At 52.5% G+C, this 67,733-nt stretch overlaps 1 protein-coding gene and 1 non-coding gene across 2 annotated transcripts; both read left to right on the plus strand.

The window, feature by feature from the left end:
- Nucleotides 1-385: 385 nt before the first annotated feature.
- On the plus strand, nucleotides 386-37,591 carry SMARCC1 (SWI/SNF related BAF chromatin remodeling complex subunit C1). The gene is made up of 28 exons (XM_069729158.1): nucleotides 386-845; nucleotides 14,641-14,760; nucleotides 15,783-15,868; nucleotides 16,416-16,497; nucleotides 18,403-18,495; nucleotides 18,575-18,644; nucleotides 19,317-19,386; nucleotides 19,910-19,985; nucleotides 20,067-20,192; nucleotides 20,310-20,425; nucleotides 24,951-25,075; nucleotides 26,013-26,072; nucleotides 26,467-26,504; nucleotides 26,648-26,766; nucleotides 26,846-26,917; nucleotides 27,022-27,135; nucleotides 27,233-27,386; nucleotides 27,468-27,581; nucleotides 27,661-27,720; nucleotides 27,850-28,108; nucleotides 28,337-28,498; nucleotides 30,816-30,877; nucleotides 31,308-31,428; nucleotides 31,669-31,814; nucleotides 33,304-33,438; nucleotides 33,977-34,232; nucleotides 36,870-37,037; nucleotides 37,166-37,591. Exons 1-28 carry the CDS (start codon nucleotides 429-431, stop codon nucleotides 37,258-37,260), a joined length of 3,516 nt encoding a protein of 1,171 aa, XP_069585259.1. The 5' UTR covers nucleotides 386-428; the 3' UTR covers nucleotides 37,261-37,591.
- On the plus strand, nucleotides 16,793-16,925 carry LOC138643768 (small nucleolar RNA SNORA5). The gene has a single exon (XR_011314283.1). It is a non-coding gene; the product is annotated as a small nucleolar RNA SNORA5 (small nucleolar RNA).
- Nucleotides 37,592-67,733: the final 30,142 nt, after the last annotated feature.

Consider the following 67,733-nt stretch of genomic DNA (forward strand, 5'->3'; position numbering starts at 1 on the left):
GGGTTCGGACTGTTTGGAATAAACAAGACTCATAATAAAGGCGTGGTCTACTCAGTTGGCGTGCATTAGAAGCGCTACAAACCAATCACAGACCTGCCTCGGCAATGATTGACACCTGATAGAAATAGATGAATGAATTAGGTGGGTGGAGCAAGATTTAATTATACAGGAGGAGGAGCTTAGAGTTTGATGGACACTTTGCGGGGTGTGGTCGTTGTGAATGGGGGTGTGTCCTAGTCGGAGTTTTCCAATGAGTGGGCGTGTGCATCAGTGAATGTGGGCGTGGTGTTTGTGTTTGGCAGTCCGTGGGGCCAGCTGCCTCGGTACAGTGGGCGTGTCCTCCGCGTGATTGGCAGTCGGAGGGGGAGGGTCTCCCGCTCTGCACAGGCCGCAGCAGCATTGCCCGGCAGGCAGCGAGTGTGGCGGCGATGAAACAAAGGCAGGTCGGGCTCGGCGTCCCCGGCGGCTGTAACGGCAGCAGCGGCGGAGGAGACGGCAGGCTGGCGGGGCCCAGGCAGAGGAGAAGGCGCCGCCGGGGAGGCGGAGCGGCCGCCGGGGAGGAAGGCAGCCCGGCCACACGCCAGTACCAGCAGGCCGGGCCTCGCCGGGAGGAGCCCCGGAGGGATCCCGAGGAGGAAGAGGACGGAGAAGAGGAGGACGAAGAAGAGGAGGAAGAGGAGGAGTGTGAGGGGGAGGAGGACGACGGCGACGGGGACTCCATGGCCGCCCCGCTGGTGCAGGCCCGGAGGAAGGACGGAGGCCCGGCCGCCAAGTTCTGGGAGAGTCCGGACACCGTGTCCCAGCTGGACGGCGTGCGGGTGTGGATCGGCAAGAACTACAAGAAGGTGAGAGGAGGTCTGTGGGAAGGGAGGCCCGGAGAGGAGGAGAGGTCTGTGGGAAGGGAGGCCCGAGGAGGAGAGGTCTGGGGGGAAAAGGAGGCCCGAGGAGGAGAGGTCTGTGGGAAGGGAGGCCCGGGGAGGAGGAGAGGCCTGGGGGAAGGGAGGCCCGAGGAGGAGAGGTCTGGGGGGAAAAGGAGGCCCGGAGAGGTCTGTGGGAAGGGAGGCCCGAGGAGGAGAGGTCTGGGGGGAAAAGGAGGCCCGGAGAGGAGGAGAGGTCTGTGGGAAGGGAGGCCCGGAGAGGAGGAGAGGTCTGTGGGAAGGGAGGCCCGGGGAGGAGGAGAGGCCTGGGGGAAGGGAGGCCCGAGGAGGAGAGGTCTGGGGGGAAAAGGAGGCCCGGAGAGGAGGAGAGGTCTGTGGGGATAAGGAGGCCCGGAGAGGAGGAGAGGTCTGTGGGGATAAGGAGGCCCTGAGAGGAGGAGAGGTCTGTGGGAAGGGAGGCCCGGAGAGGAGGAGAGGTCTGTGGGAAGGGAGGCCCGGAGAGGAGGAGAGGCCTGGGGGAAGGGAGGCCCGAGGAGGAGAGGTCTGTGGGAAGGGAGGCCCGAGGAGGAGAGGTCTGGGGGGAAAGGAGGCCCGAGGAGGAGAGGTCTGGGGGGAAAGGAGGCCCGAGGAGGAGGAGAGGTCTGGGGGGAAAAGGAGGCCCGGAGAGGAGGAGAGGTCTGGGGGGAAAAGGAGGCCCGGAGAGGTCTGTGGGAAGGGAGGCCCGGGGAGGAGGAGAGGCCTGGGGGAAGGGAGGCCCGAGGAGGAGAGGTCTGGGGGGAAAAGGAGGCCCGGAGAGGAGGAGAGGTCTGTGGGGATAAGGAGGCCCCGAGAGGAGGAGAGGTCTGGGGGAAGAGAGGCCCGGAGAGGAGGAGAGGTCTGGGGGAAGGGAGGCCCGGAGAGGAGGAGAGGTCTGTGGGGATAAGGAGGCCCGGAGAGGAGGAGAGGTCTGTGGGGATAAGGAGGCCCTGAGAGGAGGAGAGGTCTGTGGGAAGGGAGGCCCGGGGAGGAGGAGAGGCCTGGGGGAAGGGAGGCCCGAGGAGGAGAGGTCTGGGGGGAAAAGGAGGCCCGGAGAGGAGGAGAGGTCTGTGGGGATAAGGAGGCCCTGAGAGGAGGAGAGGTCTGGGGGAAGAGAGGCCCGGAGAGGAGGAGAGGTCTGGGGGGAAAAGGAGGCCCGGAGAGGAGGAGAGGTCTGGGGGGAAAAGGAGGCCCGGAGAGGAGGAGAGGTCTGGGGGGAAAAGGAGGCCCGGAGAGGAGGAGAGGTCTGGGGGGAAAAGGAGGCCCGGAGAGGAGGAGAGGTCTGGGGGGAAAAGGAGGCCCGGAGAGGAGGAGAGGTCTGGGGGGAAAAGGAGGCCCGGAGAGGAGGAGAGGTCTGGGGGGAAAAGGAGGCCCGGAGAGGAGGAGAGGTCTGGGGGGAAAAGGAGGCCCGGAGAGGAGGAGAGGTCTGGGGGGAAAAGGAGGCCCGGAGAGGAGGAGAGGTCTGGGGGGAAAAGGAGGCCCGGAGAGGAGGAGAGGTCTGGGGGGAAAAGGAGGCCCGGAGAGGTCTGGGGGGAAAAGGAGGCCCGGAGAGGAGGAGAGGTCTGGGGGGGAAAGGAGGCCCGGAGAGGTCTGGGGGGAAAAGGAGGCCCGGAGAGGTCTGGGGGGAAAAGGAGGCCCGGAGAGGAGGAGAGGTCTGGGGGGAAAAGGAGGCCCGGAGAGGAGGAGAGGTCTGGGGGAAGGGAGGCCCGGAGAGGAGGAGAGGTCTGGGGGAGAGGAGGAGAGGTCTGGGGGAAGGGAGGCCCGGAGAGGTCTGGGGGAAGGGAGGCCCGAGGAGGAGAGGTCTGGGGGATAAGGAGGCCCCGAGAGGAGGAGAGGTCTGTGGGGATAAGGAGGCCCTGAGAGGAGAGGTCTGGGGGATAAGGAGGCCCCGAGAGGAGGAGAGGTCTGTGGCGATAAGGAGGCCCTGAGAGGAGGAGAGGTCTGGGGGAAGAGAGGCCCGGAGAGGAGGAGAGGTCTGGGGGAAGGGAGGCCCGGAGAGGAGGAGAGGTCTGGGGGAAGAGAGGCCCTGAGAGGAGGAGAGGTCTGGGGGAAGAGAGGCCCGGAGAGGAGGAGAGGTCTGGGGGAAGGGAGGCCCGGAGAGGAGGAGAGGTCTGGGGGAAGGGAGGCCCGGAGAGGAGGAGAGGTCTGGGGGAAGGGAGTCCCGGAGAGGAGGAGAGGCCTGGGGGAAGGGAGGCCCGAGGAGGAGAGGTCTGGGGGATAAGGAGGCCCCGAGAGGAGGAGAGGTCTGTGGGGATAAGGAGGCCCCGAGAGGAGGAGAGGTCTGGGGGAAGGGACGCCCCGAGAGGAGGAGAGGTCTGGGGGAAGAGAGGCCCTGAGAGGAGGAGAGGTCTGGGGGAAGAGAGGCCCGGAGAGGAGGAGAGGTCTGGGGGAAGGGAGGCCCGGAGAGGAGGAGAGGTCTGGGGGAAGGGAGGCCCGGAGAGGAGGAGAGGTCTGGGGGAAGGGAGGCCCGGAGAGGAGGAGAGGTCTGGGGGAAGGGAGGCCCGGAGAGGTCTGGGGGAAGGGAGGCCCTGAGAGGAGGAGACGTCTGGGGGAAGAGAGGCCCGGAGAGGAGGAGAGGTCTGGGGGAAGGGAGGCCCGGAGAGGTCTGGGGGAAGGGAGGCCCGGAGAGGAGGAGATGTCTGGGGGGAAAGGAGGCCCGAGGAGGAGAGGTCTGGGGGGGAAGGAGGCCCGAGGAGGAGAGGTCTGGGGGGAAAGGAGGCCCGAGGAGGAGAGGTCTGGGGGGAAAAGGAGGCCCGAGGAGGAGAGGTCTGGGGGGAAAAGGAGGCCCGAGGAGGAGAGGTCTGGGGGGAAAAGGAGGCCCGAGGAGGAGAGGTCTGGGGGGAAAAGGAGGCCCGAGGAGGAGAGGTCTGGGGGGAAAAGGAGGCCCGAGGAGGAGAGGTCTGGGGGGAAAAGGAGGCCCGAGGAGGAGAGGTCTGGGGGGAAAAGGAGGCCCGAGGAGGAGAGGTCTGGGGGGAAAAGGAGGCCCGAGGAGGAGAGGTCTGGGGGGAAAAGGAGGCCCGAGGAGGAGAGGTCTGGGGGGAAAAGGAGGCCCGAGGAGGAGAGGTCTGGGGGGAAAAGGAGGCCCGAGGAGGAGAGGTCTGGGGGGAAAAGGAGGCCCGAGGAGGAGAGGTCTGGGGGGAAAAGGAGGCCCGAGGAGGAGAGGTCTGGGGGGAAAAGGAGGCCCGAGGAGGAGAGGTCTGGGGGGAAAAGGAGGCCCGAGGAGGAGAGGTCTGGGGGGAAAAGGAGGCCCGAGGAGGAGAGGTCTGGGGGGAAAAGGAGGCCCGAGGAGGAGAGGTCTGGGGGGAAAAGGAGGCCCGAGGAGGAGAGGTCTGGGGGGAAAAGGAGGCCCGAGGAGGAAGGAGAGGTCTGGGGGGAAAAGGAGGCCCGAGGAGGAGAGGTCTGGGGGGAAAAGGAGGCCCGAGGAGGAAGGAGAGGTCTGGGGGGAAAGGAGAGGAGGAGAGGTCTGGGGGGAAAAGGAGGCCTGGAGAGGAGGAGAGGTCTGGGGGGAAAAGGAGGCCCAAGGAGGAGAGGTCTGGGGGGAAAAGGAGGCCCAAGGAGGAGAGGTGAGGTCTGTGGGGATAAGGAGGCCCCGAGAGGAGGAGAGGTCTGGGGGATAAGGATGAGGAGAGGTATGGGGGGAGAGGTGAGGAGAGGTCTGTGGGGATAAGGAGGCCCCGAGAAGAGGACAGGTGTGTGGGGATAAGGAGGCCCTGAGAAGAGGACAGGTCTGTGGGGATAAGGAGGCCCCGAGAGGAGAGGAGGTCTGGGGGGAGAGGGAGGCCCCGAGAGGAGGAGAGGTCTGGGGGATAAGGAGGCCCTGAGAGGAGGAGAGGTCTTGGGGAGGGGGGGGGGGATAAGGAGGCCCCGAGAGGAGGAAAGGTCTGTGGGGATTAGGAGGCCCGGAGAGGAGAGGTCTGGGGGATAAGGAGGCCCCGAGAGGAGAGGTCTGGGGGATAAGGAGGCCCCGAGAGGAGGAGAGGTCTGTGCGGATAAGGAGGCCCCGAGAGGAGAGGTCTGGGGGATAAGGAGGTCCCGAGAGGAGAGGTCTGGGGGATAAGGAGGCCCCGAGAGGAGTTGAGGTCTGTGGGGATAAGGAGGCCCGAGGAGGAGAGGTCTGTGGAGATAAGGAGGCGCCGAGAGGAGGAGAGGTCTGGGGGATAAGGAGGCCCCGAGAGGAGGAGAGGACTGTGGGGATAAGGAGGCCCCGAGAGGAGGAGAGGTCTGTGGGGATAAGGAGGCCCCGAGAGGAGGAGAGGTCTGTGGGGATAAGGAGGCCCCGAGAGGAGGAGAGGTCTGTGGGGATAAGGAGGTCCCGAGAGGAGGAGAGGTCTGGGGGATAAGGAGGCCCTGAGAGGAGGAGAGGTCTGGGAGGAGAGGTTTGGGGAAAGGGAGGCACCGAGAAGAGGAAAGGTCTGCGGGGATAAGGAGGCCCCGACAGGAGGAGAGGTCGGGGGGGGGGAAGGGAGGCCCGAGGAGGAGAGGTCTGGAGGGAAAGGAGGCCCGAGGAGGAGAGGTCTGCGGGGAAGGGAGGCCCCGAGAGGAGAAGAGGTTTGGGGGAATAAAAAGGCATGAAGTTAGAGGCCTGAAGAGTGGAGTTCTGGGGGGATCGGGAGGTTCAGGGGAATAGAAAGGCCCGAAGAATAGAGGTCTGGTGGGATAGGGAGGCCCGGGGAGTAGAGGCCCTAGGAGAGGATTAGGCATCTGGGATAGGGAGGCACAGGGTGTAGAGGCGACGTCTGGGGGGGATAGAGAGGCCCCAAGAGGGGGAGAAGTCTGGAGTGAAAGGGAGGCCCCAAGAGGAGGAGAGGTCTGGGTGGGAAGGGAGACACCAAGAGGAGTTGAGGTCTGGGGGGAAACGGGAGGCCCCTGGAGGAGGAGGGAACGTCTGGGGGGGGGGGGGCTGGGGGGGGTAGGGAGGCCCCAAAAACAGGAGAAGGCCCAGGTAGAGGAGGAGAGGTCTGGGGGGGAAAGGGAGGAGAGGATGAGAGGTCTGTGGGGGGTAAGGGAGGAGAGGTGTGGGCTGGGAGAGGGATGCCCAGAGAGGAGGAGAGGCCGGCCAGGATAGATGTCTGGGGATAAGGAGGCCTGGCAGAGCAAGGGGTTCAGAGGGAATAGAGTAAGGGAGGCTCGGAAAATGAAGGAGAAATCGGAGGTCGGGGACAGAGCGAGAGAGAGGCTGGGTGGAGACGGGTGCGTGTAAAGGGGTAGAGGCTGGTGTTTGGGCGGAGCTGGGGGTGGGTGCTGTAGGTGCGCTCGTCTCTGCGCTCCCCGATGCCGCTCTGTAGCAGGTCGTCTGTCTCTTGAGCTCCAGCGACGCCCGTGGTGCTGACATTGGGGCGATCCTCATTACCTGCCGCTGATTACCGGCCCCTTGATCCTCTGACATTGTTACAATTCTTCACCATTTCCACCATTGCTGCTTGCTGTCAGTGAATATGAACTTTCTGTATACCTAGATGGAGGGCGGATGCTATCACATCAGGAGGGCGGTAGTGTCAGGATGGGGGCAGGCATGCGGCGCTGTTGTTGCCTAATGGCACCCTGTGATAATCTAATGACTTTTGCATCAGGGGACTCATGTGCTTGTCGCCTACACTTACATGCATTGTTCATGTCCCAGTGATGCTGTTACTCATCAAGAGTCTCATTTGCCCTTTGTTTTCTTTGACGTTGTGAAATATTTTACATCACAAAATGAATCCTCTGTGCCCCCTGCTGTAATGTCAGCATTGTCTTTTGCTTCCTTCCCTGCCCAGGAGATGTGCAATGCTCCGTACACGGTCAGACACAGACCATTTTTAAAATGAACTTTTGTTTGTGGGAAAACCCCTTTAATGTGACCGGCGTCCTCTGCCTGTAGACAGGTCGCACATCTGCCGCCGGGATCAGCCGCATGATTCACGGCGCCGGCTCAGAATTCGCGCAGTTGCAGTAAATCAGACCGCCGCCATCTTTGTGCAGACAGACAGCAGCAGTCACATTAAAACTGCGCATGCGCTCCTCCTGTACAAAGATGGCGGCAGTCAGTGAATCATTTGTCTGATGGCGGCGAGTTTGTGACGGTGTTCCGCTGGTGGTGCCGCGCAATAGGTTGGTACCAGCAGCACTTTCCATCACTTGGGTGTCCCAATATGGCGGTCGGTGAACTTCCTCTGCTTGGAATTCTGGGATATGGTGACATCTGGACAGGAAATGAAAACATTACAAGGCAATTATATAAATAGATAAAAACCAGCGCAGAACCCCCCCGAGACGCTGTGCACGCTCGCCTATCGGTGCAGACAATGCTCCTGTCCTGATGTCGGACCCCCTGTTACTATGTTCTCAGATCTGTTGTGTATCGCTGGAGCAACGCTGTCCCCCATTGTGAGCACCAGATAGGGGGTGCGGTGATGTAGAAATACTATTAGTCTTCCGGGTTTCTGAAGAACTTTCGGAGGGCGCAGACATCTCTGCACAGAAACAGCAGCGATTCTACAGCCCTGCCAGCTGCATGTGCGGCGCTGTGGGAATGAACAGGTTACACGGCAGCCCACTGAGCTGTGCTGGATGGATTGCTCATGCCTGTCTGTATTTGAGCAGACAGGAGCAATCACTGCTGGAGCAGAGCTGACATCGCCAAGGTGCAGAATCAGCCGAGACATCGCCAAGGTGCATCACCCTGACCGGTGCGTAGCGGGGACCGGCCCGTGCTTCTGGAGACACGCACCCATAAATTAGGCGGGCGCTATATGTGGTTTGGCACACTGGGATCACAGGTGATCTGGTGGCTTTATTCTTCGGGTCGGTGCGATACCAGATCTATAGCGGGTTTATGTTTGGCTGCTGTCACTCACTATAAGACGCTGTTTATTGCGAGCGCTGGTTTTGCTTCATCACCACATTCTGAGAGCTGTAATTTATCCATATTTCGGCCCGCAGTCGTGTGAGGTCTCGTTTTTTGCGGGACGAGCCGACATTTTTATCGGTACCGTTTTCAGATACATTACTGTTTTTTGATCGCTTTCTATTCTGATTTTTGGGAGACAGAATGAACAAAAAACAGCAATTCAGGATATTTTTTTATACCGTTCCGTGTGGTAAAATTGATAGGCAGCGTTCACACAATAAAAGCTGTTTTATAGAAAAAAAATAATTTTTGCATCGCTTTCTTCTGAGAGCTGTAACTTTTTTCTGTTTTGTGCTGATGGAGCTGCATGGTGGATTGTTTTTTTTGCAGCACAAGATAACGTTTTCGGCGGTACCATGTTTTTCTTCAGCGGTATGATGATAAAGCATTGGGGTTTTTTTGCCTAGTTTTTTACAGTGTTCATTGAAGGGGTTAACTACTGTAACAGTTTACAGAGCGGGTCGTACGACACAGTGATACCAAATGTGTACTTTTGTTTTTGTTTTTTTTTAATGTATATTGGAATAATATTTATTTATTTATTTTTTTTAATTCTTTATTTGAAGATTTTTCAACAATATTTTACATTTTTTTAATAACTTTTGTTTCCTTTTTTACTTTGTCCCAGGATAGGACATCACTGTCCGGTAACAGATTGATGATCTGATGCCCCTGCGCTGCCGGGTCTGACAAGCAGGGAGGAGGCGCTCACTAGCCACCTTCGCGGAAGGACCCTGTGGCCGTTTTGTGGCCGGGGGTCTCCATTGAGACCATCAGAACAATGTGGTCGCGTTGGTCTGAGGGGAGCACACGGGGGGCGCTCTCGCTGTGCGATGCTCCTTGATGTTGCTGTCACTCTTGACAGCGGCATCAGAGGGGTTAAACGCCTGCGGTCGGTGCATTGCTGCAGGTTGTCGGCTCTCGCACACCGTTCGATCAATGCCGTACATATACAGCTCTTTGCGGGAAGCAGCTCCTGCAGGGCAGTATATGTGGTGCATGTCGGGAAGGGGTTCAGCACCGAACCTCATCTATTGAGGGAGGGCTGTTGGGCAATAGTTTTCGAGGCGTGAAATAATAATGGTTTCCGCTCTTTACACTCTACTGAAACTGCCCTCACTAAAGTCTCTAATGACCTACTAACAGCTAAATCTAATGGTCACTACTCCATGCTAATTCTCTTGGATCTCTCTGCAGCATTTGATACTGTGGATCATCAGCTCCTCCTCACTATGCTCCGCTCCATCGGCCTCAAGGACACCGTTCTCTCCTGGTTCTCCTCCTATCTCTCTGACCGATCCTTCACTGTATGTTTCGCTGGTTCCTCCTCCTCTCACCTTCCCCTTACTGTTGGGGTTCCTCAAGGATCAGTCCTAGGCCCCCTCCTCTTCTCTTTGTATACTGCCCCTATTGGACAAACAATCAGTAGATTTGGCTTCCAGTACCATCTCTATGCTGACGACACCCAATTATACACTTCTTCTCCTGATCTCACGCCTGCCTTATTAGAAAACACCAGTGATTGTCTTACCGCTGTCTCTAGCATCATGTCCTCCCTCTATCTGAAACTAAACCTGTCAAAAACTGAACTCCTCGTGTTTTCTCCCTCTACTAACCTACCTTTGCCTGACATTGCCATCTCCGTTTGCGGTTCCACCATTACTCCAAAGCAACATGCCCGCTGCCTTGGGGTCATCCTTGATTCTGACCTTTCATTCACCCCCCACATCCGATCACTGGCTCGCTCTTCTTACCTGCATCTCAAAAACATTTCTAGAATTCGCCCTTTTCTTACTTTCGACTCTGCAAAATCTCTTACTGTTTCACTTATTCATTCTCGTCTGGACTATTGTAACTCTCTACTAATCGGTCTCCCTCTTACCAAACTCTCCCCGCTCCAATCTGTCCTGAATGCTGCTGCCAGGATCATATTCCTCACCAACCGTTACACCGATGCCTCTACCCTGTGCCAGTCATTACACTGGTTACCCATCCACTCAAGAATCCAGTACAAAACTACTACCCTCATCCACAAAGCACTCCATGGCTCAGCACCACCCTACATCTCCTCTCTGGTCTCAGTCTACCACCCTACCCGTGCCCTCCGCTCCGCTAATGACCTCAGGTTAGCATCCTCAATAATCAGAACCTCCCACTCCCGTCTCCAAGACTTTACACGTGCTGCGCCGATTCTTTGGAATGCACTACCTAGGATAATACGATTAATCCCCAATCCCCACAGTTTTAAGCGTGCCCTAAAAACTCATTTGTTCAGACTGGCCTACCGCCTCAATGCATTAACCTAACGATCCCTGTGTGGCCTATATTAAAAAAAAAAAAAAATTAATTAACTGGTTCATGCAGCTTTACATGAACACCCAAGCCTTACACTATGGCTGGTCCGAATAACTATAGCAATTGTTACCATCCACCTCTCGTGTCTCCCCTTTTCCTCATAGTTTGTAGCTTGCGAGCAGCAGGGCCCTCACTCCTCTTGGTATCTGTTTTGAACTGTATTTCTGTTATGCTGTAATGTCTATTGTATGTACAAGTCCCCTCTATAATTTGTAAAGCGCTGCGGAATATGTTGGCGCTATATAAATAAAAATTATTATTATTATTATTACCTATAGCCAAGTGCACTGGCGAGGAACCTCCGATGTCCCCCACAAGACCCAATGCACATAGATTAGGGCTAATGGGAACATGACTGCTAGAGACCCCCCAAACTAGTCTGCAGACGTTCTCTCATAGCCCCCCAATAGGCAGCATGACCAGAACATAAAGGGACGATAACAAGTGTGAGGGTGCAGACGTCTGCCCAGTATCTGTATCTGTGTGACCTAAAGTGCTGCGCAAGTTATATCCGTACTGGAGCGTTATAAGAGGGGCTGATATCAGTCACATATGGTGTAATGACTGGAGGTTATATCAGTACCGGAGCGTTATAAGAGGGGCTGATATCAGTCACATATGGTGTAATGACTGGAGGTTATATCAGTACTGGAGCGTTATAAGAGGGGCTGATATCAGTCACATATGGTGTAATGTCTGGGGTTATATCAGTACTGGAGCGTTATAAGAGGCTGATATCAGTCACATATGGTGTAATGTCTGGAGGTTATATCAGTACTGGAGCGTTATAAGAGGGGCTGATATCAGTCACATATGGTGTAATGTATGGGGGTTATATCAGTACTGGAGCGTTATAAGAGGGGCTGATATCAGTCATGTATGATGTAATGTCTGGGGTTATATCAGTACTGGAGCGTTATAAGAGGCTGATATCAGTCACATATGGTGTAATGTCTGGAGGTTATATCAGTACTGGAGCGTTATAAGAGGGGCTGATATCAGTCACATATGGTGTAATGTATGGGGGTTATATCAGTACTGGAGCGTTATAAGAGGGGCTGATATCAGTCATGTATGATGTAATGTCTGGGGTTATATCAGTACTGGAGCGTTATAAGAGGGGCTGATATCAGTCACATATGGTGTAATGTCTGGAGGTTATATCAGTGCTGGAGCGTTATAAGAGGCTGATATCAGTCACATACGGTGTAATGTATGGGGGTTATATCAGTACTGGAGCGTTATAAGAGGGGCTGATATCCGTCACATATGGTGTAATGTCTGGAGGTTATATCAGTACTGGAGCGTTATAAGAGGGGCTGATATCAGTCACATACGGTGTAATGTCTGGAGGTTATATCAGTACTGGAGCGTTATAAGAGGGGCTGATATCAGTCACGGTGTAATGTTTGGGGGTTATATCAGTACTGGAGCGTTATAAGAGGGGCTGATATCAGTCACATATGGTGTAATGTCTGGAGGTTATATCAGTACTGGAGCGTTATAAGAGGGGCTGATATCAGTCACATATGGTGTAATGACTGGAGGTTATATCAGTACTGGAGCGTTATAAGAGAGGCTGATATCAGTCACATATGGTGTAATGACTGGAGGTTATATCAGTACTGGAGCGTTATAAGAGGCTGATATCAGTCACATATGGTGTAATGTCTGGGGTTATATCAGTACTGGAGCGTTATAAGAGGCTGATATCAGTCACATATGGTGTAATGACTGGAGGTTATATCAGTACTGGAGCGTTATAAGAGGCTGATATCAGTCACATATGGTGTAATGACTGGAGGTTATATCAGTACTGGAACGTTATAAGAGGCTGATATCAGTCACATATGGTGTAATGACTGGAGGTTATATCAGTACTGGAGCGTTATAAGAGGCTGATATCAGTCACATATGGTGTAATGTCTGGAGGTTATATCAGTACTGGAGCGTTATAAGAGGGGCTGATATCAGTCACATACGGTGTAATGTCTGGAGGTTATATCAGTACTGGAGCGTTATAAGAGGGGCTGATATCAGTCACGGTGTAATGTTTGGGGGTTATATCAGTACTGGAGCGTTATAAGAGGGGCTGATATCAGTCACATATGGTGTAATGTCTGGAGGTTATATCAGTACTGGAGCGTTATAAGAGGGGCTGATATCAGTCACATATGGTGTAATGACTGGAGGTTATATCAGTACTGGAGCGTTATAAGAGGGGCTGATATCAGTCACATATGGTGTAATGACTGGAGGTTATATCAGTACTGGAGCGTTATAAGAGAGGCTGATATCAGTCACATATGGTGTAATGACTGGAGGTTATATCAGTACTGGAGCGTTATAAGAGGCTGATATCAGTCACATATGGTGTAATGTCTGGGGTTATATCAGTACTGGAGCGTTATAAGAGGGGCTGATATCAGTCACATATGGTGTAATGTCTGGGGGTTATATCAGTACAGGAGCGTTATAAGAGGCTGATATCAGTCACATATGGTGTAATGTCTGGAGGTTATATCAGTACTGGAGCGTTATAAGAGGGGCTGATATCAGTCACATATGGTGTAATGACTGGAGGTTATATCAGTACTGGAGCGTTATAAGAGGCTGATATCAGTCACATATGGTGTAATGTCTGGGGTTATATCAGTACTGGAGCGTTATAAGAGGGGCTGATATCAGTCACATATGATGTAATGTCTGGGGTTATATCAGTACAGGAGCGTTATAAGAAGCTGATATCAGTCACATATGGTGTAATGTCTGGGGTTATATCAGTACTGGAGCGTTATAAGAGGGGCTGATATCAGTCACATATGGTGTAATGTCTGGGGGTTATATCAGTACTGGAGCGTTATAAGAGGGGCTGATATCAGTCACATATGATGTAATGTCTGGAGGTTATATCAGTACTGGAGCGTTATAAGAGGGGCTGATATCAGTCACATATGGTGTAATGTCTGGAGGTTATATCAGTACTGGAGCATTATAAGAGGGGCTGATATCAGTCACATATGGTGTAATGTCTGGAGGTTATATCAGTACTGGAGCGTTATAAGAAGGGCTGATATCAGTCACATATGGTGTAATGACTGGAGGTTATATCAGTACTGGAGCGTTATAAGAGGCTGATATCAGTCACATATGGTGTAATGTCTGGGGTTATATCAGTACTGGAGCGTTATAAGAGGGCTGTATGGCGGGTACCAGATATTGTGGTGTGTAGCTTTGTCCGTCCTTTGGTTTTTTGCTCAGGATTTTCCCACCTGCAGATAATTCTCTTGTTCTGGCTGATTCCGGTTGTATCCACCATGGAGGATCCTAGGCAGCACATGAGTCCGCGTGTTACATTGTATCTTCCTGACTAGTGCAAACTCGATATAATTGTAACAAACCCTCAGCGCAGGGAAGTGTCTGCCAAGGAATGAGCACATCCTCACAGCCAGCAGAGATCTGGTCGATGAGGCATTTGTGGCGGCGGTGGGCTGCATAGTCTGGTGGACGAGGGGCTGGTGGGCTGCATAGTCTGGTGGACGAGGGGCTGGTGGGCTGCATAGTCTGGTGGACGAGGGGCTGGTGGGCTGCATAGTCTGGTGGACGAGGGGCTGGTGGGCTGCATAGTCTGGTGGACGAGGGGCTGGTGGGCTGCATAGTCTGGTGGACGAGGGGCTGGTGGGCTGCATAGTCTGGTGGACGAGGGGCTGGTGGGCTGCATAGTCTGGTGGACGAGGGGCTGGTGGGCTGCATAGTCTGGTGGACGAGGGGCTGGTGGGCTGCATAGTCTGGTGGACGAGGGGCTGGTGGGCTGCATAGTCTGGTGGACGAGGGGCTGGTGGGCTGCATAGTCTGGTGGACGAGGGGCTGGTGGGCTGCATAGTCTGGTGGACGAGGGGCTGGTGGGCTGCATAGTCTGGTGGACGAGGGGCTGGTGGGCTGCATAGTCTGGTGGACGAGGGGCTGGTGGGCTGCATAGTCTGGTGGACGAGGGGCTGGTGGGCTGCATAGTCTGGTGGACGAGGGGCTGGTGGGCTGCATAGTCTGGTGGACGAGGGGCTGGTGGGCTGCATAGTCTGGTGGACGAGGGGCTGGTGGGCTGCATAGTCTGGTGGACGAGGGGCTGGTGGGCTGCATAGTCTGGTGGACGAGGGGCTGGTGGGCTGCATAGTCTGGTGGACGAGGGGCTGGTGGGCTGCATAGTCTGGTGGACGAGGGGCTGGTGGGCTGCATAGTCTGGTGGACGAGGGGCTGGTGGGCTGCATAGTCTGGTGGACGAGGGGCTGGTGGCAGCGGTGGGCTGCATAGTCTGGTGGACGAGGGGCTGGTGGCAGCGGTGGGCTGCGTAGTCTGGTGGACGAGGGGCTGGTGGCAGCGGTGGGCTGCGTAGTCTTGTGGATGAGGGGCTGGTGGCAGCGGTGGGCTGTGTAGTCTGGTGGATGAGGGGCTGCTGGTGGCGGAGGGTTGCATAGTTTTTTTTAACCCTTTGTTTTCCGCCCCCAGTACGTGCAGGCTGACTCTCCAACAAATAAAGCCCTGGCCGTTCTAGTCTCTCAGCTCCTCCAGTTCCAGGAAGATGCATTTGGACGACACGTTACCAACCCGGCCTTCACCAAACTGCCTGTAAGTGTCCGGTGTCTTGAAGAGTCATATTGTGCAGGAGACCCCAGTCCTCCCTAAGCCTCACGTGTCAGAAAGCCATGGCAGACCCATAGTGGTGGGCTCGCAGCTGGGCTCCCCATAGTGGTGGGTTCATAGCTGGGCTCCCCATAGTGGTGGGCTCACAGCTGGGCTCCCCATAGTGGTGGGCTCATGGCTGGGCTCCCCATAGTGGTGGGCTCGCAGCTGGGCTCCCCATAGTGGTGGGCTCGCAGCTGGGCTCCCCATAGTGGTGGGCTCACAGCTGGGCTCCCCATAGTGGTGGGCTCGCAGCTGGGCTCCCCATAGTGGTGGGCTCACAGCTGGGCTCCCCATAGTGGTGGGCTCGCAGCTGGGCTCCCCATAGTGGTGGGCTCGCAGCTGGGCTCCCCATAGTGGTGGGCTCGCAGCTGGGCTCCCCATAGTGGTGGGCTCGCAGCTGGGCTCCCCATAGTGGTGGGCTCGCAGCTGGGCTCCCCATAGTGGTGGGCTCGCAGCTGGGCTCCCCATAGTGGTGGGCTCGCAGCTGGGCTCCCCATAGTGGTGGGCTCGCAGCTGGGCTCCCCATAGTGGTGGGCTCGCAGCTGGGCTCCCCATAGTGGTGGGCTCACAGCTGGGCTCCCCATAGTGGTGGGCTCGCAGCTGGGCTCCCCATAGTGGTGGGCTCACAGCTGGGCTCCCCATAGTGGTGGGCTCCCCATAGTGGTGGGCTCGCAGCTGGGCTCCCCATAGTGGTGGGCTCACAGCTGGGCTCCCCATAGTGGTGGGCTCGCAGCTGGGCTCCCCATAGTGGTGGGCTCGCAGCTGGGCTCCCCATAGTGGTGGGCTCACAGCTGGGCTCCCCATAGTGGTGGGCTCGCAGCTGGGCTCCCCATAGTGGTGGGCTCGCAGCTGGGCTCCCCATAGTGGTGGGCTCGCAGCTGGTTTCGGACAATGGGTCACCACGTGTTTGGCTTTGAGGGTCTCCTGTGCTTTATCTTTGTAATTCTGTGTTTTGCATTTTGCAGATTAAATGCTTCTTGGATTTTAAAGCCGGCGGTGCCCTGTGTCACATACTGGGGGCTGCGTACAAGCACCGAAGCGACCAAGGAGGGTAAGAGCTAAAAACCCGTCATATAGTTAAGTGTCTCTCGTCGTACCCCGCACCTCTCATCCATCCTGTCCTTATAATGCCCCAGTGAGCATATACCGTGGATTTCTACTGCTGGGAATATCCCTTCTAAAGGGGTTAAAAGATGGGTCATCCGGTATCTAGTGCCCCCCGATCACCTGTTTGTAAGACCCCTGGTGGCCAGAAGTGGACGTGTACAGAGCAGGGGAGCACAGCTCCGTGCCGGAGTGGTGGCCGTTCTCGGTACTACAGCTCTGCTCATATTGAAGTGCATGGGATCTGCGCTGCAGTACTGAGAACGGCCACAGCATGGTGAGCGGCGCTGCGCTGTCTGAGCTCTGTTCACTGTTTACAGCTCCCACGTCGGCAGAGATAAACATCTGATGGGCAAGGTGTCGGGCCCCCATCCATCTGATGGGCAAGGTGTCGGGCCCCCATCCATCCGACATTGGTGACAAAAGTCCCTGGCAGCCTCTGCTCATACTTCTTGCTCCGGATTTCAGTGATCTCTGATTTCTTTTTCCCACAGGAGGAGGTTCGATTTGCAGAATCCATCACGGATGGATCGCAACGTGGAGATGTTCATGGCTATCGAGAAGACTCTGATGCAGGTGGGGCTGCGATTCTGTCACTTTGTCACAGTCATTGACATGTCATCCATGTGAGTCCAAGAGGGTTCCTCACTGAGGGTCTGTAGCCGGAGATCCCACCAATCACTAGGACATTGATGTGCGTGCTGCAATGTGAGGGTGCAGCGTCGCTGCTCACAGGAACCCCCTGGCATACAGTAGGGGGTCTCGGAGAACGCCCCCTCTGGTACAGAGCGCCGCCGTCAGCTGTATGTTAATTGATCTGTAATGCCTTGCACCCCTCCGCTGACTGCTCCTCCTTCACGGGGTTAATATACGCAGCTTGGTCAAGTTCAGGACCACCGGTGCAGTGGTGACTCCTGGCCAATTGGCTGCCACAGGATCTTGTAGCTCAGGAGCCCCCCGTCCTCTCCAGTGGAACGTGGGGGCACATTGTGCTGCAGACACTTGATGACCTCACACATCGAGGCTTCATATACACCCGTATACACATCTAACCACACATCAGCGCGGTCGTGGGATCTGCTGAAGACCCTCGTGAAGACCCCCGTGACTCTCAGGACTACTCCTGTGACACTCAGTCCATGTCTGGTGTCGATAGGAGATCCTGATTTTTGCTATACAGTAATAGTGCAAGCAGTCAGACGATCACAGATCCAGGGCCTTTCGGGGGCTACAGAATAAAGTAAAAAAAGAAAAACATAGAAGTTTGAATTGCCTTAATTTCCACCCATTAAAGTTTAAGAAATAAAAAAATACACGTCGTATCTTCTCCATGTCTGTAAGCGTCCAATCAATCAAAATATCTGAAGCAAATTAACCGATCGGTAACCGGCGTAACGAGGAAATAATGCCGTAAGAGGCGATGAAAACATTGTATCGAGCCAGAGAGGCTTCAGTGTATACCTCGTCAGGGCACAAAAAAACAGGTCCTGGCCCAGCCCGCGACCAACAACGAAAAACGTCCCGGAAAATGGCGACACCAGCGAAAATGGATTTATTTATATATATTTTTTAACCTATTTCTGAATATTTTTTTTCACCATCTAAATGGAGAAAATGACGTGTTTGGTGTCGTCTTAATCGTACCGACCGGGAGAATCATCGCTGGAGAACCATCACCATATCGTGAACGCTGTGAATAAAAAATCACTTGTACATTTGATCCTTTTTTCACTGTTTGCATTCGAGAAATGTTGCTCCTGCTTTCCGATGCATCACATTATAAAGTGAATGGGGTCATGGAAAAGAACAACTTGTGCTGCAAAAAAAAGGGAATCGTCCTATCGTGTCCCCGGTGGTCTGACAATGCGGTGGGAGCCATGGCCGGTGCGGCGGGAGCCATGGCCGGTGCGGCGGGAGCCATGGCCGGTGCGGCGGGAGCCATGGCCGGTGCGGCGGGAGCCATGGCCGGTGCGGCGGGAGCCATGGCCGGTGCGGCGGGAGCCATGGCCGGTGCGGCGGGAGCCATGGCCGGTGCGGCGGGAGCCATGGCCGGTGCGGCGGGAGCCATGGCCGGTGCGGCGGGAGCCATGGCCGGTGCGGCGGGAGCCATGGCCGGTGCGGCGGGAGCCATGGCCGGTGCGGCGGGAGCCATGGCCGGTGCGGCGGGAGCCATGGCCGGTGCGGCGGGAGCCATGGCCGGTGCGGCGGGAGCCATGGCCGGTGCGGCGGGAGCCATGGCCGGTGCGGCGGGAGCCACGGCCGGTGCAGCAGGAGCCACGGCTTACAGGACTAGTCCTTTCCCCCCGGTCTGAGTGCGATTGTCCAGAACTGACCTGGGTTCCCCCTCACAGGCTGGGGGTCTGTACGATCAGTGACCGCCTCCTCTCGGGTCCCATTAGTGCCGGATTATTAGACGCCTCCGTTATGGAGACTTCATTTCTTTATCTGCTCTTTACCTTCTTGAGTTTTTCTTCCCTGTAGAACAATTGTCTGAGCCGACCGACCGTCTACCTCGTCCCCGAAATAGAGCTGAAGCTCGGCAATAAGCTGAAAGACATCGTGAAGCGCCATCAGGTGAGCGGTGGGGGCGGCAAGCGGCGGACCCCCGCTGAATACGTGGCACACGGGCTCATTAGTCGTCTTTGTGTTCTAGGGTACAATCACAGAAGAGAAGACGAAAGCCTCGCACCATGTACACCCTGTTCCTACCTCACTGGACGACGGTAAGAAAGACCCTCCGCCCCTGCGGGTGCAGAGATCGTATGGGGGCCCTGGGGGAGAGGAGGCCGAATACAGGAGCTCTGTGTGCCTTGGAGAGAGGGGGACCCCCGTGTGTGCCATGGGGAGGGAGGGGGCCCCCATGTGTGCCATAGGGAGTGATGGGGGCCCCCATGTGTGCCATAGGGAGTGATGGGGGGGCCCCCATGTGTGCCATAGGGAGTGATGGGGGGCCCCCATGTGTGCCATAGGGAGTGATGGGGGGGGCCCCCATGTGTGCCATAGGGAGTGATGGGGGCCCCCGTGTGTGCCATAGGGAGTGATGGGGGGCCCCCGTGTGTGCCATAGGGAATGATGGGGGCCCCCGTGTGTGCCATAGGGAATGATGGGGGCCCCCGTGTGTGCCATAGGGAATGATGGGGGCCCCCGTGTGTGCCATAGGGAATGATGGGGGGGCCCCCCCGTGTGTGCCATAGGGAATGATGGGGGGGCCCCCCCATGTGTGCCAAGTACTGAGAGCAGTGGCAAAACCACTTCCTACAACAACTTGCCTTACAGTCCGACCTGAGGAGGACAGAGGTCTTTACATGTTAGGATGGAGGGTCCGCTGGGCTATTTGGGCATTTTATGCCACAATCTTATATAACCACTGTTATATATTTTTTCTTTTTTCTTAGAGGAATGGCTGAGACCCCTTGTAAAGAAAGATAAACAAGTTCTTGTGCATTGGGGTTATTACCCAGACAGGTGAGGAGGCTGGGGCCGTAAAACAATGGTTTGCGTTGTCCCCTTCCTCCGCACGGCCTCGTCGTCCCCTTTCACACCCTGCATGCTCTCATTCCCCGCCCCCTCCCACACCTCTCATGCTCTCACCCCCCCACACACACCTCCCCACGCAAGCTCCCGCTGACACACACCTCTCCACGCACGCTCTCGCTCACACACACCTCTCCACGCACGCTCTCGCCCACACACACCTCTCCACGCACGCTCTCGCTCACACACACCTCTCCACGCACGCTCTCGCTCACACACACCTCTCCACGCACGCTCTCGCTCACACACACCTCTCCACGCACGCTCTCGCTCACACACACCTCTCCACGCACGCTCTCGCTCACACACACCTCTCCACGCACGCTCTCGCTCACACACACCTCTCCACGCACGCTCTCGCTCACACACACCTCTCCACGCACGCTCTCGCTCACACACACCTCTCCACGCACGCTCTCGTTGCCCCTGCTGACTCCATGTTTGTGTCTCTTAGCTACGATTCCTGGATTCCTGTCTCAGACCTGGATGTCGATATCGAGGATCCGCCAATTGCTGAGAAGCCATGGAAAGTGAGTGACTCTGGGCGAACACGTGTCCGGATCAGAGGGCGCTCGCTTGTCCGCTAATCTGCAGACTTTCTGTCCTTCCAGGTTCATGCAAAATGGCTGCTGGACACGGACGTGTTTAACGAGTGGATGAACGAGGAGGACTACGAGGTCGACGAGAATAAGAAGGTGACCAGCTTCCGGCAGAGGATCTCCCTAAAGAGTGATGAGGTGCGGGGTGACCAGATCCACGTGATCAGTGTGATCACCTGACGCCGCCGTCATGTGTGAATATCGTGTGGCCGCCAGCTGCTCTTACGCTTATACGCTCCATCTTTAATGCTTCAGGCCGTGCGGAGCCCCGAGAGGAAAGACCGGAAGTCTGCGGGTGCCGCCAAGAAGAGGAAGCGCTCGCCGTCCCCGCAGACGCCATCAGAATCCCGCAAGAAGCCAGGAAAGAAGGGGTAAGGTGACAGCGCCAGACCCGCAGACATGTACTACTACTCCCATACTCCCACTCACACAGCAGGGAGTTGTCCTGAGCTGGATTATTGCAGTTCATGTTCCCAGATCTGCAGGGTCCAATGGGAGGTGCGAAATCCCGGAGATCGCCATCCGCTGATTTAGGCCAATTACCAAATTACTGTGGGCTAAGAAGTTTCCAGAACGGGCGAGTGATTGGTTCATGTGCACCTGCGCCCACTCCTCTGCTATTCCCAGGGTCTGGAAGCGAAGAGCGACCTAGACGGGATGTAATTGTAGCAGAAGCCCAGCTGTGAGAACTGGTAGCTCTGCCAAAGTGACAGCAAGCAGAGCTCTTAGGCTGTGTGCCCACGATGCCTTATTGATGCCTTTTCGCAGTGTTTTTTACGCACAAAATGGTCCAAAAACGCAGTGCAATACTGAAGCAAAGTAATGCAATGACAATCCTGAAGTGCTGTGCACATGATCAGTACATTTCCGTCCGTATTTACAGCATTTTAGTTTCTGTAGCATGTCAATTGTTTTTGCAGCATTTTTGACTCATTGACTTCATTGAGTCAGTCAAATCTGCAGCAAAAACGCAGGTGTTAAAAAGGTTTGCAGATATGCCGCCCAAAACGCTGCGAATTGTCAAAGGAAATGATGTCAGAAGAAAGAAGTGTGTGCGGAGAATGTGCGGGTGTGTGTGCGGAGAATGTGCGTGCGGCTGTGGGGGGAGAATGTGCGGGTGTGTGTGCGGAGAATGTGCGGGTGTGTGTGCGGAGAATGTGCGGGTGTGTGCGGAGAATGTGTGTGCGGAGAATGTGCGTGCGGCTGTGGGGGGAGAATGTGCGGCTGTATGTGCGGGTGTGTGGGGGCGGAGAATGTGCGGGTGTGTGGGGGCGGAGAATGTGCGGGTGTGTGGGGGCGGAGAATGTGCGGGTGTGTGGGGGCGGAGAGTGCGGGTGTGTGGGGGCGGAGAATGCGGGTGTGTGGGGGCGGAGAATGTGCGGGTGTGTGGGGGCGGAGAATGTGGGGGCGGAGAATGCGTGGGTGTGGGGGGGGGGAAATGTGGGGGTGGGGGCGGAGAATGTGGGGGCGGAGAGTGGGGGTGGGGCGGAGTGTGTGTGTGGGGACGGAGAATACATGGGTGTGGGGGAAAATGTGCGGGGGTGGGGGCGGAGAATGTGCGGGTGTGTGCGGAGAATGTGGGGGCGGAGAAAGCGTGGGTGTGCGGGGGGGGGGAAAATGTGGGGGTGGGGCGGAGAATGTGTGGGGGGAGAATGTGGGGGCGGAGAGTGTGTGTGGGGGGAGAATGTGGGGGCGGAGAGTGGGGGTGGGGGCGGAGTGTGTGTGTGGGGGGAGAATGGGGGTGGGGACGGAGAATGCATGGGTGTGGGGGGGAGAATGGGTGTGGGGGGAGAATGGGGGGGGAGAATGTGCGGGGGTGGGGGCGGAGAATGTGGGGGCGGAGAGTGTGTGGGGGGAGAATGTGGGGGCGGAGAGTGTGTGGGGGTGGGGGCGGAGAGTGTGTGTGGGGGGAGACTGTGGGGGCGGAGAGTGTGTGTGGGGGGAGAATGTGGGGGCGGAGAGGGGGTGGGGGCGGAGAGTGTGTGGGGTGGGGGCGGAGAATGTGTGTGGGGAAGAATGCGTGTGTGGGGAGAATGTGGGGGCGGAGAGTGTGTGTGGGGGGAGAATGTGGGGGCGGAGAGTGCGGGGGCGGAGAGTGTGGGGGAGAATGTGCGTGTTTGGGGGCGGAGAGTGTGCGTGTTTGGGGGCGGAGAATGTGCGTGTGGGGGCTGAGAGTGCGTGTGTGGGGGTGGAGAATGTGTGCGGGCGGAGAATGTGCGGGGGTGGGGGCGGAGAATGTGTGGGGGGAGAATGTGGGGGTGGGGGCGGAGAGTGCGGGGGGTGGGGGCGGAGAGTGCGGGGGGTGGGGGCAGAGTGTGCGGGGGTGGGGGCGGAGAATGTGTGGGGGGAGAATGTTTGTGTGGGGGCGGAGAATGTGCGGGCGGAGAATGTGCGTGTGGGGGCGGAGAATGCATGTGTGGGGGTGGAGAATGTGCGGGGGTGGGGGCGGAGAATGTGTGGGGGGAGAATGTGGGGGCGGAGAATGCATGTGTGGGGGTGGAGAATGTGCGGGGGTGGGGGCGGAGAATGTGTGGGGGGAGAATGTGGGGGTGGGGGCGGAGAGTGTGTGTGTGGGCGGAGAGTGCGGGGGTGGGGGCGGAGAATGTGTGGGGGGAGAATGTTCGTGTGGGGGTGGAGAATGTGCGTGGGTGGAGAATGTGCGGGCGGGGAATGTGCGGGGGTTGGGGCGGAGAATGTGCGGGTGGAGAATGTGCAGGTGGAGAATGTGCGTGTGTGTGTGGGCGGAGAATGTGTGGGCGCGCATGTGTGTATCCATTTGATGTGTGTACCCAGGCGTCATCTGATGGGACTACTACTCCCATCCAGCTATGTCTCTTGTCACATGTAACAGACAGCGTGAGCCGCTGTTGGGAGAATAGTCTCATCATCCGGCGCCTGTGTTCAATTGTAAAGAAAAAAAGTCTAAATACACATAATGTCCTATTCACATACAGAATACATACCCCCCGATCACCCAGCACACACTCACCTTTCCGCCGTAGTCCATGTAATACCGAGGGTCGCACGTCGCTCTGACAGGAGGTGATGGCTCCGCAGTGGATCTCCGAGCTGCCGTGAGACTTCCCCGGAGTTCATCAGCTGGAAATATGCACACCGGTGATCGGGGGTCATCGGTGTGTCAGCTCTTTGAGACCTAAAGGCTGTGAATGCCGGATTGCTATGAGCGCCATCCTGTGGTCGACGCTAATAGCAACTCAGCAATTCTGCTGTATAGAGGCGATATAAGCATCGCCTCTATGTAGCAGAGCCGATCAAGTTGTGCCAGTTTCTAGTCTCCTATGGAGGCTATTGAAGCATGGCAAAGGTAAAAAAATGCTTTTAACCCCTTTCTGACCTCGGACCGGATAGTACGTCCAAGATCAGTACCCCCACTTTGAGGTGGACTCTGGTGGTGAGCCCGCATCAAAGCTGGGATGTCAGCTGTTTTGTACAGCTGACGTGCCTGCAGTAGCAGCGGGTGAAATCGCGATCCACCTGCCGCTATTAGCTAGTTAAATGCCGCTTTGGAGACCTCCATAGTTGTTGATGCCGGATTGCTATGAGCGCCCCCCTGTGGTCAGCGCTCATAGCAAGCCTGTAATTCGGCTGCATAGAGGCAATCTGAGCATCACCACTATGTAGCAGAGGCGATCGCGCTATGGCAGCTTCTAGCCTCCCATAGAGACTATTGAAGCATGGCAAAAGTAAAAAAAAATGTTTTTAAAAATATGAAAAAAAAAATGTTTAAATCATCCCCCCCCCCCACCACCACCCTTTTGCCCCGTTCAAAATAAACCAATAAAAAGAATCAGATTTACATCTTTGGTATCGCCGCATTCAGAATCGCCCGATCTATCAATAAAAACAAAAGCATTAACCCGATAGCTAAACGGCGTAGCGAGAAAAAAAAATCAGAAACTCCAGATTTACGTTATTTTGGGTCGCCACAACACTGCATTAAAATGTAATAACAGGCGATCAAAAGATCGTATCTGCACAAAGGTGGTATCATTAAAAACGTCAGCTCAGCATACAAAAAATAAGCCCTCACCCAACCCCAGATCACAAAAAATGGAGACACTACGAGTATCGGAAAATGGCGCAATTTTTTTTTGTTCACCACTTAGATAAAAATAATCCAGACATGTTTGGTGTCTAAGAACTCGTAATGACCTGGAGAATCACAATGGCAGCTCAGTTTTAGCGTTTAGTGAACCTAGCAAAAAAACAAATAAAAAACATGGGTGCCCTTTTTTTTTTTGCAATTTCACCGCACTTGGAATTTTTTTCTCTTTTCTAGTACATGACATGGTAAAACCAATGATGTCGTTCAAAAGTACAGCTCGTCCTGCAAAAAATAAGCCCTCACATGGCCAAATTGATGGAAAAATAGCAAAGTTATGACTCTTGGAAGGAGGGGAGCGAAAAATGAAAACGCAAAACCGAAAAAAGCTCCGGTCATGAAGTGGTTAATATTAATGAGGGTATCTGGCTGAAGAGGTTGAACAAGGAAATGACATCACAATTTTTTTTATGTATAACATATCTTTATTTAGCTCTATGGATTTAGAAAAAACGTGCATATTTTCTGCTGCATTTTTCTGCCAAGAGATGCAGAAACTTCTGCAAGCAAATCTGCCTGGTGCGCACACAGCCTTACATCGTGAGGAGCTGAAGATCAGGGTGTGAGACACCAAACGCCGAGACCTCATTACATTCAGGGCCTAATAAGGTGTCACTAAAAGGGACACAACGGAGGTGAAGATCTGTCACTGGCGACTCCGGCCGTGTGCTCGTTACACGGATCGTCACCTACAATGTCTTCCCGTCCGTGACGAAACTGAAGGGAGAAAATGGGAAAAAAAACCCTGATCATAAATTCTGCTTTATCTCTAGCCAAGGAGGACTGTACAGCAAGCGGAGATGGCAAAAGGAAGAGGATGAGCAGGAGGATCTGACTAAAGACATGGAGGACCCCACACCCGTCCCCAACATGGAGGAGGTCATCCTCCCCAAAAATGGTGAGTTTACATCCCTACTAGTACTGACTTTCACTGCCGCTGGGGCCCTGCCCTTCATGCTGACTGGTGCTGCCTGGGCCCTAAACCCTCCCCCATCCGCTGACTGGCGCTGCCGTCGAGGCCCTGCCCTTCATGCTGACTGGTGCTGCCGCCGGGGCCCTAAACCCTCCCCCAATCAGCTGACTGGCGCTGCCGTCGGGGCCCTGCCCTTCATGCTGACTGGCGCTGCCACTGCGGCCCTGCCCTTCCTGCTGACTGGGGCTGCCTCCCCTGCCCTTCCTGCTGACTGGCGCTGCCGCCGGGGCCCTGCCCTTCCTGCTGACTGGCGCTGCCGCCGGGGCCCTGCCCTTCCTGCTGACTGGCGCTGCCGCCGTGGCCTTGCCCTTCATGCTGACTGGCGCTGCCACCGGGGCCTTGCCCTTCATGCTGACTGGCGCTGCCACCGGGGCGTTGCCCTTCATGCTGACTGGCGCTGCCACCGGGGCCTTGCCCTTCATGCTGACTGGTGCTGCCGCCGGGGCCCTAAACCCTCCCCCAATCCGCTGACTGGCGCTGCCGCCGAGGCCCTGCCTTTCCCACTGACTGGCGCTGCCGCCGGGGCCCTGCCCTTCATGCTGACTGGCGCTGCCACTGCAGCCCTGCCCTTCCTGCTGACTGGCGCTGCCGCCGGGGCCCTGCCCTTCCTGCTGACTGGCGCTGCCACTGCAGCCCTGCCCTTCCTGCTGACTGGCGCTGCCGCCGCGGCCCTGCCCTTCCTGCTGACTGGCGCTGCCGCCGCGGCCCTGCCCTTCCTGCTGACTGGCGCTGCCGCCGCGGCCCTGCTCTTCCTGCTGACTGGCGCTGCCGCCGCGGCCCTGCTCTTCCTGCTGACTGGCGCTGCCGCCTGTGCCCCCCTGCTAACTGGTGCCTCATTTTTTTTTTTTTTTTTTTTATCTAGTAAATCCAAAGAAGGACAGTGAGCACACGCCGGTCAAGGGAGGAGTAGTGGCTGACTTGGGTAAGTCTCCGGCACAGCAGCACGCCATGGTCTGATGGTTATTCCCCAGTTTTCCATCATTCGGTGCAGAGTTCTGACGTTTCCTCACATAGTGCAGCGCCACCTGGTGTTCAGTGTACTGCAGTGCTCACGTCTATTGGATGGTGGTCACATTTGCTCGGACATCTCCGCACTGCCCCGTCTCTATATAATAGCTCTCTGGTATTATAGCTTTCTTCCTGCTCGTCATGAGGAGCAGAGATCCTGCAGATTACCTGTGGAGTCTCCTTCCCCCTCTGGCAGCTGACAGACCCTTCCTCTGACTCTTCAGAGCCATCCACAGCAGCTCGGCTCAGTCTCTGCACTATAACCTATTCTCTGCACAGTTGGGTAAATGACTATTTGTTTTTGGCAGACGAGCAGGAGGAGGAAGCGGTGGCTGCAAGTGGCAAGGTGAGTGGACACCACCTATAGGCTGTGGTCCTGTCTCGTGATCCAAGGTGTGACTGGATCGTCTAATCACGTTTCTGGTTCTGGATCCCAGTAATTAAGTCTCTTTTTTTTTTTTTTTTTTCGTCTTCTTGCTTTCCTTTTAGGAAGATGAAGATCCCAGTCGAGACCAGAGCCGGATGATGGACAACGGGGAAGACAACGTGACGGAGCAGACGAACCACATCATCATTCCCAGCTACGCCGCGTGGTTCGACTACAACAGGTGAGGATCGGGGTGACACAAGGAGCCGTCGTGTTTAACCCCTCGTGCTCTGAGGTCATGAGCATCTCGTCTCTTCCAGTATTCACGTCATCGAGCGCCGGGCTCTTCCAGAGTTCTTCAATGGGAAAAATAAATCCAAGACCCCAGAAATGTAAGTGTCAGAGGGCCCGGAGGTGAAGACTGCTGCAATGATGCGGTATCTGGGACAGAGCAGATGTGTGAGGCTGACATTGATTTTGGCTTCTCTTTCCATAGATACCTGGCGTACCGCAATTTCATCATCGACACCTACAGACTGAACCCTCAGGAGTATCTGACCAGCACCGCCTGTCGGAGGAACCTGACCGGAGATGTCTGTGCCGTCATGAGGTGAGACGTGGCTCCTGTGGGACGTGAACAGTAGTTTGGATTAAAGTGGTGGTGTAGAACTACAACTCTCAGAATCACTTGTCTCTTCCCTCTGCAGGGTGCATGCCTTCCTGGAGCAGTGGGGGCTTGTGAATTACCAGGTGGATGCAGATTCCCGGCCTATGGCCATGGGACCACCCCCGACACCCCATTTTAACGTGCTGGCAGATACCCCATCTGGTCTGGTGCCTCTCCACATGAGGACCCCGCAGGTATGGTGCACTGTCCTCGGACCACCATGGTCAGGGGTGACCGTCGGGGCGCAGTGATGATTTCATGTCTCGTACCTCCAGGTGCCGTCTGCTCAGCAAATGTTAAACTTCCCAGAGAAAAACAAAGACAAACCGAGCGACCTGCAGAACTTCGGCCTCAGAACGGACGTTTACTCCAAGAAGACGCTGGCAAAGGTCGGACCGGGGGGTTTGGGCCGTGGTAGGAACTTGTGGCTGTAATAATGGCAACTCATGAGGCTTCTTTACTTCACAGAGCAAATCTGCCAGCGCTGGGAGGGAGTGGACGGAGCAGGAGACTCTGCTTCTCTTAGAGGTGAGTGGCGGCCGCGTCTGGTGCTCGAGGCCGTCCACGTCTGGTGCTCGAGGCCGCCCGCGCCTGGGCTCGTGTTCACAGAATCCAGACATGTCGGGGCTGACGCTCGTTCCTGTCATGTTTTCTCAGGCTCTGGAAATGTACAAAGATGACTGGAACAAGGTGTCGGAGCACGTAGGAAGCCGCACTCAGGACGAATGCATCCTTCACTTCCTCAGACTCCCCATTGAGGACCCTTACCTCGAGAACTCTGATGCTTCCCTCGGACCTCTGGCCTATCAGCCGGTACCTTTCAGTCAGTCTGGCAACCCAGTTATGAGCACGGTTGCCTTCCTGGCCTCGGTGGTGGACCCCAGAGTCGCCGCCGCAGCTGCCAAAGCCGCCTTAGGTAATTCTTGCTGCAGACTCTGTGGCGTTATGGGTTAGAAGACAAGTGTAGAACATTAAGCCCTTTTTGAGATATCTGCTTGCTGTCAGTGAATTGATTACATGCTGTTGGGTTCTGACACACTGTAATGACCCATGCATCGGTGATACTATGGGGCAGGACATAATTCAATGATCCGGATGCATTTACAACCCTGTTCTCATCACGTTTTCCATGTTCTCATCTCAGAGGAGTTCTCCCGGGTGCGTGAAGAGGTTCCTCTGGAGCTGGTGGAGGCGCACATCAAGAAGGTTCAAGAAGCGGCCAAGGCCCTAGGTAAAGTGGATCCCACCTATGGGCTGGAGAGCAGCTGTATAGCAGGAACCGGCCCAGACGAACCAGAGAAACCCAGTGAGTTCAGACACCTGCACAGAGTACTGATCCATAGACGTAGAGGGGTCGTTCGGCACCACTCACTGTCACATCAGGCAGGAGGTGATGGGAACTGACCACGTCACGTCCTTGCCATTGTGGAAGTGAGCATGGCCAGAAAACCCGGCTAAATAGCATAAAGTGCTGCCCTGTGGCTGCAATCTGTTAGTGCATCCCTAGATCCTGCTGTAGACCACTAGATCCTGCTATAGTTAAGTATTCACTTTAGGATGATTTCCGTAATTTCATATTACTGCTTTACTTTCTCCTGGTTGGCTTCAGTCTATTGCACCTCTGCAGTCTGAGAGCGTGCACGTGCCGGCTCCAGTCTATTGCACCTCTGCAGTCTGAGAGCGTGCACGTGCCGGCTCCCATCTATTGCACCTCTGCAGTCTGAGAGCGTGCACGTGCCGGCTCCCGTCACTTGCACCTCTGCAGTCTGAGAGTGTGCACGTGCCGGCTCCCATCTATTGCACCTCTGCAGTCTGAGGGCGTGCACGTGCCGGCTCCCGCTAGTTGCACCTCTGCAGTCTGAGAGCGTGCACGTGCCGGCTCCAGTCTATTGCACCTCTGCAGTCTGAGAGCGTGCACGTGCCGGCTCCCGTCACTTGCACCTCTGCAGTCTGAGAGTGTGCACGTGCCGGCTCCCGCTAGTTGCACCTCTGCAGTCTGAGAGTGTGCACGTGCCGGCTCCCATCTATTGCACCTCTGCAGTCTGAGAGCGTGCACGTGCCGGCTCCCATCTATTGCACCTCTGCAGTCTGAGAGCGTGCACGTGCCGGCTCCCATCTATTGCACCTCTGCAGTCTGAGAGCGTGCACGTGCCGGCTCCCATCTATTGCACCTCTGCAGTCTGAGGGCGTGCACGTGCCGGCTCCCGCTAGTTGCACCTCTGCAGTCTGAGAGCGTGCACGTGCCGGCTCCAGTCTATTGCACCTCTGCAGTCTGAGAGCGTGCACGTGCCGGCTCCCACTAGTTGCACCTCTGCAGTCTGAGAGCGTGCACGTGCCGGCTCCCGTCAGTTGCACCTCTGCAGTCTGAGAGTGTGCACGTGCCGGCTCCCGCTAGTTGCACCTCTGCAGTCTGAGAGTGTGCACGTGCCGGCTCCCGTCTGTCGCACCTCTGCAGTTTGAGGGCGTGCACGTGCCGGCTCCCATCTATTGCACCTCTGCAGTCTGAGAGCGTGCACGTGCCGGCTCCCATCTATTGCACCTCTGCAGTCTGAGAGCGTGCACGTGCCGGCTCCCGCTAGTTGCACCTCTGCAGTCTGAGAGCGTGCACGTGCCGGCTCCCATCTGTCGCACCTCTGCAGTCTGAGAGCGTGCACGTATCGGCTCCCGTCAGTTGCACCTCTGCAGTCTGAGAGCGTGCACGTATCGGCTCCCGTCAGTTGCACGCTCTGCAGTCTGAGAGCGTGCACGTGCCGGCTCCCATCTGTCGCACCTCTGCAGTCTGAGAGCGTGCACGTATCGGCTCCCGTCAGTTGCACCTCTGCAGTCTGAGAGCGTGCACGTATCGGCTCCCGTCAGTTGCACGCTCTGCAGTCTGAGAGCGTGCACGTGCCGGCTCCCGTCTGTCGCACCTCTGCAGTCTGAGAGCGTGCACGTATCGGCTCCCGCTAGTTGCACCTCTGCAGTCTGAGAGCGTGCACGTGCCGGCTCCCATCTGTTGCACCTCTGCAGTCTGAGAGCGTGCATGTGCCGGCTCCCATCTGTCGCACTTCTGCAGTCTGAGAGCGTGCACGTGCCGGCTCCCGTCTGTCGCACCTCTGCAGTCTGAGAGCGTGCACGTATCGGCTCCCGCTAGTTGCACCTCTGCAGTCTGAGATCGTGCACGTATCGGCTCCCGCTAGTTGCACCTCTGCAGTCTGAGAGCGTGCACGTGCCGGCTCCCATCTATTGCACCTCTGCAGTCTGAGAGCGTGCACGTGCCGGCTTCCATCTGTCGCACCTCTGCAGTCTGAGAGCGTGCACGTGCCGGCTTCCATCTGTCGCACCTCTGCAGACTGAGAGCGTGCACGTGCCGGCTCCGTCTGTCGCACTTCTACAGTCTGAGAGCGTGCACGTGCCGGCTCCCATCTGTCGCACTTCTGCAGTCTGAGAGCGTGCACGTGCCGGCTCCCGTCTGTCGCACCTCTGCAGTCTGAGAGCGTGCACGTATCGGCTCCCGTCAGTTGCACGTCTGCAGTCTGAGAGCGTGCACGTGCCGGCTCCAGAGATGAATATGCACACTCTGTAAAGACCGGGCACATTCACTTATGGGGCCGCTTATTAACCCAAAATAACTTTCACCAAAGGTGAAACTACAGAGGAAGAGAAGATGGAAACTGAGACCCCCGAAGCCCCTCAGACCGAGAAGGTGAGTGGTCCTCTCTGAATAACATGCTGGTGATTGCAATTATTGATTAGGGGGGTTCTGGGCTTGTAAGGTGGCGGCTCCGTCACCTGTACTATCAATATAAGATCAGTGGGGGTCCGACACCCAGCACCCATCGATCAGCTATTCGGTGCCGGCTGGATGTTTCCACAACTGCTATCCATCTGGCCAACACCTAGAGCAGCTGATGGATCAGTGGGGGTCCTCAGGATCGGTCCTCATTATTAACAGTAGGGGGTCTACTCCTGGCCTGGATCTGTCCATCCCCTTCTGATTCACTTTCCTCTTGCTGCCTTTCTTCCCACCTGATGAGTGGCACTTGGTATGAGACCCCAAATACAACCAGGTGCAAGCTATGGGGGCTTATTAGTACTGAACCCTCACAGCATCTGAGGTCTTTGAATTATTTCAGAGCGAAGTTAAGAGCGAGAAGGAAAGTGAAACGGAGTCGTGCGAGAAGCCGGAGTCATCGGCAGAGAAGAAACCGGAGGAAGAGGAGGAGAGCGAGGCTGCTCCAGAGGAGAAGATGACCGGTGAGGCGCAGCCTGCTCGTGGGCTCGGGCTGGGGAGGGCGTCTAGTGGGCTCGGGCCGGGGAGGGCGTCTAGTGGGCTCGGGCCGGGGAGGGCGTCTGGTGCTGGGTGGAAGGGGCTGCTTGTGGTCCTAGGGGTGGGGAGCGATTGCGGGTGGGAGGGCTTCTTCTGGGTTCAGGCCGTGGCGTTTCTGGTCACATGAGGATCGTTGATGACCGCAGTTTGTCTTTTCCCCCTTGTAGAAGAAGATTCCGAAGAAACTAAAGAGAATGCCGACTCTACAAAAGAGCCCGACCCTGCCAAGAAGAAGATGGAGAACGATATGAATGAGAGCAATGTAGCAATGGCTGCCGCTGCCGCTCTGGCCTCTGCCGCCACCAAAGCCAAGGTACAGCCCCTGAGTGACTCTGCCGTTACCTGGCAGCCACCGATGGTGTAGACCTGACTAATGGGTCCTGTAGACGCCTTTAACCCCTTCAAGTCGCGGCCCTTTTTCGTTTTTGCATTTTCATTTTTCGCTCCCCTCCTTCCCAGAGCCATAACTTTTTTATTTTTCCATCAATATGGCCATGTGAGGGCTTATTTTTTTGCGGGACGAGTTGTACTTTTGAACGACACCATTGGTTTTACCATGTCTTTTACTAGAAAACGGGAAAAAAATTCCAAGTGCGGTGAAATTGCAAAAAAAGTGCAAACCCACACTTGTTTTTTGTTTGGCTTTTTTGCTAGGTTCACTAAATGCTAATACTGAGCTGATATTATGATTCTCCAGGTCATTACGAGTTCATAGACACCTAACATGACAAGGTTATTTTTTTATCTAAGTGGTGAAAAAAAATTCAAAACTTTGCTTAAAAAAAAATAAAAAAAATTGCGCCATTTTCCGATACCCGAAGCGTCTCCATTTTTCATGATCTGGGGTCGGTTGAGGGCTTATTTTTTGTGTGCCGAGCTGGCGTTTTTAATGATACCATTTCGGTGCAGATACGTTCTTTTGATCGCCCGTTATTGCATTTTAATGCAATGTCACGGCGACTAAAAAAACGTAATTCTGGCGTTTCGGATTTTTTTCTCGCTATGCTGTTTAGCGATCAGGTTAATGCTTTTTTTTTATTGATGGATCGGGCGATTCTGAACGCGGCGATACCAAATACGTGTTGATTTTTTTTATTTGTTTTATTTAGGATGGGGCGAAAGGGGGGTGATTTAAACTTTTATATTTTTTTCAGATTTTTAAAAACCTTTTTTTTTTTACTTGTGCCATGCTTCAATAGCCTCCATGGGAGGCTAGAAGCTGGCATAGCCTGATCGGCTCTGCTACATAGCCGCGATCATCAGATCGCTGCTATGTAGCTGAAATGCAGGTGTGCTGTGAGCGCCGACCACAGGGGGGCGCTCACAGGCCGGCATCAGTAACCATAGAGGTCTCAAGGACCTCTATGGTTACCACCTTGATGGATCGCTGACCCCCGATCATGTGACGGGGGTCGGCGATGACATTTCCGGCTGGAAGCGCCGGTTAAATGCCGCTGTCTGTGTTTGACAGCGGCATTTAACGGGTGAATAGCGATTTCACCCGCCGCTATTGCGCGCACATGTCAGCTGTACAAAATAGCTGACATGTCGCGACTTTGATGTGGGCTCACCGCCGGAGCCCACATCAAAGGGGGTGACACGGCATGCACAGTAATAGTACGGCGCATGTCGTGAAAGGGTTAATGTCGCCGTCCTCAGACGTGGTGCAGAAGTCCTGGCCCTGATCTGCTGACTCTACCTGCCCCTGACATGTCTCCCGGACCCCGCCGGAGGACAGTGAAGTTTGTCATCTGCCGCCTGCTTGTCCTCTGTAGTGATCCGTTCGTTCTCCCTCGTTTCAGCACCTGGCCGCGGTGGAGGAACGTAAAATCAAGTCGCTGGTGGCGCTGCTGGTGGAGACGCAGATGAAGAAGCTGGAGATCAAACTGCGTCATTTTGAGGAGCTGGAGACCATCATGGATCGGGAGAAGGAAGCGGTGAGTGGTCTGTGGAGGGGACGCCGGTGACTGATGCCATTTATGTGGCTGCGTCCCGCTCTGTGCTGAGCTCTGCGGCCCCCTCCTCTTGTGTTGCCAGTGTCGTCTCTGCTTTGTATTTCTGTACAATATAGGTACAGGGTGCACTCTAGCCGTAAGAAAAATAAAAAGAAAGGAAAAAGGGTGCAAGGCCAAGTCCACTATGATATAGCACAAAAAAGGAAGAAAAAAGTATGGACCAAAACAGGCCTGCACAACCATATAACAAGATAACAAAGCATGTTTATTGATCTTGTTATATGGTTGTGCAGGCCTGTTTTGGTCCATTCTTTTTTTCTTCCTTTTTTCTGCTTTGTATTTCTGGCCCCCGCACTTTCTCTGCCCCAGACCCCTGATATCTGTCGTGTCTGGCATCTGATTAGTCCTGACAATCCCCAACATCTCACAGTAAGTGGCAGGAGGGGGGGATGCAGCTGCAGCTCCTCACACGGTGGCGCCTGTGGGGATGGTAGATCCTGATGGACATCTCTGATTTCAGCTGGAGCAGCAGCGTCAGCAGCTCCTCAACGAGCGGCAGAACTTCCATATGGAGCAGCTGAAGTACGCGGAGATGAGGGCGCGACAGCAGATGGAGCAGAACGCACAGCACCCCGCTGGAACCGCCGGTGCAGGAATGGGCCACGTACAGCCCCCCACACACCCCGGAATGATGGGTCAGCAGCAGCAGCCACCAACACAGCCCCCTCCATACGGTCTACACCACCAGATGCCCCCTGCCCACCCGCCACAGCCAGGCATGTATTCTGGGCGTAGGCAGGGGTGGGGTAAGTGAGCGTGTGGCATGAGATGAGGGGCTCGCACGGTGCACACATCGTCCTCGACTTCTCGCCTTTTTTTTTTTTGCTTAGTGTTTTTTTGCTTAGAGAACACAGAAAAACTAGGTGTGCCCATGGAGGGGACCCAGCGCCTCGGCGTGTGTCCATGAAGGAGACCCAGCGCCTTGTCATGTGCCTATGGAGGGGACCCAGCGCCTCGGCGTGTGCCTATGGAGGGGACCCAGCGCCTTGTCGTGTGCCTATGGAGGGGACCCAGCTCCTTGTTGTGTGCCTATGGAGGGGACCCAGCGCCTTGTCGTGTGCCTATGGAGGGGACCCAGCGCCTTGGCGTGTGTTTATGGGGGGGACCCAGCCCCTCGTCGTGTGCCCGTGGAGGGGACCCAGCGCCTTGTCGTGTGCCTATGGAGGGGACCCAGCGCCTCGTCGTGTGCCCGTGGAGGGGACCCAGCGCCTCGTCGTGTGCCCGTGGAGGGGACCCAGCGCCTTGTCGTGTGCCTATGGAGGGGACCCAGCGCCTCGTCGTGTGCCTGTGGAGGGGACCCAGCGCCTCGTCGTGTGCCCGTGGAGGGGACCCAGCGCCTCGTCGTGTGCCCGTGGAGGGGACCCAGCGCCTCGTCGTGTGCCCGTGGAGGGGACCCAGCGCCTTGTCGTGTGCCTATGGAGGGGACCCAGCGCCTCGTCATGTGCCTATGGGGGGGATCCAGCCCCTCGTCGTGTGCCCAGAAGCCCTTTATACCAAGCTGTTTAGAAAAATCAGGTATAGGCAATATCTGGGTTATTTACAAATGTAATAATGGTCAGTAAGAAATTACCAAACCTCTCACCTTCGTAGGGAACTAATAATCCAAGAAATGCAGAACATTTGGAGCAAAGCTATAAAGAAAATGATCCAAGAAACGCAGAGAGGAAACGATTGTAGAAATCCCAGAGCTGCGGCTGCTATGAAATAATATGTACAAAGTCACTTTTACCCCTGAGGAAGCCGCAGCTCTGGTGGCGATACACGCGGGCGGCTCCTCACCTCGCCCCTAGTCACAGGTTCCTCTTTATGTACTTTGGACATATTATTTCATGGCATCCGCAGCTCTGGGATTTCTCCGATCGTTTCCTCACTCTGTTTCTTGGATCATTTTCTTTGTGGCATTGCTCCATCTGCTGCATTTCTTGGATTATTATTTCCCTACGAGGGTGAGATTCTTGGTTATTTCTTACTGACCAGTATTACATTTTCTATTTGTTTGCATATATTGATTAGTGATACTTATCATTCTTTTTCCATTTGTAAATAACCCTGATATTGGATATTTCTATACGGCCTTACAATCGGTATTAGGGGCTTCTTGTGTATTGTCACCATTGGGGCGCATGATGAGGCGTTGGGCCCCCCTCGCTGGCGCACAATGAGGCGTTGGGCCCCCCTCGCTGGCGCACAATGAGGCGTTGGGCCCCCCTCGCTGGCGCACGTTGAGACATTGGGCCCCCCTCACTGGCGCACAATGAGGCGTTGGGGGGCCCCCCTTGCTGGCACACAATGAGGCGTTGGGCCCCCCTCGCTGGCGCACGTTGAGACATTGGGCCCCCCCTCACTGGCGCACGATGAGGCATTGGGCCCCCCTCACTGGCGCACGATGAGGCGTTGGGGGCCCCCCTTGCTGGCACACAATGAGGCTTTGGGCCCCCCTCGCTGGCGCACGTTGAGACATTGGGCCCCCCTCACTGGCGCACGATGAGGCATTGGGCCCCCCTCACTGGCGCACGATGAGGTGTTGGGCCCCCGTCACTGGCGCACGATGAGGCATTGGGCCCCCCTCACTGGCGCTCGATGAGGCGTTGGGCCCCCCTCGCTGGCGCACGTTGAGACATTGGGCCCCCCTCACTGGCGCACGATGAGGCGTTGGGCCCCCCTCACTGGCGCACGATGAGGTGTTGGGCCCCCCTCACTGGCGCACGATGAGGCTTTTGTCCCCCTCGCTGGCGCACGTTGAGACATTGGGCCCCCCTCACTGGCGCACGATGAGGCGTTGGGCCCCTCTCGCAGGCGCACGATGAGGCGTTGGGCCCCTCTCGCAGGCGCACGATGAGGCGTTGGACCCCTCTCGCAGGCGCACGATGAGGCGTTGGGCCCCCCTCGCTGGCGCACGATGAGGCGTTGGGCCCCCCTCGCTGGCGCACAGAGGCGTTGGGCCCCCCCTCACTGGCGCACAATGAGGCGTTGGGGCCCCCCCTCACTGGCGCACAATGAGGCGTTGGGCCCCCCTCACTGGCGCACCTAGATTCTCTGTTGGCCTTTTAGATGTTCTATTGTCTGTGTAGATTGGTCTTGGTATGTGATGAAGCAGATTTCGTCATTCTGGTGATCGCACCGTTTGCTGCTTTTTTCGTGGTTTGGTTATAGTGTGTGCTTGTTTGATCCCATTTATATAGATGCTGCCCTCAGATTTCTGGTCCAGGCACCAGCGTGTCGGGCACATGGACGCCTGCTGGCAGCCTTCAGGCTCTTTCCTGGGTCCGTCCTGTGCCCGGAGATGATGGGAGTGATGGTTTGTGACTGCAGCCTCCATCTTTCCTCGTCTCTAATCTCGTCTCCTCCTGCAGGTCAGATACCCGGACCAAGCTCTCTGATGTCAGGACCACCCATGTCTGGGCGAATTATGCCGAACATGCATCCAGCCGGACCTCCGCACCCCCCACCTCAGTCAGCAATTCCCCCGATGCCAAGCGGCATGATGGGACCACGGCCTCCTATGGCTCCAAATGGCATGTGTAAGCTGCTCACCCCCGTACACGCCTGTCATGATCAGCGTGGCCCCCTTGTGTGAGGCCTAACCCAGCTCTGGCTGGGGATGTGCGAAACCTGCAGATTTGTAAACTGATATCTCTTCTCCCCACAGACCCGGCTGCTCAACCTCCAGCGCAGCAGCCGCCTCCACCCAGCGACGGACAGACACCACCCCCCATGGTGCCGCCGGCACCCTCTGCACCATAGAAGGGCTGGCGAGACCCCCGCATCGTCTGAGTGACATTGTGGTTTTAATCTAAAAATTCATGTAAGCGCCCGGCTGTACGTGACCAGTGACGTGCGGCCAGTGGCTCCGCACGGCGAGCGGCTCTGCGCTCCTCCGGTACTATTTATTGCACAGCAGCCATCCCGGATTAACACTTCAGGTTATCGCCCAGGTTTTAGTTTCTCCCTGTAGCAGAGCTCATCTTGGCGGGGGTTTGTTGCATGTTCAATGGTTTGGGGTTTTTTTTTTTTGTTTTTTGTTTTTTTTTTTCCTGCCATTTTATGTTTATAATAAAAGTTCCTAAGTGAATGGTGAGCGGCTGTCCTGCTGGGCCGGGGCCTGGGGCCGTCCTGCTGGGCCGGGGCCTGGGGCCGTCCTGCTGGGCCTGGGGCCGTCCTGCTGGGCCTGGGGCCTGGGGCCGTCCTGCTGGGCCTGGGGCCTGGGGCCGTCCTGCTGGGCCTGGGGCCTGGGGCCGTCCTGCTGGGCCTGGGGCCTGGGGCCGTCCTGCTGGGCCTGGGGCCTGGGGCCGTCCTGCTGGGCCTGGGGCCTGGGGCCGTCCTGCTGGGCCTGGGGCCGTCCTGGCATTAGTCGTCCACTGGGGGCAGCTCAGTGTAGTTCATGTTCCCGTTTCTCCATCCAGGAGTGCGGTACGTTACTGGATTGGTCACGCTCTACTTTTCATTGTCTTTCCAGACTAACCTGTGTATTGTGCATTTACTCCAGTTACATCCAAACCTGCAGTTGCTAATCTTCCACAGCATTGTGTTTATACACTAGTCACCACCAGAGCTGCAGTTGCAGCTTTTCTTGTGTCCCTTACCTGGGTAGTGTGTGTATATGGTGCACTGCGGGAGATGGAGCTGCATCCTCTGTACTCGCCTTGGATCGGCTTGTTCAGAGCAGCAAACTGGAGTGATAGTAACTGGAGTAGGAGTGTAGCTGTAACCTGTGTAATGCTGCACTCTCTGGCGGTAATGGTGATCTGTGTCTGCAGAGCGTTGCCCCTCCACACTGCCGCCAACACTTTTCCTCCCTCCGGTAACGGTTCCCTCATTCTGGGCTGTCTCCTTGCTTGTGGACTCAGCTCTGAGCACGTTGGCACTTCTCTGCTGCAACGCCTGGGACACCGGGGGTCTGTATCATGAACTGGTTCTAAGTCGCTTAGTGCCCTGGAGGCTTCGCTGCGCTCTGCAACCCCCGATCCGTGTGACCCGTAGGCTCTGCCATCCCAGATTTGTGTGACCCGGAGGCTCCGCCGCGCTCTTCCACCCCTGATCCGTGTGACCCGGAGGCTCCGCCGCACTCTGCCACTTCCGATCCGTGTGATCCGGAGTCTCCGCCGCGCTCTGCCAATTCCGATCCGTGTGACCCGGAGGCTCCGCCGTGCTTTGCCACCCGTGATCCGTGTGATCCAGAGGCTCCGCCGTGCTCTTCCACCCCTGATCCGTGTGACCCGGAGGCTCCGCCGTGCTCTTCCACCCCTGATCCGTGTGACCCGGAGGCTCCGCCGCGCTGTGCCACTTCCGATCCGTGTGATCCGGGGTCTCCGCCGCGCTCTGCCACTTCCGATCCGTGTGACCCAGAGGCTCCGCCGTGCTTTGCCACCCCTGATCCGTGTGACCCGGAGGCTCCGCCGTGCTCTTCCACCCCTGATCCGTGTGACCCGGAGGCTCCGCCGTGCTCTTCCACCCCTGATCCGTGTGACCCGGAGGCTCCGCCGTGCTCTTCCACCCCTGATCCGTGTGACCCGGAGGCTCCGCCGTGCTCTTCCACCCCTGATCCGTATGACCCGGAGGCTCCGCCGTGCTCTTCCACCCCTGATCCGTGTGACCCGGAGGCTCCGCCGTGCTCTTCCACCCCTGATCCGTGTGACCCGGAGGCTCCGCCGTGCTCTTCCACCCCTGATCCGTGTGACCCGGAGGCTCCGCCGTGCTCTTCCACCCCTGATCCGTGTGACCCGGAGGCTCCGCCGTGCTCTTCCACCCCTGATCCGTGTGACCCGGAGGCTCCGCCGCGCTCTGCCACTTCCGATCCGTGTGATCCGGGGTCTCCGCCGCGCTCTGCCACTTCCGATCCGTGTGACCCGGAGGCTCCGCCGTGCTTTGCCACCCCTGATCCGGGGGCTCCGCCGTGCGCTTCCACCCCTGATCCGTGTGACCCGGAGGCTCCGCCGTGCTCTTCCACCCCTGATCCGTGTGACCCGGAGGCTCCGCCGCGCTCTGCCACTTCCGATCCGTGTGATCCGGGGTCTCCGCCGCGCTCTGCCACTTCCGATCCGTGTGACCCGGAGGCTCCGCCGTGCTTTGCCACCCCTGATCCGGGGGCTCCGCCGTGCGCTTCCACCCCTGATCCGTGTGACCCGGAGGCTCCGCCGTGCTCTTCCACCCCTGATCCGTGTGACCCGGAGGCTCCGCCGTGCTTTGCCACCCCTGATCCGTGTGACCCGGAGGCTCCACCGTGCTCGGCCACAACCATTTGTTAAATAGGTCTAGAAAAGAAACCAGAGTTTTTGTGATTGTTGTTAATCTACAGATTTTATATTTGTATGAAATCTGCAATCGGCGGCCGCAGCGCTGCGACTTCTGGGGCTCCGCAGATGGCGGCCGCTCTACTGATCGCCTGAGGATTACATGGAAATGATCAGAATTTCTCCTATTTTGACCATGGAGAGTTGTTTGTAGATGTCACGGTGGTGAAGTGGGGTCTGCTGGGGTCGTGTCACGGTAGTGGGGTGATGGGGTGGGGTCACTAGGGCTCTGTGAGTCGAGAGGAATAGAGACGGCCGACAGATCCAGGGAGCTGCTGATACGCACCCTGGTCGAGCAGGACATAGAGCAAAGTGCTGGAACATCTGGGCAATGAGAGAGCCCACCTCAGAGGGACCCAGGAATGCCAGCTCTTGCACCGGAGATGCCTGATGGAAATGTCAGCAATACCAGTGCTGAGGAGCCTATGGACTGTACTTTGCAAATGGACTTACAACGGCTGGGAACAAGTTATCCCAATCTGTGCATGCAGCTTATTCTACAGTACCGACAGGCTGAGAGAGAGGCTGCCGAACGCCGGGACTGACAGGCTGATAGAGGCTGCAGGACGACAGGCTGATAGAGGCTGCAGGACGCCAGGCTGCTGCTGCAGGACACCTTGACCGGGCTGAGAGAGCGGCTGCAGAACGCCAGGAGGACAGAATGTTCCAGCTTCAGATGGCTCAACTAGAGCGGGGTATCAGTCCTCAGATAACCCCCTCCCAGGACATAAATCCAAGGAGGCCACTTCTTGAAAACTTCCCTGTGATGGAGAAGGATACAGACTTCGATACTTTCCTGTGGGGATTTGAAAAAACCTGCAGGCAGTACCATCTACCCCGTGAGCAGTGGGCGCAGTATCTAACCCCAGGGTTGAGAGGAAAAGCCCTGGAAGTTTTTGCTGGCCTCCCACCAGAGCTAGATGCAAACTATGAGGCCATAAAAAAGGCCCTGATCAGGAAATACAACCTGACACCAGAAGTGTATCATAGAAAGTTCCGGAACCTACAACGTGGATCAACTGACAGCTATGCGGATGTTGTGAGCACCTTGAGGACCACATTCCACCAATGGATTAGGGGCCTTTCTGTTAACAGTTTTGAGGACTTAACGGATCTTCTGGTCAAGGATCAGTTTCTTCACATGTGCCCCACAGATGTACGACAATTTGTGTGTGATCGGGAGCCACAAACTGCGGATCAGGCTGCAAGGATTGCAGACTGCTATGTGGCTAACAGGATGCCTGAGGTGCGGAAGCCATCGGGATTCAGCTGGAGGGGAGGTAAGTCAAACGGGGACCCTTCTCCCTCTGCCGGCCGATCACCAGTGCTGTCCAAGCCCACCTTCTATGGGGCCCCGGGGAATAGACATCCTCTAGGCGATGCACGCCGGTGCTTCTGCAACAAAGTGGGACATGTTAGCGCTGTCTGCCCTGATAGGGAGAAATGCCCAATGTGATGAGGGAACAGCCGCCATCTTGGAACAGGCATGCTATCAGATTGGCGTGACTCCATTTTGTCTCCTGGACACAGGAGTGCTCCTGGCCCCCACCTTTGCTAATGAATAGAGTTCCTATTAGTATGCTAACGGGCTGAGCTCAGTGTAAACTGTAGACGGTAGTTCAAAGCCCCATGAGGAAACCACGCCACCAGGGGGCTTGGAAATGCTTGGGGGCTTAATTAAAACACGCATGCCAAGTGGCCACTGGATACACATCTATTATGGCAGCCCAGCCAAACCGTCTCCAACATGGAATTGTGAATTATGGACGCATCGTCCGAGGTACAGGCTCATAAAAAATATTCTCATTACCCTAAAGAAATTGTACATCCAACAGTGTGACTCCCGTGACGGTGGAAGGTCTGAAACCCGAGATATAGGGATCAGCCTCCCACAGGGACCGAATGGGTCCAGGTTTGATCCCAGTACGACCGGCAGAACAAACCACAGGCGCTGGTACTGCCCGTGTGCTGATCCGATCATCCTGAGAGAAGTTATCCCATTTATTAGATATTGGAATAAATCTTGCAGTGAGACAGAGGGGGTGGAGATTGCTAAGCCCACCCAGCTGCAGGCAGGGGGGCTCAGCCAGGTATAAGAAGAAGCTGAGGTCACTGGGAGGGTCTCACTCCACAGAAGAAGATGATGATGATGACATCTTAAGGAACAGGGTATGCCAGCCAGGGGGGAGCAAGCACATGCTTTCTGGGGGCTGCCCGGCAACTAAGTTTTTGGACCTGCGGAATGCTATGCCCCCCGGCTTCCACAAGCGACCTTCGACCTGGTAAATGGACCTCCAGCTTTATACCTTTAAGCCTTGTATTATTGTTGTTATATTGTACTCTGACTGTAACTCTTGATATATTGTGATTGTATATTTCTTGTAATTATCTAGTGCGCCCTTAAGGCAATTAAATCATAAATTAATTTTGGGCTGATCCTTTTACTCTGATTGCGAATCTTAGAATACCCAGGGTGGGTAACAGGGCAGTCTCCCCGGCGGCCATTTGCTCTAGGTGCAGTCCCTTTACTGACCTGAGAGACAAAGGGGGCGCCGGAGAGCTGGACCTGTGTAGTGACGTCACGGATTGGTGACGTGGGAGGAAGGGGTAATCCTTCACAGTGGTGGCAGCGTACGTGGGATCAGAGTAATAGTGTGCGTGGGACCCCTACTCCCAGACACTAAAGACTACCAGTGGTAACTTTCACTGCTGGGGTCTTAAGGTCAGCCCAGCACTAGACGGTCAGAGTATAGATATAATAAGTTGTGTGCAAGGTCAGGGGTACAGCTGTGTCAGTAACCAGAGGTTCCAAAGATGGCGGAGGGCACCAGGAGTGCAGTGAGGGCGCAGGCCAGTGCTATGGCCTATGAGGAGGTGGTGGTGGACGGTACTGTTCCAGGCGAGGGGGAGCTCAGCCCAGACTCCCCAAGGAGCCAGCCACCCGTGCTTAGTCCGGCAAGGGACTACCCACCACCTACCCGCCCCAGCCTGTCCACATCAGCGGCCCTTGTTGCAGCGGCAGTAGCACGTCTCGAGGCGGGTAATGAAGACGCCTATATGAGACTCATGGCAGCTGCAGAGAAAGCAGCGGAGGCCGAGCGTGCAGAACGCCGTGAAGCGACAGAGCGAGAGAGGGCAGAACGCCGTGAGGCAGCGGAGCGGGCAGAGAGAGCTGCTGAGCGGGCAGCGGAGCAAGCAGCGGCAGAGAGAGCAGCGGAGCGCCAGCACCGACTGGAGATGGCTCAACGCGGGCTCCCGCTGGACGCCCCAGCACCGCCAGAGTCCAGGGTTTCCAAAGTCCGGGCCGAGGACTTCCCTCTGCTTGAGAAGGATGGAGACCTGGATTCCTTCTTGCTGGCCTTTGAAAGGACCTGCCTTCAACACCATCTGGCCCCGGATCAGTGGGCAAGATACCTGACCCCCCGTTTGAGGGGTAAGTCCCTGGAGGTTTTGGGGGACTTACCTGCCGGGGCGGAGCAGGACTACAGCAGCATCAAGCGGGCGCTGATCCAGCACTACAACCTCACCCCAGAGTCCTACCGCAAGAAGTTCCGGAGCCTGCAGCGGGGCCCAAAGGACACCTGGACCTCTGTCCACTCCCAGTCGCTCCGGGAAATGCTTCATATTAACGGTAGTGGACTATGCCACTCGGTACCCGGAGGCGGTCGCTTTGTCATCCATTCGGGCTGACAAAGTGGCCACTGCCTTACTGGAGATCTTCTCCAGAGTGGGGTTTCCCCAGGAAATGCTCACCGACCGAGGGACCCAGTTCATGTCCCAGCTGATGGAGTCTCTCTGTAAGCAGATCCAGGTGCAACATCTGGTAGCCAGCCCGTATCACCCACAGACCAATGGCCTGTGTGAGCGGTTCAACGGCACCTTAAAGCAGATGCTTAAGATGTTGGTCGACTCCCACGGGAGAGATTGGGAGCGGTATCTCCCACACCTTCTATTTGCCTACCGGGAGGTTCCACAGGCCTCAACGGGGTTCTCCCCCTTTGAGCTCCTGTATGGGCGACGTGTACGGGGGCCCCTTGCTCTAGTGAAGGAAGCGTGGGAAGGAGATTTGGCCACCCCTGGAGTGTCGGCCATTGAGTATGTTGTGCGCTTCCGGGACAGAATGACGGCCTTGACGCAGCTGGTGCATGACAATATGGCCCAGGCCCAAGCTGACCAGAAGCGGTGGTACGACCAGAATGCTTGTGAGAGGACCTACCAGGTGGGTCAAAAGGTGTGGGTACTGGTCCCCGTCCCACAAAACAAGCTTCAGGCAGCCTGGGAGGGTCCATACCTCGTGCACCAGCAGCTCAACGCCGTCACCTATCTGGTCACCCTGGACCACGCCCGTGGAAGGAGGAAGGCCTTTCACGTGAACATGATGAAAGCACATCATGAGCAGGAGGCTTGTGCCCACCCAGTGTGCAACCTCCCGGAGGAAGGGGAGGTAGAAACCCTCCTGGATCTGCTTACCCAAGTCAAGGCGGGTGGATCCATCGAGGATGTGGAGGTTGGCCACCAGCTTTCGGAGGACCAACGTTCCCAGCTGGGGGTCACCCTACACCCCTTTCAGGAGCTGTTTAGCAGCCTGCCCGGAAGGACTGAGGCAGCCGTCCACGATGTGGACACCGGCAATCACCCCCCGATCCGGCGTTCAGCATATCGGGTCTCTCTCGAGGTGCAGCAGCACATGCGCCAAGAGATAGACGAGATGCTGAAGCTGGGGGTGATCCAAGCATCCAACAGCGCGTGGGCTTCGCCGGTAGTCCTCGTCCCTAAAAAGGACCGGACTACGCGGTTCTGCGTGGACTACCGGGGGCTCAACGCTGTGACGGTCACTGATGCGTACCCAATGCCGCGCATCGATGACCTGCTCGATCAGCTGGCCGGGGCCAAGTACCTGACCATCATGGATCTGAGCAGGGGATATTGGCAGATTCCCCTGACCCCTAAGGCACGGGAACGCTCTGCCTTTATCACCCCATTTGGACTGTACGAGTCCACGGTGATGCCCTTCGGCATGAAGAATGCCCCTGCCACTTTTCAGCGGATGGTCAACACGCTGCTCAAGGGACTGGAAGGGTATGCGACTGCGTACCTGGATGACATTGCCATCTTCAGTCCCACCTGGGAAGATCACCTACAGCACCTGGCGCAGGTGTTGGGGAGGATCCAGAGGGCAGGGTTGACCATTAAGCCAGAAAAGTGCCAGCTGGGTATGAGTGAGGTCCAGTACCTGGGACACCGGGTAGGTGGGGGAGCTCTGAAGCCAGAGCCCGGGAAGGTGGATGCCATCACCTCCTGGCCCTCCCCCAGGACCAAGAAGCAGGTGATGTCCTTCTTGGGGACGGCCGGGTACTATAGGAGGTTTGTTCCACACTATAGCACCCTGGCCAAGCCCCTGACGGACCTCACCAAGAAGAAGCTGCCCGTCGCAGTCGACTGGACAGTCGCCTGCGAGACAGCTTTCCAGGCGCTCAAAACCGCCTTGTCTAGCTCTCCTGTACTACAGGCAGCCGACTTCACGCGGCCGTTCGTAGTACAGACCGACGCCAGTGACTTTGGCCTCGGTGCTGTGCTCAGCCAGGTCGACACTACGGGACATGAACACCCCGTTTTGTACCTGAGCCGGAAGCTCCTGCCGAGGGAAGTGGCCTATTCCACGATGGAGAAGGAATGTCTGGCAATTGTATGGGCCCTGCAACGTCTGCAGCCATACTTGTACGGACGCCACTTCACCATGGAAACAGACCACAACCCCCTCAGCTGGTTACACTCGGTCTCTGGGACGAATGGGAGGTTGCTACGCTGGAGCCTGGCTCTCCAGCAGTATCACTTCAGCATCCGCCACAGAAGTGGCAGAGACCATGGTAATGCTGATGGGTTGTCCCGGCAAGGAGAAGGTGCGGAAGGGCGCATGGGGGAACACAGGAATGTGATGCCCCCTAGCGCCCTCTAAAGCAGGGAGGTGTGATGAGGGAACAGCCGCCATCTTGGAACAGGCATGCTATCAGATTGGCGTGACTCCATTTTGTCTCCTGGACACAGGAGTGCTCCTGGCCCCCACCTTTGCTAATGAATAGAGTTCCTATTAGTATGCTAACGGGCTGAGCTCAGTGTAAACTGTAGACGGTAGTTCAAAGCCCCATGAGGAAACCACGCCACCAGGGGGCTTGGAAATGCTTGGGGGCTTAATTAAAACACGCATGCCAAGTGGCCACTGGATACACATCTATTATGGCAGCCCAGCCAAACCGTCTCCAACATGGAATTGTGAATTATGGACGCATCGTCCGAGGTACAGGCTCATAAAAAATATTCTCATTACCCTAAAGAAATTGTACATCCAACAGTGTGACTCCCGTGACGGTGGAAGGTCTGAAACCCGAGATATAGGGATCAGCCTCCCACAGGGACCGAATGGGTCCAGGTTTGATCCCAGTACGACCGGCAGAACAAACCACAGGCGCTGGTACTGCCCGTGTGCTGATCCGATCATCCTGAGAGAAGTTATCCCATTTATTAGATATTGGAATAAATCTTGCAGTGAGACAGAGGGGGTGGAGATTGCTAAGCCCACCCAGCTGCAGGCAGGGGGGCTCAGCCAGGTATAAGAAGAAGCTGAGGTCACTGGGAGGGTCTCACTCCACAGAAGAAGATGATGATGATGACATCTTAAGGAACAGGGTATGCCAGCCAGGGGGGAGCAAGCACATGCTTTCTGGGGGCTGCCCGGCAACTAAGTTTTTGGACCTGCGGAATGCTATGCCCCCCGGCTTCCACAAGCGACCTTCGACCTGGTAAATGGACCTCCAGCTTTATACCTTTAAGCCTTGTATTATTGTTGTTATATTGTACTCTGACTGTAACTCTTGATATATTGTGATTGTATATTTCTTGTAATTATCTAGTGCGCCCTTAAGGCAATTAAATCATAAATTAATTTTGGGCTGATCCTTTTACTCTGATTGCGAATCTTAGAATACCCAGGGTGGGTAACGGCAGTCTCCCCGGCGGCCATTTGCTCTAGGTGCAGTCCCTTTACTGACCTGAGAGACAAAGGGGGCGCCGGAGAGCTGGACCTGTGTAGTGACGTCACGGATTGGTGACGTGGGAGGAAGGGGTAATCCTTCACACCCAACTACCACCACAAAGCCGTCTGTGCCCCCACCGTCTGCCCTCTTTGTAGCCGGCTCTGATGCGAGGGCAAATGAGAACTGTCAACCTGTCACTGTTGGCAATAAAGTCAGCATTGGTCTCAGAGACACTGGGGCAGAGGTGACCCTGGTGCGTCCAGCCATGATAACCCCTGCAGATATCATACCAGGAAAGACTGTGTCTATAACCGGGATTGGAGGGGTCAGCCCTGCCGTGCCCATGGCCCATGTGTACCTGGACTGGGGAGCAGGGAAAGGACTGAGAGAAGTGGGAGTATCAGAGGCTATTCCCACCAATGTGTTGCTAGGCACAGACCTGGGGAGGATGGTGTCCCACTATGTTCCTCCCTTGCAAGTAAATGATGCAGAGAAGGCGGAAGAAAGTGACCCACCTGAGATCCCGTGAGAGGAGGGAAAATGTCCCAATGCACAGGACTGTAATTATGTGGCAGCTGTGACCCGGAGTCAGGCTGCCGCTCAGACTCAGGCCCAGAGAGTAGAGGATGAGTCTCAGACAGAACTGCCAGAACAGGAGGCCCATACTGTGTTCCCGGAGCCTCCATACATGGCAGACCCACCAAGGTCCCTGATAACAGACACTGGAAACTCAGCTTCCGACCAGGGCCTGGCAGTCACACTAGGCCAGGGCCTGCAGGCTGACAGTCAGAGCTTCCAGGAGGCCTGCAGACAGATGTCAGTCTGGAGGAGCTCAGATGTCTTGCAGACCACCCCCCTGCTGCTTCTGGCAAAGAGAGAGTATACTGGGTCCAGGGCAGACTGTATACAGAGACTATCCCCGTGGATACTACAGAATCTTGGGACTATGAACAGCGGCTGATCGTCCCTTATCCATTTAGGGAACAATTATTGAGCATTGCCCATGAAATTCCTTTGGCCGGACACCTTGGAATACAAAAGACTAACGCTCGCCTGACACATAATGTCACAGATCCCTTCTCCGTGGTGTCACTTATTCGTCACGTGCCTGCTCTCACACGTGACTTGGGGTTGTGCCTGCAAGGGTTAATCTATCTTCCCACTCTCAATCCAGCATTCAACCTCTGTCCTATGCTGTAATTGGAGCATAAATCACACACCGACCGAGGCCACACATGTGCTCATACGCGCTGCCACCACTCATCGAATATTCAGGCGATGAGTCCTGGAACTAATTATACTAATAAAAATATGACTATCACTCATAAGGCTCACACACCTTTTGGCTATGGATTCTTTAGAACATTCAAGGTTCAACTTGTTAAAGTTTTATACTTTAATAGCAAAAAGTTCAATGCTTACAATAAGAAAAAGGTATAAAAATATGATAATAAAAAGACATACAACTTATGCAAAACAGTGTCAAAATAAACAGGAGAAAACTTACAGAAATTATCTAACTGGTAGTTGCTTTCCGCTCGCTGAGGGGGGGGGGGGGGGGAATGGAGTTGGTGGAACACATCAGCTTCTCAGGCTGCCCTCACATGTGAACACAATTCTGTGTCTGCAGCCTAAATTTATAACTTTGGTCTGAGGTCAGGTTTCTAGACCAGACTCCCAGGTTATCATAATTGCGGTCTGTTTGATTGGGCATGGCCGCTCTACTAATGAATATATTATTTTCTCTTGTGAAAAGGTTCTCAGGAATAGATAACCTCAGGCCGCAATTTTGCATCTCCCCTCCAAGACCTCAGAGGTGCCAAATGTTGCTTTTCTTCTCGGCCTTAGCTAGACCCCTTAGTGAGATATGGAGACAGAATTTCTACTAGTCCCAAGGAAGTACCTATTAACACCTAGGTTCGACTTGCCTTCAGGACAGATGTTACATTATCACTAGTCACACATATAACCCTAGACATATGTCCCTACACACATATAGATATATACATATACACATATTTCACCACAGGATGTAACTCAGGATCAGCAATGGAATGAATGTACACAGTGACTGCACCAGCAGAATAGTGAGTGCAGCTCTGGGGTATAATACAGGATGTAACTCAGGATCAGTAATGTAATGTATGTACACAGTGACTGCACCAGCAGAATAGTGAGTGCAGCTCTGGAGTATAATACAGGATGTAACTCAGGATCAGTAATGTAATGTATGTACACAGTGACTGCACTAGCAGAATAGTGAGTGCAGCTCTGGAGTATAATACAGGATGTAACTCAGGATCAGTAATGTAATGTATGTACACAGTGACTGCACCAGCAGAATAGTGAGTGCAGCTCTGGAGTATAATACAGGATGTTGCTCGGGGTCAGTAATGTGTTTGGTGTCAGTGTATGGGGGTCATGTAGAGGGGTTCTCTGATTTGCAGTACTGTGGGAGACATCATATCTGTACACTGTATACGGATCTTGTGCCTGTGTGTGACACTAACAGTTGGAATGGTTACATTGTATCCCTTTCTGTTATTTGGCCGCTCTTCCTTTTAGATCCGGAAGCTTCGATTCCTCTGTGGAGAGATTTGGCCGTCGTCTGTCAGTTCCTATCCCGGAGATCGATCTCTCGGTGGTTGGACTCCTCACAGACATTTCAGCCAATTCAGGAAGATGAAATGTTCCTTTTGTTCCTTCCATCCAAGTCTGGAGAAATCTGCTTCTCTCATTTGGGTCATAACATAAAATATGATGCTTATGAATTCTGTCCACTTCAGCTGTCAAATTTTTTTTTTTTCATCCTTTTTGTAGCTGAAGATACTTTTGTTGTGAATATGTGAGTTCTCTCCTTAGTATATAGTAAGAAGATGTTAGAGATGTCTGTGGAGCTGTGATCCCCATCATCTCTTCTCCTGGTCACATACTGTGGCTGTTATGTTAAAGGGTTTGTCTCAGGTTCTTCAAGGGAATTTGTCACCCCAACAATTGCCTATAAACTAAGGCCACCATTACAGAATGCTGCATATAAGCCCCTGATGCCGGTGGCCTTATTTTATAGGCCATTTTTGGGGTGACAGATTCCCTATCAATGATTACAATTGCTGAGTTCTATTAAAAGCAAACAACTTTCCAATTTACCTCTTAAGTAACATAGTGATTTTTAATTCTACAGTTTAGATCTTGCCTAAGTTACTGGCTGGAGAACTATGCAAGGAGCACGCAGCAATTACAAGCTCTATTCTTTATAGCCTGTAAGTGCCGATGTGAAGATCACATCTAGTAGTAGCACTGAATAGGGCTCTATTCACATTAGTGGCCCAGTCCTGCATACTGTCAATGTTGAGTTCACAAGCACCTGGGCGGTGAGGAGAACCGGAGTCCTAAAGAAAGATGGTCTCACCTGATGAAAGAAGACATGTCATAAGGAGGTCTCAGTAAGGAGCCGGAGGGTTTGGCCTAGGACTCAAGGTGGTCATCACTAAGAGTAAGGATGGTCGAAGCTCGGGAACAGGAGCAAGGACAGATTAGGATCAGGTACAAGATGAAGGATGATAGAATCTCAGATGTGAAAGGAAGGATAAACATGGTTCTGGTACAGAAGGAAAGATGGACAAGGCACAGGTAGAGGAGTAAGCATGGAACAGGCTAAGGTAGAGGAGTAAGCATGGAACAGGCTCAGTTAGAGGAGTAAGCATGGAGCAAGGTCAGGTAGAGGAGTAAGTATAGAGCAGGCTCAGGTAGAGGAGTAAGCATGGAGCAGGCTCAGGTAGACAAATAAGCATGGACCAGGCTCGGGTAGAGGAGTAATCACGGACCAGGCTCGGGTAGAGGAGTAAGCACAGACCAGGCTCGGGTAGAGGAGTAAGTACGAACCAGGCTCGGGTAGAGGAGTAAGTACGAACCAGGCTCGGGTAGAGGAGTAAGCACGGACCAGGCTCGGGTAGAGGAGTAAGCACGGACCAGGCTCGGGTAGAGGAGTAAGCACGGACCAGGCTCGGGTAGAGGAGTAAGCACGGACCAGGCTCGGGTAGAGGAGTAAGCACGGACCAGGCTCGGGTAGAGGAGTAAGCACGGACCAGGCTCGGGTAGAGGAGTAGGCACGGACCAGGTTCGGGTAGAGGAGTAGGCACGGACCAGGCTCGGGTAGAGGAGTGAGCACGGACCAGGCTCGGGTAGAGGAGTAAGCACGGACCTGGCTCTGGTAGAGGAGTAGGCACTGACCAGGCTCGGGTAGAGGAGTAAGCACGGCCCAAGCTCGGGTAGAGGAGTGAGCACGGCCCAAGCTCGGGTAGAGGAGTGAGCACGGACCAGGCTCGGGTAGAGGAGTAAGCACGGACCTGGCTCTGGTAGAGGAGTAGGCACTGACCAGGCTCGGGTAGAGGAGTAAGCACGGCCCAAGCTCGGGTAGAGGAATGAGCACGGCCCAAGCTCGGGTAGAGGAGTGAGCACGGCCCAAGCTCGGGTAGAGGAGTAAGCACGAACCAGGCTCGGGTAGAGGAGTAAGCACGGACCAGGCTCACTTAGAGGAGTAAGTACGAACCAGGCTCGGGTAGAGGAGTAAGCACGGCCCAAGCTCGGGTAGAGGAATAAGCACGGCCCAAGCTCGGGTAGAGGAATGAGCACGGCCCAAGCTCGGGTAGAGGAGTGAGCACGGACCAGGCTCGGGTAGAGGAGTAAGCACGAACCAGGCTCGGGTAGAGGAGTAAGCACGGACCAGGCTCACTTAGAGGAGTAAGTACTGACCAGGCTCGGGTAGAGGAGTAAGCACTGACCAGGCTCGGGTAGAGGAGTAAGCACTGACCAGGCTCGGGTAGAGGAGTAAGCACGGACCAGGCTCGGGTAGAGGAGTAAGCACGGACCAGGCTCAGAGAAGTAGGCACGGACCAGGATCTGGTAGAGGGGTAAGCACGGACGAGGCTTAGGTAGAGGAGTAAACATGGACGAGGCTCGGGTAGAGGAGTAAGCACGGACCAGGCTCGGGTAGAGGAGTAAGCACGAACCAGGCTCGGGTAGAGGAGTAAGCACGGACCAGGCTCTGGTAGAGGAGTAGGCACTGACCAGGCTCGGGTAGAGGAGTAAGCACGGCCCAAGCTCGGGTAGAGGAGTAAGCACGGACCAGGCTCGAGTAGAGGAGTAAGCACGGACCAGGCTCGGGTAGAGGAGTAAGCACGGACTAGGCTCAGGTAGAGGGGTAAGCAAGGACCAGGCTCGGGTAGAGGAGTAAGCACGAACCAGGCTCAGGTAGAGGGGTAAGCATGGACCAGGCTCAGGTAGAGGGCTAAGCATGGGCCAGGCTCAGATACATGAGCAAGGACGGACAAGGCTCAGATGTGGGAGGAAGGATGGAAGAAGATTTGGTACATAAATAAGTTATAACTGGTAAAAAAAAAATGGAAATCTTAACACCAGAATGACCTTCATCTGTGTTGCTGTCCAGCTTTTAAGTGGCATTGCCCAATTTGACCAGCAGATGGGGCCCTATATTCTTGTGTTACATGTGCACATTGGATTGTGAACTACAACTTTCAGCATATGCATGTCAGATCCTTCCAGAAAATCTTTTCTGTCCTGGCTATAGAGCAGCAATCTCTCCCATGATCCATCATTTCCAGCAGACATTACCGCACCTTCCCCACCGCGGCTGTAAGAGAGCGATGGAGAAGCTTCTGATCAATTGTAACCAATGACGATTATCAGACGTGAAGGGTCCCGAATCCTATCTGCTGACATGTAACATCTGGAGGATTCTTTTTCTGTGCCAAGCGTGTAAGGCTGCCGTCACACGCTAAGTATTTGGTCAGTATTTTACATCAGTATTTGTAGCCAAAACCAGGAGTGGAACAATTAGAGGAAAAGTATAATAGAAACATCTGCACCACTTCTGTATTTATCACCCACTCCTGGTTTTGGCTACAAATACTGATGTAAAATACTGACCAAATACTGAGCGTGTGACTTCAGCCTAATCGTCATTTTGCTTCTTCTGAGCTTTTTTCCACAATTAATTCATTCTGATATTAGGGACGTCTGATGTGGCGGGGGCCATGGAGGGGCGTGAGAATCTCTATTCATCTCTTTCATGTCTTCTCCATAGAAAGCAGCGGCTCTGGGGGCAGAGAAAGAGGCGAGGATGATGAATGTGCAGGGAACACGTGTGCTGAGAATACAGATCATGGGGGGCACCGACCTGTGCAGACCCCCCAACACCCCTGTCAATGACTGCCACACACCTTATACTACAGTAACAGCAGGGGACGATTCTAGATTTTCTGCAGCCTGGTTCAAAATTGAAATGATGCCCATCCCGGCAGTGAATGGACGTAATTCTGCTATTTTTGGAGGGTTTTGTTTGACAGTTTTCATTCTACAATAGAAACGAGCCAGAACCTTGATTCTCCAGGTCACTGCGATTATGGCAATACCAAACTTTCACAGATTGTTTTTCTCTCTTTTTTTTTCTGGCTTGTACTATTGGTGTTAAAAGCGGTAACATTTTTAATTCCCATCCATTTTATTTTGTTTATATATTTAAAAACGTTTATTGTTTTTTACTATATTTTTAAGTCTCCATAAAGCACTTGAACCTGTCGTTATCTAATCGCCTATGCCATTAAGTGCAATACTGCAGCATTATATTTTATAGGACAAATCACTGTGCCTTTTGAAGTTCAGAATGTGACACAGGAAAGCCAAAATAGCAGAAATAGGTGAATTCAAATAGCAAAAAAAACTAAGCTGCTACTAACATAGATACAGATATAGTAACCCTTAATTTGTCAGACAGAAGAATACTTTAGTAGCATAGCCATGTAACACATCAGGGTCAGAACCAGTACTTCAGCTCCAGAGGCACCATTACTACATAAATACATTACCAGAACGACAATCAGTACATAAATACAGCACTGGAACAATCATCAGTATATGAATACATCAATAGTTACAATCAGTACAAGAATAATGCAAAGGTACATAAATACATCACCAGAACCATCATCAGTAAAGGACTACAGCACAATAACTATCATAAATACATGACAATATCACAAAAATTGATTGGGACAGGAATACAGCACCAGAACCACAATAAGTACATTAATACAGCAGCTGATCACTACAGAAATAGAGCACCAGAGTGACTATCAGTGCTGTAGGGTTTTGCACTCACGGTGCTGCGGTTGAGGTAGGCACAGAAAGCAGTTTAATAAAAATGTCCAGACAGGACATTTTCCGCTCAGGAAACCAAACAAAAGAACAGCCTTTTCATGCACAAAGTAAAAAGTCCATACAATATTGCAATTCCACCATAATGTCCGGTTCTTTAGGCCTTAGCACAGACCAACTCACAGGAAATCCACACATCACCAGACACTGAATGAGACACTCGGCCTCCATTTTATCTGCCGAACCACGCCCCAGGGTTGGTGATATGTGAGCAGTCATTCCCATCTATCTCTTTTGACTGCTCATAAAATACGGCCCTGGAATGCCCTAATAACTCTTTCAGCACTATATGTATATGCGGCATGCTTTCCGAGCTCACCTCACTGGAAGCTACCAACCTCAATGATGCATTTCTCCTCTCAAGGACCTGTCCAGCGGCTATCTTACAGTGGATAAATACATCACAAGAACCATCAATACATGAATACAGCACCAAAATCACCAACAGTACATTAATTCAGCTCCAAAACAATTAGTACATGAATACAGCACCTGATCCATCATCAGTACATGCATACTGCACCAGAACCAACTTCAGTACATATATACTGCAGCAGAACTATCATCAGTAAATGAATGCAGCACATAAACCAACATCAGTACATTAATAAACCAGAACTATCATCAGGAATAAGAGCAGTTAGGCTCGAAACATGTAGACCTGTGTCCATTTCACCACCCCTGTATGTCATCTATGTGAATTTTATTCCTTGCTTCTAGTGGTCGCAAATAAAGTCATGTTTTAGTATAGTTAACTATTTTTCCTGCGGATGCTGGATTTTTATTTTTCCGCTATACGTTAATTCAGCATTGGAACGATGATCAGTACAAACATACAGCACTGGAAAAATCATCCATCTGTACATTAATACATCAGCAAAACCACTGTCAGTACATGAATACAGCATTGGAGCCATCATCATACCGCTTACCTGAACAGGTCTTTGAACAAATGCACTGAGGATGCAGCCAGCCCATATATCAAGATGTTGGCAACACAGGTGCAAAGTACTAAATAGACAGCTACTCACCACCTACCCATTCATGGAAGGGGTGACTGCTTAGTATACATTTGCACAATAGAGGCCGGTATAGGACACTGTTCACATGCAGGCAATTCATAGTGTCTGGTGCTCAGCCCATTAGTCACGCCCACACTATTCGATTCGGCGTGCTGGCCAGCACTCTCTCAATGCATCCCATGTGAACACCCCTGTATACAAGACCCTGGCTGCACCCTGAAAAATAAAGTGCACAAAATACATAAAAATAGTGAGGTGCCCCTAACTCCACACTAACCCCCCACATTGCCCCCTCTCCAATCATTCCCTGTACCCTGCCCTATCTCATCCGGTGCCATTCCTCGCACTTTGCCCCTTCTTCATTCTGTCCCCCATACTTTGTACTCACACTAACGTCCTACCTCCCGCCATCAATAATAAAAGTCCCCGGTATCTCTGGCTCCATGGAACGCTGTTCTTCGTCTCATCTTTTGTGTGATCAGGTGGTCTCATCCCACCGGTCTGTTGCCCCTGTAACGCCGGCGCTCAGGTCTTCACTTGTACTCCCGTCTGATCATCAGCCCAGTCCCATTATAATTACAAAAGAAAAAAAAATCCCCTTAGTCTGGCTGATAACAGCGAGCAATAGATTTCACTCACTTGTCAGCCTCTTCCTGCCCTGATAATTGTCATGGCGATTATTTCCCTTTAATTAACAGGTGGTTGGCGGACATTCCCTTGAATTCCCCCAGGCTCTGTTCGGTGCAGGAGCGGTTGGGGCCTGTGATAATATTTAGGCACAGCTGCCCCCGGAGCGATGGGGAGGGGACGGCTGCCATTGTTCGCGTGGAGGGGACGACGAGCCATCTGCTTCCAGCCAGACACAGATTCCTTTGCACGCCGTCTCTTTCCCAGGGGCTCGCAGTGCGGAGGAATCCGGAGACCTGTGACACGCGGCATTGTTCTCCGCAGCTGCGCCGCGCGGCGATCCGAGCCGACGGTGCACACGATACATCGGATGGAAGGAATGGGGGAACGCGATATCGACTGCACTTAATAAAGAACCATGTCAAATCGACAAGTACTCCCAGGTCACGCAGCAATCCGGGCGCACAGCCGCGAGCATGGCCTTGTCGCAGCACACGAAGCGTCTGGTGCAGCATTTCTTATTATTGAGCACTAGGGTCACTCTGAAGCTGCGGTGATAATGCACCATGTCACGGCATCGACGCTGATGATCCCTGAATTGTGCGGGCAGTTGGACACTTGTATCAACCATTTCTGGGCATTAATTAAAAATTAACTCCCAACCTGAATCACAACCGTCAGTCTTGGGATCGGCGAGGGCCCCTACTGATACAAGGAAATAAACTGCCTCCTCCATACATCTGTGACCTCCCGCTGTAACAGGCCAGATTAAGCCCCCGCCCAGAATATACCCGGGGTTAAAGTGGCCTAGGCCAGATTATACCCCGGGGTACAAATTGGACTAGTCCAGATTATACGCCTCCAGGTCAGAATATACCCCAGCTGCTGTAGATCAGATTTTTCAGGCTTTTGAGAGCTATTGAGTGACATTCTTAATAACGGGGCCCCAGGCAGCACACAGGGGCCCCAGGAAGCGCACGGGGCCCCAGGCAGCACACGGGGCCCCAGGAAGAGCACAGCAGCCCAGGCAGTGCACAGGGGCCCCAGTCAGCGCATAGGGGCCCCAGGCAGCACATGGGCTCCAGGGAGCGCACAGGGGTCCCTGGCAGCACACGAGGCCCCAGGCAGCACACGGAGTGGCAGAGACAGTGCACAAGGGAGGGGGAAGAGACAATGAACGGGGACCCAGGCAGCACACAGGGGGCAGAGACAGTGCACAAGGGAGTGGGAAGTGGCAGTGTGAAAGGGGGAAGAGACAGCGCGCAGGGCCCCTGTGCGCTATCTGGGACCCCTTGTGGGCTGCTGGGCTCCTGTGGGCTGCCTGGAGCCCTGCGTGCTGCCTGGGGTCCCTGTGGGCTGACTGGGGTCCTGTGCGCTCCCTGGGGCCCCGTGCACTTCCTGTGGCCCCTGTGCTCTGCCTGGGGCCTCTCTGTGCTGCTTTGGGTCCCTGTGCGCTGCTTGGGGCCCCAGTGGGCTGCCTAGGGTCCTGTGCGCTGCCTGGGACCTCGTGCACTGCCTAGGACCTCGTTTGCTGCCTGAGGCCCTGTGCACTGCCTGGGGCCCCTGTGGGCTGTCTGGGGTCCTTTGCTGCCTGGGGCCCCGTGTGCTTTCTGTGGCCCCTGTGCTGTGCCTTGGGCCCCGTGCACTGCCTGGGGCCTCTCTGTGCTGCCTGGGGCCCTGTGTGCTGCCTGGGGCCCTGTACTCTGCCTGGGGCCCTGTGTGCTGCCTGGAGCCTTGTGCGCTGCCTGGGGCCCTGCGTGCTGCCTGGGGCCCTGTACTCTGCCTGGGGCCTTGTGTGCTGCCTGGGGCCCTGTACTCTGCCTGGGGCCTTGTGTGCTGCCTGGGGCCCTGTACTCTGCCTGGGGCCCTGTGCGCTGCCTGGGGCCCTGTGCGCTGCCTGGGGCCCTGTACTCTGCCTGGGGCCCTGTGCGCTGCCTGGGGCCCCGTTTGCTGCCTGGGGCTCTGTTATTGATTATATCACTCAATGGTTCTCAAAAGGCTGAAAAATCTGATCTACAGCAGCTGGGGTATATTCTGACCTGGAGGGGTATAATCTGGCCTAGGCCACTTTAACCCCGGGTATATTCTGGGCGGGGGGGTTAATCTGGCCTGTTACACCGGTACTTTCCTGCACGCAACCTCCGATCCTCACAAGATCTCCTTCTCTACTCCCCTCTTATCTCCTCTTCCCACAATTGTATACAAGATTTCTCTCGCGTATCACCCCTACTCTGGAACACTCTACCACAACACATCAGACTCTCGCCTACCATCGAAACCTTCAAAAAGAGCCTGAAGACCTAGATATCCCGACAAGCCTACAACCTGCAGTAACCACCGATCGACCAAACCGCTGCATGACCAGCTCTACCCTCACCTACTGTATTCTCACCCATCCCTTGTAGATTGTGAGCCCTCGCGGGCAGGGTCCTCTCTCCTCCTGTATCCTCACCCATCCCTTGTAGATTGTGAGCCCTCGCGGGCAGGGTCCTCTCTCCTCCTGTATCCTCACCCATCCCTTGTAGATTGTGAGCCCTCGTGGGCAGGGTCCTCTCTCCTCCTGTATCCTCACCCATCCCTTGTAGATTGTGAGCCCTCGCGGGCAGGGTCCTCTCTCCTGTATCCTCACCGATCCCTTGTAGATTGTGAGCCCTCGCGGGCAGGGTCCTCTCTCCTCCTGTATTCTCACCCATCCCTTGTAGATTGTGAGCCCTCGCGGGCAGGGTCCTCTCTCCTCCTGTATTCTCACCCATCCCTTGTAGATTGTGAGCCCTTGCGGGCAGGGTCCTCTCTCCTCCTGTATCCTCACCCATCCCTTGTAGATTGTGAGCCCTCGCGGGCAGCGTCCTCTCTCCTCCTGTATTCTCACCCATCCCTTGTAGATTGTGAGCCCTCGCGGGCAGGGTCTTCTCTCCTCCTGTATCCTCACCCATCCCTTGTAGATTGTGAGCCCTCGTGGGCAGGGTCCTCTCTCCTCCTGTATCCTCACCCATCCCTTGTAGATTGTGAGCCCTCGCGGGCAGAGTCCTCTCTCCTGTATCCTCACCGATCCCTTGTAGATTGCGAGCCCTCGCGGGCAGGGTCCTCTCTCCTCCTGTATCCTCACCCATCCCTTGTAGATTGTGAGCCCTCGTGGGCAGGGTCCTCTCTCCTCCTGTATCCTCACCCATCCCTTGTAGATTGTGAGCCCTCGCGGGCAGGGTCCTCTCTCCTCCTGTATCCTCACCCATCCCTTGTAGACTGTGAGCCCTCTTGGGCAGGGTCCTCTATCCTCCTGTATCCTCACCCATCCCTTGTAGATTGTGAGCCCTCGCGGGCAGGGTCCTCTCTCCTCCTGTATTCTCACCCATCCCTTGCAGATTGTGAGCCCTCGCGGGCAGGGTCCTCTCTCCTCCTGTATCCTCACCCATCCCTTGTAGATTGTGAGCCCTCGCGGGCAGGGTCCTCTCTCCTGTATCCTCACCCATCCCTTGTAGATTGTGAGCCCTCGCGGGCAGGGTCCTCTCTCCTCCTGTATCCTCACCCATCCCTTGTAGATTGTGAGCCCTCGCGGGCAGGGTCCTCTCTCCTCCTGTACCAGTTGCGACTTGTATTGTTCAAGATTATTGTGCTTATTATGTCTACCCCTCCTCACATGTAAAGCTCCATGGAATAAATGGCACTATAATAATAAATAATATTAAGAATAATAATGAATGTCCCAGTAATCACTTTGTAGGAATAGAAAACCACTTCAACGGGTTGATTTAAAAATCCTTAGAGATCTAACAAACTGATGAGGTTCATTAAACTTTTCCTGAGGGTATAACAAAATAAAGAGGTTGATGTGAACGTCCCTGGTGGGCTAGAGGGAGTAATGTTGGCATCTCCATTGTTATGGCACAATGAAGGAGTAGATGTCTGTATCCCTGTTGGGTAAGGGCAGAAATGGATTTATTGTCTAATACCTACTGTTTAATGGTTAATTATCTCTGGTGGGCTAGAGCAGAGAAGGAGCTGCTGTTTAATAACTGGTTAATGGCTACTAATCACTGGTTGACTAGAGGCAAGAAAGGGGTAGTGCCATCATCCATAACATAGAGCACAGGAAGGGTGTTTAACATGAAGTTTGTAACAGTTCCTGATCCCTGGTGTTCTAGTGTCTTACTGGGGTCTGTCTACAACCCTGGTGGTCTAGAGCAATAAAGGACTGAGATGGTTTTATTTGTAGTCTAATGTGCACTTATCCATGGTGGTCTAGAGCTGAGTAGACGTTAGGCTGGTTTCACACTTGCGTTTTAAAACGCATGCGTTAAAAAAAACCCAACGCATGGTGAAAAAACACATGTAAACGCGTGCAAACGCTGCGTTTTTTTGACGAATGCGTTTTTGCATGTGGTGAAAAAAACGCGGCGTTTTGACGCATTTACATGCGTATTTTCATGCGTTTGCGTTTTTTAAACGCATGCTGAGAAATGTGTGACAGCTGCCAATCATCAAAATAAAGTAAAAAACCCACTATAAACAGAAATAGTTAGGGTTAGGGGTAGGGTTAGGGATCATAACCCTAACCCTAAAGGGATCTTAACCCTACCCCTAACCCTAAAGGGATCCTAACCCTAACCCTAAAGGGATTAGGGGTAGGGTTAGGATCCCTTTATGGTTAGGGTTAGGATCCCTTTAGGGTTAGGGTTAGGATCCCATTATCACCTTTATGGTGGGGGGTGGCATATCAGTGTGTTTTCTGTTGTTTTTTTTAATAAAAACGCATGCGTTTTTAACGCAAACAAACGCATGTGCTTAAAAATGCATGCGTTTACATAGACATCAATAGGTTTTTTTGCCGCGAAAAAACGCATGCGTTTTTTTCGGCAAAAAAAACGCCGCAAAAATTACTACATGTTGCATTTCTGCAACACAACGCATGCAGAGAAAAAATGCATGCATTGCAAAAACACGTCAAAACGCATGCAAAAAAACGCATGCGTTTTTAATGTTAAATATAGGAAAAAAACGCATGCTTTTTTTGTGTTTTTTACCGCAAAAACGCGGGGAAAATAATGCAAATGTGAAACCAGCCTAAGTCTTTTATGTCTGGTTTTTAAATATTAATTTTCCCTGATTGATTAGAGATATAAAGAGGTAGATGCATAGAGCCCATAGAGTCCCTGGTGGTCTAGAGTCATTGTAATAATTCATCACTGATGAAGATGTTTGTATCCAAGGTCAAATTGCGAAATGGAGCAGAACCCGCATGTCATTCAGCTTCCTGAGCGAGGCGTCCGGTCACTGCCATAAAAGATTGGTGCCGGTTAGTGACAGACGCCGTATTCTGTGCTCAAAGCAGAATTTTTAAAAATGTATCAATTTTAAACTGTTGAAATAAAAGATTCTCATTGGCTGCTCCGTGATCACATGAACGACGGTTGTATATAATAGTCCCACTCTATAGTAAGACATCTAAGAAACGTCTCACAAGATGGGAGGAGAGCGTGTGAAGTTTGTGAATGGATCTCATGGAGCAGCCATGAGCTCGGCCAACAGCGTGGGAGCCGCTTCCTCTGCAGAGAATGGGGGGGATGGAAGGGGGCCCTGGCAGAATATGGTGCGTTGGAGGCTTGTTTGCCGCTGTGCATCAGACAATCTGCACGTTGTATTCAGAAATCATAACATTGAACATCTCCCAAAATGCTGCTCCAAGTCTCCAACTACAATCCAAAGATCAACACCAACACAGACCTAGGCCCAGGAGCTTACAGTCTAGAGAATACGGCCCGTCATATACAAGAATATAACTACTATAATACTGCCCTTATGTACAAGAATATAATTACTATAATACTGCCCCTATGTACAAGAATATAACTACTATAATACTGCTCCTATATACAAGAATATAACTACTATAATACTGCTCCTATGTACAAGAATATAACTACTATAATACTGCCCCTATGTAGAAGAATATAACTACTATAATACTGCCCTTATGTACAAGAATATAACTACTATAATACTGCTCCTATGTACAAGAATATAACTACTATAATACTGCCCCTATGTAGAAGAATATAATTACTATAATACTGCCCCTATGTACAAGAATATAACTACTATAATACTTCTCCTATGTACAAGAATATAACTACTATAATACTGCTCCTATGTAGAAGAATATAACTACTATAATACTTCTCCTATGTACAAGAATATAACTACTATAATACTGCCCCTATGTACAAGAATATAACTACTATAATACTGCCCCCTATGTACAAGAATATAACTACTATAATACTGCCCCCTATGTACAAGAATATAACTACTATAATACTGCTCCCTATGTACAAGAATATAACTACTATAATACTGCTCCTATGTACAAGAATATAATTACTATAATACTGCTCCTATGTACAAGAATATAACTACTATAATACTGCCCCTATGTACAAGAATATAATTACTATAATACTGCCCCTATGTACAAGAATATAACTACTATAATACTTCTCCTATGTACAAGAATATAACTACTATAATACTGCTCCTATGTAGAAGAATATAACTACTATAATACTTCTCCTATGTACAAGAATATAACTACTATAATACTGCCCTTATGTACAAGAATATAATTACTATAATACTGCTCCTATGTACAAGAATATAACTACTATAATACTGCCCCTATGTACAAGAATATAATTACTATAATACTGCCCCTATGTACAAGAATATAACTACTATAATACTTCTCCTATGTACAAGAATATAACTACTATAATACTGCTCCTATGTAGAAGAATATAACTACTATAATACTGCCCCTATGTACAAGAATATAACTACTATAATACTTCTCCTATATACAAGAATATAACTACTATAATACTGCCCCTATGTAGAAGAATATAACTACTATAATACTGCCCTTATGTACAAGAATATAATTACTATAATACTTCTCCTATGTACAAGAATATAACTACTATAATACTGCCCCTATGTACAAGAATATAACTACTATAATACTGCCCCTATGTACAAGAATATAACTGCTATAATACTGCTCCTATATACAAGAATATAACTACTATAATACTGCCCCTATGTACAAGAATATAACTATTATAATACTTCTCCTATGTACAAGAATATAACTACTATAATACTGCCCCTATGTAGAAGAATATAACTACTATAATACTGCCCTTATGTACAAGAATATAATTACTATAATACTGCTCCTATGTACAAGAATATAACTACTATAATACTGCCCCTATGTACAAGAATATAATTACTATAATACTGCCCCTATGTACAAGAATATAACTACTATAATACTTCTCCTATGTACAAGAATATAACTACTATAATACTGCTCCTATGTACAAGAATATAACTACTATAATACTGCTCCTATGTAGAAGAATATAACTACTATAATACTGCCCTTATGTACAAGAATATAATTACTATAATACTGCTCCTATGTAGAAGAATATAACTACTATAATACTGCCCCTATGTACAAGAATATAACTACTATAATACTGCTCCTATGTACAAGAATATAACTACTATAATACTGCTCCTATGTACAAGAATATAACTACTATAATACTGCTCCTATGTACAAGAATATAACTACTATAATACTGCTCCTATGTACAAGAATATAACTACTATAATACTGCCCTCTATGTACAGGAATATAACTACTATAATACTGCCCCTATGTACAGGAATATAACTACTATAATACTGCCCCTATGTACAGGAATATAACTACTATAATACTGCTCCTATGTAGAAGAATATAACTACTATAATACTTCTCCTATGTACAAGAATATAACTACTATAATACTGCCCTTATGTACAAGAATATAATTACTATAATACTGCTCCTATGTAGAAGAATATAACTACTATAATACTGCCCCTATGTACAAGAATATAACTACTATAATACTGCCCCTATGTACAAGAATATAACTACTATAATACTGCTCCTATGTACAAGAATATAACTACTATAATACTGCCCCTATGTACAAGAATATAACTACTATAATACTGCCCCTATGTACAAGAATATAACTACTATAATACTGCTCCTATGTACAAGAATATAACTACTATAATACTGCTCCTATGTAGAAGAATATAACTACTATAATACTGCCCTTATGTACAAGAATATAATTACTATAATACTGCTCCTATGTAGAAGAATATAACTACTATAATACTGCCCCTATGTACAAGAATATAACTACTATAATACTGCTCCTATGTACAAGAATATAACTACTATAATACTGCTCCTATGTACAAGAATATAACTACTATAATACTGCTCCTATGTACAAGAATATAACTACTATAATACTGCTCCTATGTACAAGAATATAACTACTATAATACTGCTCCTATGTACAAGAATATAACTACTATAATACTGCCCTCTATGTACAGGAATATAACTACTATAATACTGCCCCTATGTACAGGAATATAACTACTATAATACTGCCCCTATGTACAGGAATATAACTACTATAATACTGCTCCTATGTACAAGAATATAACTACTATAATACTGCTCCTATGTACAAGAATATAACTACTATAATACTGCCCTCTATGTACAGGAATATAACTACTATAATACTGCTCCTATGTACAAGAATATAACTACTATAATACTGTCCCCTATGTACAAGATTATAACTACTATAATACTGCTCCTATGTACAAGAATGTACAAGAATATAACTACTATAATACTGCCCTCTATGTACAGGAATATAACTACATTAATACTGCTCCCTATGTTCAAGAATATAATTACTATAATACTGCCCCTATGTACAAGAATATAACTATTATAATACTGCTCCTATGTACAAGAATATAACTACTATAATACTGCTCCTATGTACAAGAATATAACTACTATAATACTGCCCTCTATGTACAGGAATATAACTACTATAATACTGCTCCCTATGTTCAAGAATATAACTACTATAATACTGCCCCTATGTACAAGAATATAACTATTATAATACTGCTCCTATATACAAGAATATAACTACTATAATACTGCTCCTATGTACAAGAATATAACTACTATAATACTGCCCTCTATGTACAGGAATATAACTACTATAATACTGCCCCTATGTACAAGAATATAACTACTATAATACTGCCACCTATGTATAAGACTATAACTACTATAATACTGCTCCTATGTACAAGAATATAACTACTATAATACTGCCACCTATGTATAAGACTATAACTACTATAATACTGCTCCTATGTACAAGAATATAACTACTATAATACTGCTCCTATGTACAAGAATATAACTACTATAATACTGCTCCTATGTACAAGAATATAACTACTATAATACTGCTCCTATGTAAAAGAATATAACTACTATAATACTGCCCTCTATGTGCAAGAATATAACTACTATAATACTGCTCCTATGTACAAGAATATAACTACTATAATACTGCTCCTATGTAAAAGAATATAACTCCTATAATACTGCTCCTATGTACAAGAATATAACTACTATAATACTGCTCCTATATACAAGAATATAACTACTATAATACTGCTCCTATGTACAAGAATATAACTACTATAATACTGCTCCTATGTACAAGAATATAACTACTATAATACTGCTCCTATGGACAAGAATATAACTACTATAATACTGCTCCTATGTACAGGAATATAACTACTATAATACTGCCCCTATGTACAAGAATATAACTACTATAATACTGCTCCTATGTACAAGAATATAACTACTATAATACTGCTCCTATGTACAAGAATATAACTACTATAATACTGCCCTCTATGTACAAGAATATAACTACTATAATACTGCTCCTATGTACAAGAATATAACTACTATAATACTGCTCCTATGTAAAAGAATATAACTCCTATAATACTGCTCCTATGTACAAGAATATAACTACTATAATACTGCTCCTATATACAATAATATAACTACTATAATACTGCTCCTATGTACAAGAATATAACTACTATAATACTGCTCCTATGTACAAGAATATAACTACTATAATACTGCTCCTATGTACAAGAATATAACTCCTATAATACTGCCCCTATGTACAAGAATATAACTCCTATAATACTGCCCCTATGTACAAGAATATAACTACTATAATACTGCTCCTATGTACAGGAATATAACTACTATAATACTGCCCCTATGTACAAGAATATAACTACTATAATACTGCTCCTATGTACAAGAATATAACTACTATAATACTGCTCCTATGTACAAGAATATAACTACTATAATACTGCTCCTATGTACAAGAATATAACTACTATAATACTGCTATGTAAAAGAATATAACTACTATAATACTGCCCCCTATGTACAAGAATATAACTACTATAATACTGCCCCTATGTACAAGAATATAACTACTATAATACTGCTCCTATGTACAAGAATATAACTACTATAATACTGCCCCTATGTACAAGAATATAACTACTATAATACTGCTCCTATGTACAAGAATATAACTACTATAATACTGCTCCTATGTAAAAGAATATAACTACTATAATACTGCTCCTATGTACAAGAATATAACTACTATAATACTGCTCCTATGTAAAAGAATATAACTACTATAATACTGCCCCCTATGTACAAGAATATAACTACTATAATACTGCTCCTATGTACAAGAATATAACTACTATAATACTGCTCCTATGTACAAGAATATAACTACTATAATACTGCTCCTATGTAAAAGAATATAACTACTATAATACTGCCCCCTATGTACAAGAATATAACTACTATAATACTGCCCCTATGTACAAGAATATACCGTATATACTCGAGTATAAGCCGACCCCCCTAATTTTGCCACAAAAAACTGGAAAAACTTATTGACTCGAGTATAAGCCTAGGGTGGAAATGCAGCATTTACCGGTGAATTTAAAAAATAAAAATAGATCATTATTTCCCCATAGCTGTGCCATATAGTGCTCTGCACCGTTCATATTGCCCCATATCTGTGCCCCATATAGTGCTCTGCACCGTTCATATTGCCCCATAGCTGTGCCCCATATAGTGCTCTTCATCGTTCATTTTTGTCCCATAGCTGTGCCCCATACAGTGCTCTGCACCGTTGATACTGCCCCATACAGTGCTCTGCATCGTTCATATTTCCCTATAGATGCTCCACATAAATCTGTGCCGCTGCTGCAATAAAAAAAAAAAAAAAAAAAGGATCGATAGCCCTCTCTTCTCCTTACATTTTGCGCCACCATTTATATTTATCTTTATTTGTTTAAAAAAAAAAAAAAGCCATACTCACCTCTCGATTGCAGCTCCCGGCGTCTCGTTCCGGCGTCTCTCTCCGCTCTGACTGATCAAGCAGAGGGCGCCGCGCACACTATATGCGTCATCGCGCCCTCTGACCTGCACAGTAAGAGCGGAGATAGACGCCGGGAAGATGGAGCGGCAGCTGGAACGGGGACAGGTAAGTATGACATACCTACCTAGTCCCAGCGATCCTGGCGCTCCCCGCCTGTCACACGGTCTTCTGTGCTGCAGCTCTTCCTGTCAGCGGTCACCGGCACCGCTGATTAGAGAAATGAATAGGCGGCTCCACCCCTATGGGAGGTGGAGCCGCCTATTCATTTCTCTAATGAGCGGTCCCACGTGACCGCTGAAGAGGGGAAGAGCTGCAGCACAGAAGACCGTGGGACGGCAGGGGGAGCGCAAGGATCGCCAGGACTAGGTAAATATACCTCAGCGCCCTCACCCGCCGACCCCACCGCTACCGTGACTCGAGTATCAGCCGAGAGGGCCACTTTCAGCCCAAAAATTTGGGCTGAAAATCTTGGCTTATACTCGAGTATATACGGTAACTACTATAATACTGCTCCTATATACAAGAATATAACTACTATAATACTGCTCCTAT

Source organism: Ranitomeya imitator, chromosome 6 (assembly GCF_032444005.1).
Source record: "Ranitomeya imitator isolate aRanImi1 chromosome 6, aRanImi1.pri, whole genome shotgun sequence".
Classification (NCBI taxonomy): domain Eukaryota; kingdom Metazoa; phylum Chordata; class Amphibia; order Anura; family Dendrobatidae; genus Ranitomeya; species Ranitomeya imitator.

Bases quoted from the DNA above. Each gene is read 5' to 3' on its own strand.
- SMARCC1 (XM_069729158.1), top strand. From the start codon at position 429: ATGAAACAAAGGCAGGTCGGGCTCGGCGTCCCCGGCGGCTGTAACGGC. The intron at 16,498-18,402 runs GTGGGGCTGCGA...TCTTCCCTGTAG, and splicing joins TCGAGAAGACTCTGATGCAG to AACAATTGTCTGAGCCGACC. The intron at 19,387-19,909 runs GTGAGGAGGCTG...TGTGTCTCTTAG, and splicing joins TGGGGTTATTACCCAGACAG to CTACGATTCCTGGATTCCTG.